This window comes from Mastigoproctus giganteus, chromosome 1 (assembly GCF_048544385.1).
Source record: "Mastigoproctus giganteus isolate SK-2022 chromosome 1, ASM4854438v1, whole genome shotgun sequence".
Lineage (NCBI taxonomy): Eukaryota > Metazoa > Arthropoda > Arachnida > Uropygi > Thelyphonidae > Mastigoproctus > Mastigoproctus giganteus.
This window is the reverse complement of record NC_143575.1, coordinates 148421905-148493993: the sequence shown is the minus strand read 5'-3', so window position 1 is coordinate 148493993 and position 72089 is coordinate 148421905. Positions and strand designations below refer to the sequence as shown.

At 38.4% G+C, this 72089-nt stretch overlaps 1 protein-coding gene across 1 annotated transcript; it reads left to right on the top strand.

Annotated features, from left to right (window-relative positions):
* Positions 1-18927: 18927 nt before the first annotated feature.
* On the top strand, positions 18928-68215 carry LOC150091189 (acidic mammalian chitinase-like). Its single transcript, XM_090389325.1, has 3 exons — positions 18928-19062; positions 63832-63951; positions 68084-68215. The coding sequence occupies exons 1-3, from the start codon at positions 18928-18930 to the stop codon at positions 68213-68215; spliced, it is 387 nt and encodes a 128-aa protein (XP_090245451.1).
* The last annotated feature ends 3874 nt before the right edge of the window (positions 68216-72089 follow it).

Here is a 72089-nt window from a genome sequence, read left to right as displayed (position 1 = left end):
AAAGTAAAGTATTTAAAAAACAAAAGTAAGTCATTTTTTTAATTTTAATAAAATTTAAAAAGGCAAATCACTGACAGATTGTTGCACATAAGTGTTGGGAATTTCCATTTTTTATATACAGTCCGAAAATAAAAAATGGTAACATGAAAACAGAAACTTTCTTTTACATGTAACAGGATAGGAAAAATGTAACACACTAATTTTTCTTGAATTTAACAGTGCAGCCCGGAAACAAATCTAACTTTCAATATGGCCCTTGTATTGGAAAAGGTTGGACACCACTGCTCTATTCAATTACATTTTCATAAAATGATTCTGATTTTTGTTAATGTTACTAATAAAAATGCTTGAGAAAAACTGGCAGCACTTTCTTTTAATTCTGCAGCAGAATGCTGTTCAGTAACAAAAAAAAAACAAAAAAAAAAAAAAATTTGATTTTGAAGAACCAGTAATCATGTCATGTTAAACATGGAAGTCTAGAAGCTGCTGCATACAGGCACCAGCTCTCGGGAGCTACAAAATAGAATTATTACTGGACTTTTTTTCATGAGTGAAGAGGGCATTATCCTGTTTGCATTACAGGCATTTAACATAATAGCATCAGCAAAAAAAAAAAAAAAAAATACTTCCCATTTCACCCGTCTGTTCGCTCCAAAAGTTTGTCAACTTCTTTGAATTTATTTAAGCTATCAACTTCCACAACGACAGATGGAAGTTTGTTCCAGCAATCGACTAACTTCTGGCTAAAGGCAAATTTCCCACATCTATTCTACAACTGTCTTTCCTCAATTTGAGTTCATGCCCCCTCAGGTTCGTAATCTGAGCAAGAGGAAGAATCCCATCAGCATTAAGTCTGCTCAATCCATTCAAGGCCCTATACACCTCAATCAGATCATATTGCAGGTGCCTAGTCTCCAATAATTTACACTTACATGCATAGTTTAATTAATACATACTGTAATATGTACACACTAACTAGTTGATATTTCTGTTCACTGACATTTGGGGGAGTTTAAAATTTAAAACAGTAAAAAAGATAAGCAATCAAAGAACATGGCACACAAAAATTGCAAGTAACATGATATGCACAAGTGAGAACAGAGTAACAAGTTACGAAGCTTGAAAAATAGGAATGAAGAGAAGATTCTGAAAACTTATTTATATATTTTATATGATTGAAGATTTCGTGGAGGGGGAAATAATTTTCACCATAATAATGTAAAAACCCACAGAATTCCAGGTATCGGTATTATTGTAAATTAAATAAGATTGGGTTTACTATCCATTTATAAAAGATGGCACTAACAGAGAAGACCAATAAACTGGAAACTGCTAATTGTTTTATGGTTGTGACCTCCAGAAATCGACTGGACCACATGATATAGTCGGAGACAATCGTAGGGTAATCGCAAGTGCTGTGGTCTCCTGCACTGATTAATCGAAGAAAACCCTGGCTATTTTCTCGATTAGGTTCTGTTCTTTAATATCTGTCCCAAATTTGGCTGCCCCAATTAACCGGTGGCCCAAATAACTGGAATTCGTTGTATTTTGTATCATGATATTTAATACATCTTTTTGATATATAAAAAAACACCATATATGTTGTTGTCTGTGAACCTTTCCTATATAGTTTCTTTTTTTTTTTTTTTTTTTATAGAGATGGATTCTGCACTTCAATTTTTATTGTGTTGGACATAATGATAACTAGCATTATACGTTAAATTTTATACCAAATCTTTCACCTGATACACAATTAGGTGAATGATTCAGTATTAGTTTTTTTCCCTGTGCATAAGGTTGCTAGGTGACCTTACAAAAAACAGGCCACTATCAGTTTCATATATCTACAGCTTCCTGTTTTTCATTTATCTGCAACTTTTGGTTTTGCATATTCACATATATTTTTAAAATATATTTTTAAAATAAAAAACAGATAAGGCTTACTTACCGGATGGTTTCCATAAAAATACCAAACACACACAAGATAAAGTTTGACTGATGAGAGAGAGAGAGAGATTCATTCCCATCGGAAGTGGACAGATTAGTAAGAAATATTAATCTAAAATATAATGGATTAAATTGAAACTTGATTCAAAATAATCCACAACTTATTTGAATTAGTATTGGTGGCGTGTGATGCAATATAGCAAGCTTATACAGCAATTTTGTGCAATTTTCATTGAAAGTGGCACTTTTTTCTCATTTAAAAGTCATTTATTTAAATATTTTTTTAAATATGTGTTCTCTGTTACAATTTTGAAGGTATATTCTCTCTTGCATCCTTTTAAGATCAGAGGAATCAGTGGTGTATTCAGGCCGGAATGACGTTCCGGTACTTTTTTCTAAATGTCATAACAGAAAATCATTAAACTTATCCACCTAATATTATGAAACAATGGCATAACCAAAGGGGAGGGAGAAATATCTATTTTACCCATTGCTACTAAAAATATATATTAATAATAATCTTTAAAATTAATAGATTTCTTTAAAAATTTATTTAAAAATATAAATTTTGCAATGAAACTTGAACGTTTCTTACTAAAGTACAATGTGTTAGATAAAGAGATCCAACAAATAAGATATACTGTGATGTGAATGCTGCATTTTGATTTGCCATGAGCTGAACGCTAGAAACTGGTTTCTAGCATTTTAGCACGAGTCTGAAGTTTGATTCAGTTATTGTATAGTCGATGTGGCAATATTATATAGTCTTCTAGAGATCGAGCGTTCCGGCACTATTTTTTTTACGACGAGCATTCGGGTACTATTTTTTTTAGCAATACACCTCTGAGAGGAATTCTTTTAAAATGAAAGTGTTGAATTTTAAAATTAATAGCACATCTTGTAAAATTAGCCGCCTTGCTAATTATTGGCATTTATTTTTCTTATCATTAGGTGAAGAAAACACTGTGCAGCACTGAATGGCTCATCTTCCTTTAATATATATATTTTTATCATACTGAGATATGCTCCTGTTGCTTAAATTACACATTAAACATGCATTAATTAAAATTTCAACAATCTTGAATTCTTTAGAATGAAAATATTACAAAAGATATTTTCACAAACCTAACTTTCCGTTACCTTACCTGCACTACATTTTAACATAAATAAGATACTTTTTTATATACTCCAAGACTAGTTCTTCTAATGCATTTTTTTTTTTTTCACAAAAAAAAAAAATAAATAAAATAACATTGTCTAATTGTCTCCTGCAGCTTAGCTTAGGTTTTACACCCCTAAAAATAAACTATTGGCTTAGTCCATGCATGATTGTGGATCTATAGACACCGCTGGAGTTGGTGATTTGTAACATTTCGGAGTGATAAGAAGAAACAGAATTTGGCAGAATGTGATAAAGAGATTTGTGAAAAAGAAGAAATGTTAAATGGGTTGGCATAATGTGGTCTAAGCTGACATGTGCCTGCAACACATTAAATTAGTAAATGGAAATGAGCTTTATTAAACACATTTATTTGATAGTATGAATCAGAGTTGTAATACTCTGAACACATTTATTTATGAAGTGAATTTGGAAACTTTTGGGATATTGATGAATTAACAGAGTGCCAATCTTGTTCTGTTAATTCAGCTATTCAGGATTCACTGAGTTAATTTCAGAGTAGTGTTAAATGATAAAATATTTTGATATATTGTAGAGGAGAGAGAAATATACCCAATTCCTTGAAAAAGCCTATACTACTTTCAGTGACCCTTTCAAGATGCCAGATTGGTAATTAAGATTCTCCAATTATAGGGTGACAGAGTAATGAACAAGATTCTATAATTATATGGTGGAGTAGTGACAGTGAAATAATTTGGCTAGCTCCTGATCTGCTAATCAATTTAATTTAATATATAATTTAGGGGTAGTTTTAATTTCTCTACTGGTCTTTTTAATATTTAGTAGCAATCAGGATTAATTGAGGATTTTGAAATGTACATATTTTTATTAAAAAAGGTATCCCTTTACAAGGTCTGTTGTATTTACTTTTGGATACCATGTTACTAAATTTATAGTTCACATTTGTGGTCCATTTGTGATCCAATAAAATCTATAATTTGTTGCAAACAGAATTATGAATTTCAGGTTTACATAATGCTTATCTGTCCCATATCAGTGGCTGAAAGAAATTTAGAAAAACTTTTATTTTCAAGAAAATTAATTTATTTAAAATTTTTGTGAAAAACATGCCATGAATTTTTAATACCTTGCAAAATTTCATTTTTCTCAGAGTTGTGGATTTTGTCAACCTTATGTCCTATGATTTCAACTATTATCATCAAGAATGGCCATATACAGCCCATCATAGCCAATTATTTTCTAGAAATAAAGAACATAATTATCATTATGCACTAAATGTGGTAAGTGCTGCATATAAGTGTTAATATTGAACTTAAACAAATTAAGTAATGCATGTACTGCTTGATATTTCAGTCACATTTTATTTATTTTTTTATTGAATTAAGTGAATTTGGTTAAAGGAATTAATTAAACAGTAAAAACCCTTGGAAACCTGTTTTCCTGCTATCCATTCACTGGTATAAATCATCATTTCAATCAACATCCCAGAGTTTTGAACCATTCTGCTACCTGCTTTAACAAAATACAAAGTAACAGAAAACATCTCAGCAGCATCTGCAATTTTGTTTCATATCTATTTCTCCATTGTAGGTTTCATGTTCCCAAATTTTGACTAATAACTGCAAGCTTTGCAAATCTCCCTGACCTGTGTGTAATGCATACAATTAATTTAGCTGGGTTTAGAGAAATTAAATGGAGCATTAAATGGGAATAAGATTTATTTCTCATTTCACTTAGAAGATATTGTGCTTGCTTGACAGTGCAATGTTCTGTAAAAAATCAAGTGTCATTGATTGTCAAGTGTTGCAGCTTTCTATGCAGTCCCTCAATGCAAGTCTCTCTCTCTCCCCCCTTTCCATAACCTACTTCATTATAATGAAATTGTTACACTGATTAGGTAGGGAAACTGGGGATAAGATGTGTTGATTTCTAATTTTCAATTAAAAGAAGACAATTTGCTTACTCAGCAGCTAATATTCCATAAAGTAATCAAGTTCTATTGATTGCAGTTTGCTATGTGGTTCTTCAATGCAGATTTTTCATCTCTAGCTTTTCCTAACCTAACTTGTTGTAAAAGGTGGAAAATGGGGTTGAGATAAAACTTTATTTCTAACTGGCAGCTGAAAGAGGACACTGCACCCATTTAGCAGCATAATGTTCCATTAAACAATCAACCTTTCAATCAAATTTATGAGTCCCCTAAGAAAACTGCTCATTCTTACCCAAATTTATTTTGGAAATTTTGTTGACATCACGTAACATAAAAATCTTCTATAAGGTTAAATAATGACAATTGATTAAAGTATTAAATGGAAGAATAACTCCAGCAGCAAGGAGAAGGCACTTGTTTAGTGGGTGATATTCATTTGATCAAGCTGTCAAATGAATATCATGGGCATATTTGTATTGCCATTTGAAAATTTATGCAAAATGAAGAAAATTTCCGAAGGCAAATAAAACTTTGGTTTGCGTCAGTAATTTACAGATTCACTGGTAATTATTCATGCATTTTTAATTGGTGGAATGCATACAGGTCTGTTGTGTAAAATTAATGTCATACATTGTTAGCAACCAATAACATTTTGCAATCTTACAGGCTGAGTGGTAGTGAGAGACAAACTGATTGACTAACTTGGTGGTTTAGACCAATGAATGTGTAGGAAGAAAGCAGACTGCCAATAGTTTTCACGGACCTTTATTAACCTTTGCCAAATTTTTCCATTTTTGGGTAAAATAGGAAATTTTTCAACAAAGGATTGACCTTACCAACTAATTAATTAAATAATGTGTAGAAAGTAACTGTTTTCGCTTCACTACATGTACCTCATAATGTTAATCTTCTAGTAGGCACCCTGTTACTGGATACATTGGAATAAAAAAAAAATAACTTAAAAAGTTAAATATGTATTAGAATGAAGTAGCCTAAAAAAACCAAAAAAAGATTTCAATGAGTATCATGTGTGAATTTATTGGAAAATTAATGAATATACAAAGAATGATGATCAGAGAGGAGTGTATCCTGATGTTTCAGAAGCTGTCTTGCTCCCTTCTTCTAAGGCTGAAAAGATGCAAAAAGGAGAATCATGCATGATACTTATTTCTGCTTTATATATCATGCATGATAATAATTTTAATATTGTGTGATGTATAAAGCAGTGTCTAAACTATTTAAATTTGTGACAAGATGCATATTACATATAGTGGTACCTCATTAATACAAACTCATTTTATACAAAATTCTTTTTTATACAAAACATATCACTCCCCTTCCAAAGGATAAGCTTTCCAATACAAGCATATTATTTGTTACAAACTTTGGTTAATATGTATTACAAAGTATGTTTTCAACCCCTGAGAAGTAAATTGTTATTTTGTATGGTCAATACAAAGCTCGGTACAATCCTAATTAAAGATTAATTTATTTCCAGACAAAACACTTATTTCAAGAGAGCCTTACAGTGGTGAAAAATAAATTAAAGAAAGAATCGCTATTCTGTTACGCTTCAAAGCAGATAGCAGTACAAAATTGCATGGTGATCAGTGCAGTTTGTACCAATCACAAGTGGTACAAAACTGCACCACTCATGCAGTTTTTTTACTGTTGGTAAAAAGAATGGCTTCAGAAAGAAATAAACATTTTAATGATTCATTGTACAGCAAATTCTGCTGAGGCACTTAAACTGAAGCACGTGCCTCCTGATATCACCAGTTTATGCGGCAACTAGACCAAGGCATTATTTATAACCTCAGTAGAGTACATAAAGCCTACTTGATAAGGTACTTAAATCTATAACATAGAAGGAGGGATCAATTTGCAGCCAAAGCAGAATGCCTTGAATGCTATTCATAATGTTATTGCTTGGAATGATACTGCTCAGGCATAATAATCAACTGCTTAATGGGGTGGCTTTTTAAATATTCTCATCACAGAGTGGTGAGAATATTGAAAAACATGGTACTGTAAATGAATGTGATAAGCAACTGAGAGGTTGGGGGCGGGGGCTTAGAAGGAGAACATAAATTTTGTTGGAAATTTTGAAGTGTGTTTTGTTGGAAAATTTGAAGAGTTTAAGGTGGTAATAACATAATTCATCTCCAAGTGGGTGATGATGTTATTTCTACAGCAGCACAACACTGCAAGAACTTCTAAACCACCAAGGAAAGTGATGAAGTTACCTGTTATCATTATTACCAAGTATGAAAGGGAAAGTTAAAAAGCACACACTGCCTCCTAAAAAAAAAAAAAAAAAAAAAATCTTCAAAATGCATTGAACATATAGACAACGTTGATACCTTGCACTAACGTCGATAAAAAAAACAACCATTGCATTTGATAATTTGTGTGCTGTAGTTAAGCTACAATCATTGCATTTGATAATATATGTGCTTTTTATATGTAATCTCATCTCAAGATGAGCTTACATATGAAATTAAAAGTAACTAAAGTTTTCTGGTGCAACAGTTCACAATGGGCCTTGCAATTTTTGTGGCAGCATAGCGGCATGAATTGCAAACCTCTTAATATGTGGCAATGCATGCATGCTTACCAGTGGACCACAATCAGCCCAATGATCGAGTTCTGACAGAGCAGATTTCACTATTACAAAACCTAGAATTTAGGTCCTTTGAACTTTATATTCTAGAGATTCTGTTGTAATTCTCATTTAAACCATGTACCTGAATTTTTTTTACCTTAAAAACCAAATTCTTTACACGTATTATGAATTTCATCTCTTACTCGAAGGTAATGGTGGAACGGGTGGTGAGTGGGGGCTGGGAATAAGATTACCTTCTGTTTGTTAAAATAATTAACAATAAATGTTCTGTTAACAGTACAAGCATGAGATTTAAATAATTTTGATGGCATGAATATACAGTAACATAGATATAGATTGCTGGAAACAAGAAGTTGAAATAGGTCTTTTGCATCCCCCCCTCCAAATTCTTTACAGGTATTTCTTGAAACTAAAATCCAACATATCTGGCGGGATTCGAACCCGCGACTTTGGGTTGCCAGGCAGGCACTTTACCCACCAGGCTAGCCCGGTCGGCAATCTGTTAGTAATGACCCTTGTGAACAACTTGTAGATGTGGGATAGCAAGCTAATTGGTCTATAATTTCCAATTTCTTTAAATATACCAGTATTGAAAAAGGGTGAAATTTTTGGTGCCCAGAACTTAACACTGCGATTTCCCATTAACTCCATGATATAAAAGGTTCCATTTGCACCTATCCCCCCCCCCCCACCAGGAGCCTAACCCCGGTGTAAATCGAGGGCTACCTGTATTTTAAGCAAAATCCCAGCAGTAATTCAAACAGTCCATGAGTCAGAGTGCTGATATCAAGCAGTTGTTCATTTTATGTGCCTTTCCTTTTATACCACTCATTTACTGAATGGATTTATGTTTGAATGAATGTATTAAGGTAAAAAAATTGCAATTTGTTTTTACGTAAGTTTGCATCAGGTAATATGTCTAAATGAGTTCACTGTTTCCAGCAGTGAACTCATTAAGGCATATTACCTGAGAGTAACCTTTGCTCAGGCTACCAGGGCAACAAACTCTGAAAGAATTTTGGGAAGATTCAACATTCTGGATGCAGTAAAGAATATTGGAAAGTATTACAGCAGCAGCAGCAGGCGGGGAGAGGACCTTCCCATATCACCTCCAAAAGTCTTCTGTAAGCCCTTTTAACACTTTGGTCATTTTTTTTTCTGAATGTCTTGAGTGGACTGAAAATGAATTCCCTGAAGTACTCATTTAAGTTCAGGAAAGAGAATAGGCTACAAGGAGATAGGTCAGGCAAGTATAGAGTGTGAGATTTGCTTTTTCACCAGAAACTGGTGAACAGAAAGCACATTGAGTTGTGGAGCATCCAGCAGTCCTTTCACAATTCAGGCCTCTACTTGAATGAATTTTTCACAGAGCCTTATCAGAACTTTAATGTAGTGTATATGTGATTGATAGGCTGATTTGGTGGGACATATTCTTCCATTAGTATTGAAGAAAATAAGAAGCAGGTTTTCATTTTTGCCTGTCTTTTAGTTTCTGGGTCATACTGGAACAGCCCACTTTTATCGCAAGTAATTACAGTACTTGAAGTATGGAGCTGCAATTTTTTTCAAAACATCTTCACAAACTTGGAGGCTTCTCATTTTTTGATCTTCATTCAAAATTTTTGGCACCACCTTGGTATACACTTTTCTCGTGCCTACATGTGTAGTTAAAATTTGTGTCTTGTTTCTTTTTCCATATTAAATTTTAATGCAGCCATTATGATTCTTAAATGACGATCTCTTCTAATCAGTGCCATTAGCCACCCAGTTCACATTTTCATCAGTTTTCATGGGTACTGGATGCTTGTTCACCATCTTCCAAATTCTCTCTTCCTTCTAAAAATCTTTTATGCTATTCAGACGTGAGCTCTTAACATAGTATCTTCCCCATAAATTTGGCATAACTCATAACTTTCAGTTAGTGTTTTCTTTAGCTTGATAAAAAATTTCAGGTTGATTCATTGTTCAATACTTTGTCATTTTTCCAGCAAACTGCAAAAACACACAATGAAAAGCTGTCTTACTGCAAAGTGAACAAGCATGTTGGAACATGACTTGACAGGCAACTAGGGAAAGTTTCAAGATCAACTGCTATGCCTTTGTTTCACAGGTGGCATTTGATATTTAGTGGCTGCATGTGCACTCTTGTTATTTAATATCCACCCCAGGAGCACCGAAACTGGAACACTGTTCAGTCATCAAGTTTCTCACCAAAGAAGGAAATGGGCCAAAGGCCATTCATGAAGGGATGGTGGCTCTGTATGGCAACAGTGCATATTTAGAGTACCAGGTGAAATTCTGGTCAAAACAATTAAAGTGGAGTAGAGTGTCCATCAAATATGATCCACATCCAGGAAGGCCTGTGACAGCAACCACTCCAGAAATGTGCCAAGCTGTGGAAACCCTTGTGCTGAATGACAGATGTTTAAAGGTATCCCAAATTCTAGGGAATATATATCTAAAAGAACAGTTATAACCATCCTCCATGAACATATTGGGGATGACCAAGGTCAGTGCAAAGTGGGTCCCCAGATTTCTGACCGCTGTGCAGAAGCAATTCAGAGTACATTGTTAGAAGAATTTAGAGCTTTACGGAAGGGATCCTGAAACTTTCGCCTCCAGAATTGTTATGGGTGATGGAACATGGGTTCGTCGCTGGGATCCTGAGACCAAGCAAGAATCAATGCAATGGAAGCACAAAGGCTCTCCCCCATCCAAAAAAATTCTGACACAACCTTCAGTGGCAAGATAATGACCACCATTTTTTGGGATGCTGAGCGAATTTTGTACATTGCCTGCTTCTGTTCCAAGTAGTGAGTCTTTTTTTTTTTTTTTTTGGTAGTTGTTGGCGCATAGGCTTCTGTGGCCATAATGCACCTCCCAAGGTTTTTGCAGTACATTGATCCAAGCCCAAGGCGGGAATCGAACCTGCGACCTTTGGGTTGCCAGGCAGGTACTTTACCCACCCGGCTAGCCCGGTCGGCAAGTCGTGAGTTATATGCATCCCTACTGTACAACCTAAGGGATATCATGAAGGAAAAACACTGTGGAAAACTTTCCAGAGGTGTGCTGCTTCTTCAGGACAATGCATCAGTGCACAATTCACATGCTGTTGCTGCTGTTTTAAGAGACTGACTTTACAGAACTTACCCATCCACTTTACAGTTCAAATCTGGCCCCCAGTGACTATTTCCTGTTTCAACACCAAGAAAAATGTACGTGGACTTTGCTGATGATAATGAACTGAAGTCTGCTATTTCTGCGTCCTTTGATGACAGGACAAAGAATTTTATTTGTCCAGTATTTTCTCATTGCCAACAAAATGGAACAAATGTATTGAAGTTCAGGGGAGTTACAAAAAGAAAAAAAAAAAAAAAAGTTTTCTGCCTCTATCTCATCTACCTACTACTAGGTAGGTAGGTAAATAATTTATTGAATGCCCCTTGTATAAATGATGATTTCCAAAGGTTAGATTCGATGAACAACTGAGCTTTGCCAAATGTCACCTTTATAAGTGGCATTGGCCTGACCTGTTATGAACAAAGCATGAATTGTGAGTAGCCAGCAACTGCCTGCGATCGAGGAAACAGGGGTCTCAAAAAAATTAATCACAAATAAGCAAATCTGTTTATATTGCCTCCCATTTCTTGTTAAAGGGATATCACATAATGTTGACACATTTCACTGATTAAAAATAAAAGATGCTTTCTTTAAATAGATACGGCATTGGCAATTTCAAAAAAAAAAAAAAAAAAAAATCTGTAATTACTGGATGTTAATTTATTCTTTTAAATACAAATTTTTAAAATATTATATTTTTGATATGATGCGAAGCTTACATTCACATCTAAGTTTTTAACCTTGTATCTTTATTTCTTTTAACTTGTAACCTTTCAGCGTAATAAATTCACTCTGAAATCATTCACATGGTTTAATTTATGCATCTTAAATTCTCAGTCACAAACCAGGGTGAAATGTTTGCAGCTGAATAGAAGAGTGAATAGTGAACACTACAAGGAAAAACAGACTGCCACAGCTAGGATATGTAGAAAGAAAGAGAGAGAAGCTTTGAGGAGGAAGGTTGACAAAATGGTCGAACATTACATCTACATTCACACATGAGGAGTTATTCAGGAAGGGGAATACCAGAGGTGAAGTAAACTCTGGCAGTGAGCTAGATGATTTTGTAATAACTGAGAAGAAAGTGAAGGAGAAATTGTTGAGGATAAACATAAAAAAGGCACCTGGGGTGGATGGGATCTATCCAGTTATATTAAAGGAGGCAGCAAAGGAAGTAAGCAAACCCTTAGCCATAATTATGAGAGCTTCTTTGGACTCGGGGAGGTACCCATAGATTGGAGATGTGCAAATGTCACCCCAATTCACAAAGGAGGATCAAAGGCTGACACAAGTAATTAATAGACCTGTGAGCTTAACTTCTGTTCGAGGAAAATTAATGGAGGCACTGGTTAAAGAAGCACTTCAGGATCATCTAGACAAGACTTCAGTTATAGCTCGGACACAGCATGGTTTTGTTAAGGGAAAGTCTTGCCTGACCAATTTGATTGGATACTATGATGCAGTCACAAAAGAACTGGATGCAGGCAATAAATTTGATATTATATATTTGGATCTTAGAAAGGCTTTTGATAATGTTGCACATGGAAGACTGCTGCACAGATTGGAGCAGCGTGGCATTGGAGGCAAATTGCTGCTATGGATAAAGGGGTGGTTGAGGGGGAGAAGACAGAGAGTGGTAATCAATGGACACTGCTCATCGTGGGCTGATGTTATTAGTGGAGTCCCTCAGGGCTCAGTGTTGGGTCCATTATTGTTTTCTGTATTTATAAATGATATTGATGATGGTATATCAAGCTTAATGTCCAAGTTTGCAGATGATACAAAGGTTGGCAGGGTTGTTAAGGACACTACTGATGCTATGATGCTGCAACAGGATCTGGAAAAGTTGAGCAGATGGGCTGAGAGGTGACAAATGAAGTTTAACATTGACAAATGTAAAGTACTACATATGGGAAACAGCAACCCCAGAGCAACATATCAACTCTGTGGTACTACACTGACAGTGGTAGAGAATGAAAAGGACCTGGTGGTAATTGTGCAGGCAGATATGAAGTTCTCTGAGCAGTGCAGACGGGCTGCAAGAGGAGCTCATGGTGTCTTGTCAATGATATACAGGAATTTTTCTAGCAGGAATAAGGAGGTGATTATTCCCTTGTATAAGGCAATGGTCAGGTCACACCTAGAGTACTGTATACAGGTCTGGAGGCCTCATTTCAAGAAGGATGTAGAGCTGCTGGAACGAGTATAGAGAAGGGCAACAAGATTAGTGAATGGAACAAAGGGTTGCTCTTACGAAGAAAGGCTTAAGTTTTGCAAATTACAGTGTCTGGAGACTAGGCACCGGCAAGGTGATCTGATAGAGGTGTATAAAGCTTTGAATGGTTTGAGCATGCTCAATGCCGATGGGATTCTTCTTCTTGGTCAGAATAATCACCTGAGAGGGCATAAATTCAAGTTGAGGAAAGACAGATGTAGGATAGATGTGCAGAAATTTGCCTTTGGCCAGCAGGTAGTTGGTTGGTGGAACAGATTTCCATCCCTTGTTGTGGAAGTTGATAGCCTAAATAAATTTAAGGCTCAGCTGGACATGTATTTCGAACGAACGGAGGGGTGAAATGGAAGTGTTGTTTTTTTTTTTTTTTTTTTTTGGCTGATGCTGCATAAGCTTGCTTTCTTGCATCATATGCCTCTGCTAATGCTAATTACAACAAGAAGAAAAGTAGAAAGTTTCATAAGAAGATTAAAGAAAGTAAACAGGAATTCTGATCAAATGTTACTGCATGTAAAGATAGTAAAGCAAACTTGCTGACTGAGAGAAAGGAGGTTCTGAAATGGTGGAAGAAGTATTTTGAGAGCATCTTGATAGGATGTAAGACTGAAACAAAACATCTGTAGTACTATACAGTAGAGCCGTGCATTGAAGACCCTAGCTTTGAAAAAATTTGAGAATTTATTAAATACTTAAAGAACTTTAAAAGCACTGGGAGATAAGTGGAGTGACACTATGGAGAAGAATATATAATCTGATACTGTTAATATGGTCTGAGGGAAAAAATCCCAGATGGATGGATACTTGTGAATCATACAGCCGATTCACAAGAACGGTGATAAACTACTTTGCTCTAACTATAGAGGTTTACATTGCTGAGTGTCACAACAGTTTGTTGGGAGTTATTTATAACTGACTGACAGCATATTCAAAGAAAATCGTTGGAGAATATCAGTGTGGTTTCAGACCCAATCACTCAACAATTAACCAGATTTTCATCTTGAGGCAGATGCAGGAAAAAGCATTTGAGTACAATATACACTTATTTAACCTATATGTAGATTTCAAACAAGCTTTTGATTTCCTCAAGAGAGAGGAAATGAAAAAAAGAATCTCCTTCTCTTTGGCATACCTGCAAAGATTGTTAAGCTGATAAAAGCAACCCTGACTGGCTCTAAGGCAGTGATGATAATTGATGACTCCCTCTGACATTAACAATGGTGTTAGGCAAGGTGATGCTCTCTCTACTGTGTTATTTAACTTGGTTTTAGAGGAGGTGGCTGTTGAAAAATTAGAAGTGACTGGACACATAGGCACAAAGATAGTGCAGGTCTGTGCACGTGCTGACGATGTCGCTATTATCAGTAGGACTAAAGGAGCACTGGAGAAAACAGTGGCTAGGCTGGATAGTGAAACACAAAGAAGAGGAATTAGGATAAATGAAGCAAAGACAAAATATATGGAAGTCTGGAGAACGGCAGATAACATGGAAAATTTAAGAAGGCTTCTCGTTTGAGCATGTTCAAAATTTCACCTATCATTCACAGATAAACCAGTCCATGTTATCTGCCGAGTGGAAACCAGTCCATGTTATCCTGAGTGGAAACAGATGTTTCTATGCACACAAAAAAACTAATGAAGTTCAGAATATTGAACAGATATTAAAAATTAAGAATATACAAAAGTCTCATTAGACCAGTTGTGACATACGGTTGTGAAGCTTGAATATTAACAAGTATAGATGAGCAGACGTTGAGAGTTCTTGAGTATTGAATTTTACAAAACATTTTTGGGCCTGGACAAAATGTTGATGGATCCTGGAGGATCAGAATGAACCATGAACTTGACCATCTTATTCAGGGTGCGGACATCATCAGACTTGTGAAGAGCCAGAAACTTGCCTGGTTGGGACATGTTATGAGAATGGATGACAGCAGAACAACTAAAAGTATAATGAAATGGAAACATACCAGTAGAAGGGCAAGAGGAAAACTGCAGAAAAGATGGATGGATGGATGATGTAGAAGAGGACTTAAAGATCACGAGAATAAGAAGTTGGAGAAGTTTTTACTTCTGGGAGGTGGAACACTGTTGAGAAGGCTAAGATCCACCCTGGGTTATAACACCAGAAGAAGAAATTCTCATTAATTCATAATCTTTATACTAGTTATAGAGATCATGAATAATTAGAGAGAAGGATCAAATAAAATGCATTACAAGTGGGAGGGGGGAAGTATTTGCATGAAAAATCATTACACCATGAATTGTCAAACTAATAGAGTAAGCTTATCTGCGAAAAGATCTAAACCTCCCCAATACGTCCTAGTTCATTTCACATATATACATGGTCTCAATTCTAATCTCAACGATGTCCATTTCCACTTGCAGTCTGCCAAACCCCATGTACTTTTTCCGATAGAATCTCAGTTATTGGTTGATTCAACTACTGCTCATCTCAGTTGCCCAAATTATTTGTTGTATGTTTCCTTTCATCTCAAAGGTGGTACATGTGCATATGGCTATTCCGATATTCCCTGTCAGAGACTTGGTAATTTGGAATCTCCTCTTTATGATCTTCTCTGGCTTCAAATCTCTCTCTAGCTTATTCTGTAAAATTCATCTGTTGTCTCTACCGTTCTTACAACTCCACTAATCACGTGGAACTCTTCGACTACATCTCCTTGCAACTTGACTTTCTCCAGTCCAACTTTCCTAACAGTGAGGTAATTTTCCTTGATGATTTTAATGTTCACAACTCCAGCTAGCTTCCATTTTCTAGTCAATCCGACCCAGCTGGACGAGATGCTGAGGCTTTTGTAATTACTAATGACATTGCACAGATTGTTCATTTACTGACAAGAATATTGGACAATCCTAACCATACAGCCAACACGCTTGATCTTTTTCTCACAAACAACCCTTCTAAGTATACAGTCGAAGTGAGTGGTCCTTTAGGCACCTCAGATCACAACTTGTTGATTGTCTCTTCTCCAATGGAACCTTTATCTCATGGCTATTCCCAACCTTGTGTTGTTGTGTTGTTTGGCATTACAAGAATGCAAAATGGGATGACCTGCGAGATTTCTTTTCTTCTTTTCCTTGGCCAGACTACTGTTTCAAAACTTCTGATGTCAACATTTGCTTAGATGGTGTAAGTGAAATTATTCTTGTAGGAATGGAATCCTTTATCCCACACTCCACTTTAAAATCTCGTCCTTTATCTAAACTTTGGTTTTCCAATAAATGTGCTAAAGCCATTCAGGAGAAGAACGTTGTATATTGTAATTGGCTTGTTCCCAATTCTTCAGTTTCATTTTCTGCCTACACCAAAGCACGCAATTGTAAAGCAGTTATTAATCAGTCCAAACTAGATTTTAAACAGGCTAAGAGTAGAAAATTTGCTTTTGCCCTAATGGTAGCCGAGCATTCTGGTCTCTTGCCAAAGCTACTGGCCGCAGAGAATGCTGTTCTCTGATCCCACCTCTGTCAAAACCAGATGGTTCTGTTGTCACTTCGGCCAGGAATAAAGCTGACCTGCTAGCATCCCATTTTTCTCCCAACTCATGTATTAATGATCTTGGTAAAACAGCTCCCACCATTCCCAACATGCTCCATTCAATGCCTTCTGTGGTCTTCCGTCAAAAGAATGTCAGGATTCTGATGAATCTTGATGCCAAGAAAGCTCCAGGTCCTATGCTCCTGAACTTACTCCTATTCTTTGCCGCCTTTTTCACTTTGTTATTTCAAAGGTGTTTTTCCTTCTGCTTGGAAATTTGCTCATATCCCACAAGTTCCTAAAAATATGACAAATCCCTCTCATCCAATTATCGTCCCATCGCAATTACTTCTACTCTTTCTAAAGTAATGGAGAAATCAATTAACTGCCAATTCTTAAACTATCTAGAAACCTTCTGTCTGATCAACAATCACCAGTATGGATTCGGTCAGTGTCGATCCACTGGTGATATTCTGGTTTATGTTACCCATTTGTGGACAAATTTAATGGAAAAGTTCGGTGAAACACAAGCAGTTGCTCTTGACATCTCAAAGGCTTTCGATCGTGTTTGGCATAAAGGTCTTCTAAACAAGCTTCCATCTTATGGTTTGCCAAATGTTTTTTGTAATTGATTATCCAGTTTTCTCTCTGATCGCTCACTGAGGGTGATGGTAGGTGGCTTTCTGTTTTCTAACTTCTCCACTAGTGTTGGTGTCCCTCAGGGTTCAGTTCTTTCCCCCACTCTTTTCCTCTTGTATATTAATGACCTTCTTCCACTGACTGGAAATCCTATCCATAGTTTTGCCAATGATAGCACATTGCATTCCACTTTCCATTTTGAGAAACCTTTCCCAGCTTCAACTTCTCGAACATCCGCTACCAATTCCTTAAATGCTGATCTCTAGGTATTTCTCCAGTGGGGCAAAGACAACTTAGTTGATTTCAATCCTTCTAAAACTCAGTCTTATATCTCCAAAAAGGATTCTTCTGCTCCTATGCTTATCTTTGGTGACACTCTGATTTCTAGGCAAAATGATATATCTGTTTTGGGGATTATCCCGACTTCGTATCTCTCTTGGCACAAGCACATTACTACAAATATTGCTTTCTCTGCATCTAAAAAAACTTGGTTTTCTCTTTCGCTCTTGGCGTTACTTTTCTTCCAAACAGCTGTTGACTCTATACAAATCACAAATCTGCTCTACTATGGAATATTGTTCCCACATCTGGGGCGGTGCCTTGAAAACCTCTGAGGCTTCTAGATTCCATTCAGAAGAGGGCAGTTAGGTTAATTAATGACTCCTCTCTAACAGAGTCTCTCTACTCACCGTCTCATAGACGTACTGTTTCTGTTGCATGCCTTTTCTACAGCTACTTCCATGGGCACTGTTCTTCTGAATTGGCTTCTATAATTCCCGCTCTCTCTTTCAGAACAGTCCGAACGCATGCTATGCCATGTTATGTTATGTTATGTGGTTTTTAGGAGCATTAGCAACTAAGGCCATATTTCTCCGGGAATATGCGGTGGCCATTCCCTGACCTTTCCGCATCCTCCGTATTTGGTGGTGACGGGCTCGAACCCCGGTCTAATCAAGAAGAGCGTGTGCTACGCACTGCAGCTCCTTCCCACCTGGCTATGGAGGCGCTCCGAACGCATGCCGCCACCAGCCAACATCCATTTTCTGTCCAACTTCAAACTCACTTTCCATCTTCCTCATTTATTCATTCAACTTCCATTTTCTGGAACAACCTTGCTTCATATGTCTTTCCTGAAAATTAGTCTACAGAAGTTCAGGTCTAATGTCAACAATTATATTCTCAACCTCCGATCCAAGCATAGTACTAAGTACTATACATTCTAATACCTCTCGTGTTTGGGGTTTTCAAAAAAAAAAAAAAGTAATAATACAGAGGTTGGGGGGGGGGGGGGTTTGGCTCTCATAAAGTTAAAAACTTTGTGACACTTTTTTTGGCTTATTATTATTTTTTTGAATTTGCATGATTTTTTTTAATCATTATATTCAGGTAGAGGATAAAACAGTTAAACAGTTTTGTACCATGCTAAGATACTAATAATACAAGAATTCTTTACACTCTAATGAATTATTGACACCATGCAACTCAAAAATCAATTTATGCCTTTGCAAACTACTTTAAACTGTCACTACCATTTTTCCAAAATTTATTTCATGTAGTGTCAGTAAATGCTGTGCACAAAATATGGCAGAATAAGTTTGTTATGAATTTTATATTTATGCTTTAATTTAAAGATAAATTCCTAAGACTACTCTGATAAAATTAGAAATCACTGCATTTTTACTAGAATTAAACCTAAAAGTATTATTTAAAATGTTATTAGCCAAGTCATTAAATTGACTTGATAATTTCTATTCTTATTATTCAGGCATGGGTGGCACATTACTGGGAAGAAAGTGGCATGCCTCGAGCAAAAATTATGATTGGAATTCCAATGCACGCACGCACCTACAAGTTATCACATATATATATGTATGGATTAGATTCTCCAGCAAAAGGTCCTGGACTTGGTAAAGGAAGGCTGCCTTATTCCAAGGTATGCAAATGAGGTAGCATGTTAGCTTTCCCCCCCTCCCCGGAACATTTTCACTTTTATTAGCATATAGTTTTAACTCCTTTAAACTAAGTAAACCTTACATTTTAACAGGCTATTTTAAAGGCTATATAAAAGATTACACAAACAACTCAAATTTCATAAATTTTGTGAATAAGCATATATATCAGATAATGTAATAAACTCATCATACATAATTATGTTTTTCATGTTTTGTTTTATAATGCAATTGGGGAGTGTTGGTGATACCCATTTTAGATTAAAGTTGCCAAATTGATTAACTGTCCCTGGAATGTCACTGATCTTTGGAACATGTTCCTAGAAACGTGACTCACAAGAGATGCAGATAATCATTTACTTTAGGCTACTCTATTTCCAGATCAGTATTCTACCCATTAAATCCCAAGTTCTCTCAAAATGGTCAATGATGACTTATTCACTTACCACTACCATGGATGTTAGTGGCATAACTAGGGAACAGCAAATGTGGCTTCATCAAAAAATTCAGAATTTGATTTATTTTAAAAATATGACTTCAACTTTTATTAATCCAAATTAATTATAAAATCTACAGGCTTTTGGTTAACAATATAAATTTTATTTTATAATTTCATTTATATATATGAATGTCCTAGCTAAAACTTTAGTTTTTGTGACAGTAATAATAAAATTCTAATTCGGCCAATGTTGCATATATTTTACAGTTAATGAAGTTTTGAGTTCCTAATTTGTTTACTTTAATAATTTTGTAAAACAAGTGGAGTCTTGTAAAGTATATGCAGCATTGGCTGAACTAGGATTTTATTAATTTCATTTAATAATAATTATTATTGTTATTTAATTTTATTCTTGGAGATGCATGGCCTATCTTTATTTACAAATTTTTTATGATGAACCCATTTAGTGGCAAACTTATTTTAGATACCTTATAATGCTGCTGTACATGAATATTTTTAATGAAATTTTCTTGATCGTAAGTACTGTAACACTGAAATATTTTTTATTTATAATAAAGAAAAAGCACCATGACAGTCTTAAGATGCTATACAGCCGGGCCTCGATTAACGCGATTAATTCGTCCCGTGAGCGCATCGCGCAAAATGGAAATGCATTAATCGAATATCATAACCAATAGGAAAAATTATAATTGGTCCTTGACCTTCAGGAATGTCCATAAAGATTTTTAAAAATACCTTTTAAATAACTTTTTAACTGTATATAATGTAAAAGATAAAAAATAATTATGGAATTAAATGTTTATTGCATAAAACAGCGGTTCTTAAACTGTGCGCTGCGGAATATTTTAAATTTTCGAGGGAAACACAGTGATACTCGACATCTGTCGGACACCGCGCGAACTACTAGCTCGAGGTAGTTCACAGTTTCAGCATTTCTTATTAAGTTGTTTGGACCTAATTACTAAACAAAACTGTTAGATATTTCTTTTGGTCTGGGTGCACCTTGAAAAAATTACTGAGACATTAAGGGTGCCGTGAACCGAGAAACTTTGGGAACATATGACATAAAATACACAACGAAGAAATTACTGTTGCAGAAATATTTGAACAGTGTTGACTTTCTCTTTTCATCAATCAGTTTCCGATAGCCGATAACAATCTTCTCTGGGCCCTGGCGAAATAAATATCGCAGAGAACATCAAACCTTTTGTTTGAGGTTCTATGCGATACGAAAGATTTCATCTAATTCTTTTACCGTTATCTCCTTCGCGGTAACATTTTCATCTGGCTCATTTAAAAATTTGAATTTTTAAATGTAAGTCTGCATTGACTTCATTAGCAGGTGACAAACACGTCTTCTTCCGATGGTTGATGGAACACACCTAGGCGGGCAGCAGGCAAACGTTTGTTTATTGACTGTACGACTTGCGGTAAGCTTAACGCGCGATTCAAATCTTTTTAAACTATCACATAAAAAAAAAAAAGATTGCGTTAACTGGAAATTTGCATCGTGTAAAGTGAAAAGTGGTATCATTTTCAAATAACGTTAACCGAATATTGCGTTAATCGAACTCGCGTTATGCGAGGCCTAGCGCTGTATAACCTTTGTCAACAGGTTGATTTGACTTCTGCATGGGGAGAGAGAGAATACGGGTGAATTATGGTATAACTTTAAAATCACTGTAATGGAAGCCACGAATTCATACATACCATTAAGAAAGTATAGCACAAAGAAGATATTGAGATGGATGCTATTGCTGTACATGATAAGGAAGCTCTAATGCATATATAATTGGTATAAATTAGTCTGTATAATACCACTTAAATGGTCAGACTGGAAGAAGTCACTGGTTAAAAGAGCTAAGAAAGGGAATGGTATATAAAGAGAAGACAGATGTATAAAGAAGAAAAGAGAAAATCTGATTGGTCCCTTATGTAAGGCTGTGGAAAATTAATCTATAGTCCATCTGATGAAGGGGTATGGTGAGGAGAATGCACTAGTAAACTTGAGCACTGTTGATGTGGAAATTAGAGGGTTGTTTACTAGAAATAAAAGCAAGTAGGGAACCCTATAACTTTGGCCACTTAGAAATTTTTCATTTTTTCTCCTCCCTGGTCAGTAATGCTATATATACTGTACTTGTTAACAGGAGAGATTGCTTCTACAGGGATGGGATACACTTAAATAGAAAGGGTGCAAGAATATTTGTTGATGCTATCGAGGCAGTGTTAGGTGGGTCGGAAAACTGCTAGCTTGGGGGGAGACAAAGACCAGTAGATTGACAGTAGCCACTGGCAGAGGTGAAAGAGATTCTTGCACTGTTTCTATTAGAATGAGCAGAAGCCTGAAAAACAAGATGCATGATATTTCAGAGACTGCTGGGAGCCATTGCGGTACAAGTAAACACATGGGTTGTGTTAGGGTAGCTAAGAATAGAAGCAGGTGCAGGTATACTTGCGTGTACACCAATGCTAGGAGTTTAGTAAATAAATTTGATGAATTTGAGGTATTGCTCAAAACATCAAAGGCAGATATTGTTGGGATATCAGAGACGTGGTGTCACACAGATATAAGGGATGCAGAACTGCAATTTGGGGAGCACGTCTACAGAAAGGATAGACAGGATAGGAAGGGGGGAGGGGTTATGCTATTAGTTAAGAAACACATAAAAACCAAGGAAGTGAAGCCAGTCGACATCGCTGGACAGTGCAGTGTTGAGTCAGTTTGGTGTGACATAAGCATTGGGAGATCAAAATTGAGAGTAGGAGTGTGCTATAGGCCTAATGACTCTGATGAGTATAATAAGAAACTGTACAGGGAAATAGAGTGGGCCAGTAAATCAGAGAGTCTTATAATGGGAGATTTTAATTTCCCAGATATTGACTGGAATTTGGGGGCTGGTCACTCACACACGAGCAGGGCTTTTGTGGATTTATTGGATGATTGTTTTCTACATCAGCATGTTCGGGAGGCAACTAGAGGGAGTAATACTCTTGATTTGATTATCAGCAGTGATTCTTCATGCAGTAAGAATCTGCAGATAAATGAACCACTAGGTGGCAGTGATCACAGTGTGCTGAAGTGGGATTTACTCAAAGAGATAACTACCATTAGGGGTAAAGGGAAGGGTTATTGCTTCCGTAAAGGCGACTATGATAGACTGAGACAGTACTTAAATTCTATACAGTGGGACCAACTGATGATGTTACCAACAGCAAATTCAAAATGGGAAGCATTCAAAGAATTAATCTTGGAAGCTACTAGGCTTTACATACCAACTAAGAAATATTGTTCAAGGTTTAGGCCAAAATGGATGTCAGATGAACTAATGAGGCATATGGCAGAGAAGAAAAATGCATGGGATACTTACAAATTAACACATGACACAGAAGCCTATGATAGATACAAGTTGATATGCAACCAAGTTACAAAGGAGGTTAGGCAGGCGAAGGCAGATTACGAGAAATCCTTGGCAAGGGATGCAAAGAAAAACAGCAAAGAGTTCTTTACTTATGTAAACTCTAGAAGGAAGGGGATGAATCAGATTGGTCCACTTGATATTGATGGGTCAACTGTTGATGATCCTGCTCAGGTAGCTAACAAACTAAATGAATATTTTGCATCGACATTCACACATGAGGAGTTATTCAGCGAGCGGAATGCCAGAGGTGTATTCAACTCTAGCAGTAAGCTACAGAATCTTGAAATAACTGGGAGTAAAGTGGAGGAGAAACTGTTGAAGATAAACACAAGAAAGGCACCCGGGGTGGATGGGATCTATCCAGTTATATTAAAGGAGGCAGCAAAGGAAGTAAGCAAACCCTTAGCCATAATTATGAGAGCTTTCTTGGACTCAGGGGAGGTACCCATAGACTGGAGATGTGCAAATGTGACCCCAATTCACAAAGGAGGATCAAAGGCTGACACAAGTAATTATAGACCTGTGAGCTTAACTTCTGTTCCAGGAAAGTTAATGGAGGCACTGGTTAAAGAAGCTCTGCAGGATCATTTAGACAAGACTTCAGTTATAGCTCGGACAGCATGGTTTTGTTAAGGGGAAGTCTTGCCTGACCAATTTGACTGGATATTATGATGCAGTCACAAAAGAACTGGATGCAGGGAATAGCTTTGATATTATATACTTGGATCTTAGAAAGGCTTTTGATACTGTTGCACATAGAAGACTGCTACACAAATTGGAGCAGTGTTACATTGGAGGCAAATTGCTGCTATGGATAAAGGGATGGTTGAAGGGGAGAAGACAGAGAGTGGTAATCAATGGACACTGCTCATCGTGGACTAATGTTATTAGTGGAGTCCCTCAGGGCTCAGTGTTGGGTCCATTATTGTTTTCTGTATTTATAAATGATATTGATGATGGTATATCAAGCTTAATGTTCAAGTTTGCAGACGATACAAAGGTTGGCAGGGTTGTCAAGGACACTACTGACACTATGCTGCTGCAACAGGATCTGGAAAGGTTGAGCAGATGGGCTGAGAGGTGGCAAATGAAGTTTAACATTGACAAATGTAAAGTACTACACATGGGAAACAGCAACCCCAGAGCAACGTATCAACTCTGTAGTACTACACTGACAGTGGTAGAGAATGAAAGGGACTTGGGGGTGGTTGTGCAGGCAGATATGAAGTTCTCTGAACAGTGCAGACGGGCTGCAAGAGTAGCTTATGGAGTATTGTCAATGATATACAGGAATTTTTCCAGCAGGGATAAGGAGGTGATTATTCCCTTGTATAAGGCAATGGCCAGGCCACACCTGGAGTACTGTATACAGGTCTGGAGGCCTCATTTGAAGAAGGATGTAGAGCTGCTGGAACGAGTACAGAGAAGGGCAGCAAGATTAGTGAATGGAACAAAGGGATGCTCTTACGAAGAAAGGCTTAAGTTTTGCAAATTACAGTGTCTGGAGACTAGGCACCAGCGAGGTGATCTGATAGAGGTGTATAAAGCCTTGAATGGTTTGAGCATGCTCAATGCTGATGGGATTCTTCCTCTAGCTCAGAATAATCACCTGAGAGGGCATAAATTGAAATTGAGGAAAGACAGATGTAGGATAGACGTGCGGAAATTTGCCTTTAGCCAGCGGGTGGTTGGTTGGTGGAACAGACTTCCATCCCTTGTAGTGGAGGTTGATAGCCTAAATAAGTTTAAGGCTCAGCTGGACAGGTATTTTGAACGAACAGAGGGGTGAAGTGGAAGTGGGTTTTTTTTTTTTTTTTTTTGGCTGATGCTGCATAAGCTTGCTTTCTTGCATCAAATGCCTCTACTAATGCTAATGCTAATACTGTAAATATGTTTGTAAAATAATAAGAGAAGTTGACCTCAATATAATATGTAGAACACTTCTGTATGATACTTTCCAGCAATTAAAATGAAAAAAATCAAAACCCTTACATTACAATAAAAAATAATTAAAAATCAATCTAATGCAATTAAAAATTAAACAACGTACAAGTTAGTGCCGGCACCTCCGTAGCCAGGTGGGCAGGGGCAGCAGTGCGTAGCACACGCTTCTTGATTACACCGGGGTTCGAGCCCTTGACCACCAAATACGGCGGATGCAGAAAGGTCAGGGAATGACCACTGCATATCCCCGGAGCAATATAGTCTTAGTTGCTAATGCACCTAAAAATCAAATAACAAACAAACGGTTTCTGCAATTAATAGTAAAGTGTAAAGTATGTTTGGGGTCAAACGGCACCAGTGGTTTCCCCCATCTCTGCATAGTTTACATTGTTGTGTCATACAGTATGCTGTAAAGACCAGAGATTTAAAAGTGTATGATATTGTAGTATGTAATGTACCATTGTTCTTTTGGCCATTTAGCCGCCAGGCCTCTGCTGAGGCCTGCACTTTGCCCCATGGAGACAGACCAGGTACACCAATATTTTAAATAAGTACTCTAGCAGGTCCTGCCACCTAGTTTCCTGAGTTTCAGTGGCTAGGACCTAAAAAAAAAAAAAAAATTTGAGAAGTGGTGGTAGTGCTAGAATTGAGAGGCTGAAAATTGTGAGTGAATCTAATTTGACTGTAATTAAATTTGGATGTGTGGGGCTTTCACTTATATGCAGGTAGAGTAGGGGGGGGAAGAGTGAAGGCTGGGAGGTGGGACAGAAGAATGGAGTCAATAGGGAGGGTGGCTCCAAGATTTGGTAGGACATGCCCATGCCCCACCAGAAGGGAAAGTGTGGGTGGCAAGGTGGGGTGAAGATAGTAGAATCACCCCCCTTGCCAGGAAAAGGGGAAAAAAAGGGAGCCAGGCAAGGGCGCTGGCTCAGATTGCCAATAAGGCTAGTGGACAATGTCATTTCTGGGACATTGTCCCATTCAAGGTTTCCAAAAGTTCAATTTATTTTGTAGCCATTCATGGGTTAGCGTCACGTCCGAGGTTATTTAGTCCAGTCAGTTTGGGTGTGCATTTGTGATTTTATTTTGGTCTTCCTGCTATGAGGCCGGATCCCGGAAGGTTTGATTTGTTCTGGTGGTCCTTAGTGGTGTAAAATTTGTTTTTCAGATTATGGGCAGTTTTGATGGGTACAGTAATATCCCGACTTACGCGAACTCAGAGTTACGCGGTTCTTGATTTTTTTCGTTTGGCAATACTGCCGCCCACTATCTTCAAGGTCATTTTTCATGTTATCGATATACGGTGCGACGGCGGAGAATGAGAGCGAAAGATGAACAAAATTCAACTTTGCTGCTTTTCTGTTTTTTATATCAGTGAAGGGGAAACACATTTCACCATAATAACGTAAAAACCAACACAATTCCAGCTATCGGTATGCAGTTAGATCGAGTTTACTACCAGTTTATAACAGATTTCACTAGCAGAAACGCAACTGGATTTTTATTGTTTTATGGTAGTCACCCCCAGAAATGTGAGGTGTTAATAGTGTATCTCTGCCTTTATGGTGTTGTTTATTCAGTTGCTACATGCGCGTAGCTTTGTTTATGCGTATCAAGCGTGCCTCCTCGTTTTGTAATTGTGCTTTATTCCATAAAAATGAGTAAAATACTTAATTAAAAGGTGTGAAAAGGAAGCGTCCTGGTGAAGACACTGTTCAGAGAGAAAAAGAAAAGCAATTATCGATAAACAGAGGCGGACTGGGTCAAAAATTCTTACCCGGGAAAATTTATAGTGGCCTAATACTATGGTTTATGGCCAAAATCACACCGGCCCACCGGGGTTTCCCCAGTAAGGCTTATGGCCAGTCTGCCTCTGTCGATAGAGAAAAAATATGAAATTGTGAAATGAAATGTGAAATGAGTGAAATGAAAGACCATGTGATATTGCATGTGCTACAGGCCTAAATGAAGCAACGGCGAAAAGCACATGACAATTGCAAACTTGACAGATTGAAAAGAGCTCAATTGTAAAGGGCTTAAAAATTTTAGAAAACATAGACTCCAACGAAGAACGTGTTATAGCTACAAAGCAAGGAATAAAAAAATTATTAGCTTGCTACGAAGAAATTCTGCTTGAAAAAAAGAAGGCGCTGTGTCGTCAGACGAATTTGTTAGATTTTATGAAGCCATCGACATTGAAATAACTTTTATGTATTTAATAATATGTAATATGTAAATAATATGTATAAAGAACTGCAATTTTATTAATATTTTTCTTCTAAACTAGTGTTTTTGTTAGTCCTTGGTCCCAATTAAGCAAAATTTATATGTATTTATATGCAAAGTTGTACCCTGACGCGCGAATTCGACTTAAGCGATTTTCGTTGGACCCACCTATCGTGTAACTTCAGGGTATTACTGTACTTGCATGCGCTTCATTGCAGCGGTTGCAGCTGGGGGAAGTTCTGTCTTCTGCTGAAGAGGTCCTGAGCAAATTTTGTTAGTGCTTTGTCACCTGGTTTTGCAGTGTGAATCAAATTTCAGTGATGAGCCGACAGCGGTACACGAGACGTTCCCATGTTTCTGTTTGGCCGCAGTGGCAGAGAGGAGTGTCACTGAGTCGAAAGCCTAATAGCTTGTGTGAATGCACTTGTGAGTGACCAGGTATGTGACCAGGAGTCCTGGAGGGAGCCAGTGAGGGTATTTTGGATATACTGTCTGAATTGCTGGCACAAATTTCTAGGTGATTTCACCTTTGACTGCGTTTTCCCAGATCTGTTGGAGATGCAGTGCAAGTCGCTTCTTTTCCATTTTAGGATCATTGGCTAACTCAATTATGTAGGGCACCTCCGTGGGCAGGAGCAGCAGTGCGTAGCACACACTTCTTGATTAGACCGGGGTTCGAGCCCGTGACCACCAAATACAGAGGATGTGGACAGGTCAGGGAATGACCACCGCATATCCCCGGAGCAATATGGCCTTAGTTGATAATGCTCCTAAAAACTAAATAACAACATCAATCGTGTATTTCAGGCAGGTGGACGTTTTTCCTTTAGTGAGGTGGTGAAGGATTCGTGACGAACAATCTCCAGGTCCAGGAGGAGGGCACCCATAAGAACCTGCAGCACGTGAGTATTGACTGTCCTGCAGGCTCTGGAGATCATTAGCAGGGTATATCTTTGTATTGTCTTGAGTTTTTCTCCTATTGACTGCAGTTGTCACTTTGTGGTACCAGACTCCGGAGGCGTACAAAATGGTTGGCAGGAATACTGTCGTGTAAAAGAGAGCGAGGGTCCTTTTCCTCAAACCCAGTCCTTACGGGTGATTCTTGCAAAGAGTGCAGAATAGTTTGATTTTATTCCTGATGTATGTCAGATGTGGTGTGAAGGATAGATTCCTATCGAGCATGACTCCCAGATGTTTTAATTCCATTGCTAGTTTGACAGTTTCCCCCTGGACTTTGATTTGGGGAGGCCTCCTAATCCAGGTCTGTTGGAGATGCAGTGAGAGTCGCTTATTTCCATTTTAGGGTCATTGGCTAACTCAATGCAACCTGTGTTGCATTTCATTCTAGGGTCACCATTGAACATGTCTTGGTTGGAGAAATTGTGGGTTGTTGTCAGCCCAGTCTTGCAGGATAGTGACTACTCTATTTGCGGAGTTCTCTAATTGTGCTCCAGTGTCCTCAGCAAACATCAGAATAAGATCGTCTGCATATATCTGGGATGTGAAGTTTCCAAAGTTGAGATTTAGGAAGCCGTCTAGGATGACATTCCAAATAAGAGGGCCCAGAACAGAACCCTGTGGGCATCCTCAGTGTATCGACTGTGTGATACGGAGCAGTAGTGACTGACTTGTCTGAGGTATGTACCAATGCATTTGTATAGATTCACTGGCAGGTTAGCCTCCCGGAGCCTGCCGAGGACGCTTGGCCACCAGAGGGTGTCAAACGCCCCAGCAAAATCTATTGCGATGACGAGGAAGTACTTTTGGTTGGTTGTGGTTGCAGTGTTAACAATATTTTCTAATCCATGTACGCTGGAGTGTCCTTTTCTGAACCCAGATTGATTTCGGAATTGAAGTCCTGTATTTGAGTAGTGGGTTTCTATCAGGTTTCGTAGGTGTTCCATCAGTTTGCTCAGTATGGACAATAAGGCTATGGGTCTGTAGGACCCCCGGAGGTTCTGCTGCTTTGGATTTTTGAGGATGAGCCGAAGCTTTGCCGTTTTCCAGGTGTTTGGGAAATAGCTTTCTTTTAGGCACTGGTTAAATGAGTTTAGTATTTTTTCTGGGATAGTTTCAACTGCCTTTATTATGATTTCTGATTCTAGTAAGTTTGTGCCTGGTGATTTCCTGTTTTGTAGTTTGGCAGCTGCAATGTCCAGTTCGATCCTGGTAAAGGGCTCCTCCTCTTCGATTGTTGTATAGGCACTATTTCTTATACAGAGCGATGTTTGTTCTGGGGTGGTTGGGTCCAGGTGTTTCTGGAACATTGCATCTAGGATATTATTGAAGTATTCCTGCCACGTTTTGGTGTACTCCCCTTGTGGCTTCTTGGTTGCAGGGATGATTTTGCCTCTGGAGAGTTTATTTGTGGTCACTCTGTAAACTACTCCCCAGGGGTTGTCGTTTCCAACTGTGGATACTAGGTGCTCCCAGGAGTGTTGTTTTCATTCACGAATCTTTGCTGTATATTGATTCCTGGCCATGCAGTACTAAAGTAAAGTGTGTTTAGGGTCTAACGGCACCAGGGGTTACCCCCATCTCCGTGTAGTCTACATTGTCGCGTGTTACAGAACACTGTAAAGGCCAGAGATTTAAAAGTGTATGGATATTGTTGGATGTAGTGTCGTGTACCGTTGTTCATCTGGCTATTTAGCCGCTGGACCCCTACTGAGGCCCAACGTTGCCCACACTTAGCCCCGTGGAGGCAAGCCAGGTACACCAGTATTTTTAAATAAGTACTCTGGCAGGTCCTGCCACCTAATTTCCTGGGATTTCCGTGGCTAGGACCAAAAAAAAAAAAAATAAAAAAAATGGGGGGTGCGCTAGAGGTTGGGTCAGGCCAAGGAGTTTTAAGTTATAGAGTGTGGAATTAAGAATTTTGGGTGTAGGGCTAGGATAATTTTGACATGGGATGAACGCTAGTTGGAAAGCTAGAGGGGGGAGGGGAGACTAAAGGCTGGGGGGTGAGAGACAGAAGTATAGGGTCGATAGAGTAGATGACCCCAAAATCAGTGAGGCAGGCCCATGCCACACCAGAAGGAAAGGGGGGGGGGGGTGGCGGGGAGGAGACAAGGGGATCTTTCACCTCCTCCCCGCCAGGACAGGGGAGAAACAGGGCCGCGCAAGGGAGCACGGGTTCAGGATCGCCACGTGGCATTGGCAGCAATGCTGCGTGAAGTCATAGTTGGCAGAGTCCACTCCGAGAAGGTAAGATTCGAGTAGTGCAGTCCTGGGACAGACAGGTCCCGGCCGGGTGGTGAAGTCATTTCAGTAGTGAGCTGCATGAAGATGTATTTGGTTGAGTCAATCAGAGAGGATCAAATCCGAGTAGTGTCAATCCTGGGACAAAGAAGTCCCGTCCAGATAGTAGAGTCATTTCAGTGGTGAGTCAACTTGGTGGGAGGCGAAGCCGGAGCGGCAGTCATGGTAGATGAAGGTGATGTTGAGACTACATTGTAAAGGCACAATTATTGTGCAGGTTGAAAGTCTTCACGGGGATTGCAGTGTGCTGAAGCAAGTAGAGGTCTTAACACATGGCTGTTTAGGCCGTTTCATTGTCTGGTTGGGTCTGATTCTGTGGTTGTGGTAGGGTTTTCCGCCTCGTGAAGAGGCCCTGAGCAAAGTTCGAAAAGGCTGTATAGGTATGGTGGTCTTCCAGGAGATGTTGCTCCTGATCTCTCGGGATGAAATGAATTTGTGTGATGAGAGAAGATCTGAGGTCATCATATAGTAGGCAGTCATGCATCAAGTGGTCCCAGGTTTCCTGGGCACCACAGGTGCAAAGGGGGCTGTCGGAAAGTCCAAGAAGGTTCAGTTTGCTGCGAAAGGCACCATGCCCTGTTAGGAGGTACGTGGTTAGAAGGCCTGGGGAGAACCAGGATGGTGATTTGGGATATACTTTGCATATGTCTGGTATAAATTTGCAGGTGATGGCCCCTTTGGTGGATTCAGACCATCTGGCTTGCCAGGTCTTGTAAGTAGGTTAGGAGTCTGCTTTTTTCGCTGGAATAGGTGTTAGCAGGATCCGTGGTAAAATCAATAAAGGTGGTAGACTTTCCTCTGCTGAGTTGATACATCATCCCCACATGGGCCACCTCAAGGTCTAGGGGCAGTACACCGGCGAGGACTTGTAGGGCGTGCGTGCTGGAGGTGCAACATGCTCTGGTTATCGTAAGGAGAATTGGCCGTTGAATGATGTTCAGCTTTCTTCGTCCTATCACAGTGGAGGCTTTGGTGAACCATATGCCAGAACCGTAGGTGATAGCTGGTATGAATATGGCTTTATACAGTAAGGCTAGAGTGCGTTTTTTGAGCCCCCAATCTCGGCGGGTAACCCTGGCAACCAGTGCAATGTAATTTCTAATTTTCTTTTGTAGATAGTTGAGATGTGGGAGAAATGTTAGTTTGCTGTCGATGATAATGCCAAGGAGTTTCAGCTGAGTAACAAGCTTGATGGTTGTGCCATGTATCTTGATTTGAGGCGGCCTCTGCGGATCAAGATAGCCCTTCAGGAGAATGGATTGAGTTTTTGTGGATGAGATGGTCAGATGGTTTTTCCGGACCCACGCTTGAAGGGTGGTAAGAGCTCTGTTGGCAGATACTTCAAGCTGAGCCCTGGAGTCCCCTGCCAGGATCAGGGAGAGATCATCAGCATATGCCAAGGTCTGGACATCGCCTAAGTCAGTACTGAGAAGCTCGTCGAGTACAGAGTTCCAGAAAAGGGGGCCCAGGACAGAGCCCTGAGGGCAACCTCGGTGGACACGACGTTCCACGCTGGAGAAGGGAGCCTGAACCACAATGCTCCTGTCACTGAGATAGTTGGCAATGCAGTTGTAGAGATTTCCTGGGAGCTCAGCGCGTCTCAGCCGTCCGAGGACGCTAGGCCACCATAAGGTGTCGAACGCCCCAGCAAAGTCGATCGAGATGACAAGGAGGTACTTCTGGGTGCAGTTCCTGGCAGCATTTGTAATAGCCTCCAGCGCATCGACCGTAGACATGCCCGGTTTGAATCCAAATTGATTTCGTGCTGGTAGCTGTGCAGTATTGTAATGGTTTTCCAGTCTCCGTCTAAGGAGCTGCTCAAAAACCTTACTCAGCACAGGAAGGAGAGCAATAGGCCTGTACGAGTCAGGGCGATCATACGGTTTAGTTGGATTTTTGAGTATGAGCCGAATGGACGCAGTTTTCCAATCAGTTGGGAACCATCCCTTTAGCAGGCAATGGTTGAAGAGGTTTAGCAGGGTTTCTGGAGCGAATTCAGCAACTTTTTTAATTATTTCGGGCTCGAGCATGTCCAGGCCTGGTGACTTGTTATTTCTCAGTCTCCCAATGGCCATAGAGAGATCCTCGACGTTGAAAGGCTCTTCCACGAGTGTTGAGTTATAGTTGTTATTGTCGAGGCAAAGCTGCTGTTGTTCTGGTGAGTTGTCATCTGGTGGCTGTTTGAAAGAGTAATCAAGTATGTTTGAAATTGAATGCTGCCAGGTGGAGGTCATGTGGCCTTGTGGGGTGATTGTGGAGCGAATAACTTCTCACCTTGGCAGTTTGTTTGTTGTTACCTTGAACACGACACCCCAGGGGTCAGAGTTACCAACTGTTGATACCAAGTGCTCCCAGGACAGTCTTTTACGCTGCCTGATCATCGCGTTGTAGGCGTTTCGAGTTTCTCTGTACTCCTGCCGGAGGTATTCAATTTCTGCAGGGGGCCAGGATCGCCTGGCTCGTTGGAATGCACGCCTCTTTTGGTTTACTTCACGTCTGAGGGCCTGAAGCTCTCCTGACCACCAGGGGACTGCTCCAGGGATGGGATTTTTCCGTTTTATTGCTGTGTTTGCAGCGTTCGTAATTATGTCCGTGACCTTGCGCTGATGGGAGTCTGGATGCTGAACTTGCACATTCTCGGTTTGTAAGTGCAATATCCCATTGATGAGTGTTTCTTTAAACAGGTTCCAGTCAGCTTTGTTCAAAGCGTATCTGTGTTGCTTCTGTCTGATAATTGTGGACTGAGTAATCGATCTGTACATGTTGAAAGTTATGGCCCGATGGTCTGAGGTGGACCAGCCCTCCCGTACGGTCCAATCCGACAGAAATCTAGCAAAGGACCTAGTGGAGAGAGTCACGTCAATCGTAGATTCCCAAAGTGAGCTGGAAAACGTCGGCAGGCTGTTGGGCCTATTTATGACTTCCAGACCACTATTGGCCAGGAACTCCTCCAACCGCTGTCCATTTGCAGCACTTCTACGCCCTGGGGTCTCACTGTGCCAGAGGGCAGAGCGGCAATTTACGTCAGCACAAATGACAATCTTTGCACCCGCCAGTTCTGTTAAGACATGTTGTAGGTACTGGACTGCAGGTAGAATGTCCTCTCCCAGCCTGCAGTACAGAGAAACGGCATAGAAGTCGCCCAGAGAGGAGATGATGTGGGCACAGGCGGCCCATGGAGAACAGAGATGAGATATCTGCATCACAGTCAAGTGAGGATTCCTCACAGCGATCGCCGCCCAGGGTGTCACACCAGGTGCCTGGACAATTTTGTAGGACAAAGGGTATCCCCTTATTTTGTTTGAATGAGTGTAGGGTTCTTGTATTAAGAGAATATCGATGTTTTCCTCATCTGCCTTCTGTCGGAGTTGTGCCACAACGGCCTTTGCCCGCTGCGCGTTTATTTGCAGGAATTTTATCTTGTTGCTGTTATACTGTTTATGCAGTGTCCCCATAATTTATTCGTTGTTGGAGCGTGCTCTTGGCCTTGATGTAGACAGGGCATTTATTATCCCGAAGTGAGTGGGCATGAGGTAGTTTCTGGCTTTTACAGTTAGCACAGATTGGTTCATTGGCCTTGTTCGGGCAGGTTTCATAGCTGTGGCCTTTATCGGCACAGTGACCACAGGTCTGTTCTGTCTGGGTGCACGTGTGGGTCGTGTGACCGAAACGACAGCATCTGAAGCATTTTGGGACAGCTACATGCTCCTTGTAGCGGTGAGAGCCCCAATTTATGTACACTCGATTGTGGTGGGTCAGTATGTGCCAGGCTGTTGGTGCCAGTTCTACAACCCAGTTGAAGGAAGTGCCACTTCTAGACTTTGTTTGGTACTTTGGCTTTATTAGGTTAGCTGGGTCCTCTTTTGGGAGTGCATGTTGGAGGTTGCGCCTGTACAATTCATCTCGTATGTTGTTGGGGTCCAGGCCCTTGTCGATGTCATAAATTACTATTGAGGGTGCCTTTTTCCTTGGGGGCTCAGCTAGAAGGCCCAGGGTAGGTATCTTAGCATTTGTTAATATCATATCAGCGTCGTCCTTCGAGTCAGTTTCTATGATGATGCCAGTATTTCGGGTCTTTCGAATGGATTTTATTTTAGTGTTTCTCAGGTCATCAGTAAGGGAAGCAATTACAGTCTTCTTAATCTCCTCGCTTGTTTTTGGTGCATTGGCTGTGGCCGGCTTGAGAACTACCAGGTGTGGTGTTGGTAGTAATGTCTTTCTTTTTGGTGGCGGGTCCGTTCTCGTATTTGGCTTTGTGTTCCTCAGCGCATCAGCAAAAGTTGGGGCGCGCTGTAGCATTTGTGTGCCCCTACATTCGAGGTATGCCTCGAGTTTGGCCTCATTCCTCTCAGAAGCAAGGTGAACGTTGCGCAGGATGGTTTCAAGCTTTGCCCAGATACCAACAATCTCGCCCCGAAGGGTTGAGGTAATGCGGCTGGAAGACTCTTTTAGTTTATTTTCTAGTTCAACTCGCAGGGCCAATACCTGCTCATTAACGGTGCCCTCTGGAAGAGTTGGGTCGATGTTAGTCGACTCTTGCTGTTTTGTCGTCTTTTCGCGGTTGTCTTGTATGGGGCCCTGGGATCCCTGGGGCTCTTGAGGCTCACTTTGCGAGCGGGTTTCCCTGTCCGATTGGGGAACTACCCGTTTTCTATGTTTCTTTTTGGATACCGGTGTCAGCCGGACATCCTCAAAATTATCCGTGATTTCAATGTCAGGTTGGTCACTTTTTGTATTATCAGTGGTTTGTTGAGCGCTCGATGAACAAATCAATTCAGTGGGATTTGTACTGGGTGTATCCATATTCTCAGATTAGTTGGAAATATCGGTTTATCGGGAATATTCGGATAACAGATTATTGCTGCACAGTTTGATAGAGGTTGAGGAATGACGAAGTTTGGTGCCAACCACAGGTTTGTGGCTAAATTTGAAGCCAGATAGTGCACGGATGTCGATTTGGGCTATCCCCCACTGTAACGTGAGGGGGGGGGACGCACAGCCGTAAGATAGCCTTGGAGAACCTGTGCTACTTTCTTCTAGCGTTTTCGCAGCCGCAGAAGCTTATGGTAAAGTCTGTTTTTCCACTATACAAGCAGGAACGAAAGTAAAAGCTGTCCATGGTAAGTCTATTGCAGCGGGGGGGGGGGGTCACTGAAATCATGATTTCACCGAAAATTGTTCCCTAACATAGTTTGAAGATATTGGACGTTATCACAGTTCAAGGTTTCACAGGTGGAATTGCCGTCCCCAATCAAGGTCACAGCTGAAGGGGTAGATAATTCACTAATCCCTGCGCCGGAGGGGAGTGCTACACATTCCTCCCAAGTCTAGTGCAGGGTATTTGCGTGGCAACCACAGTATAATTGGTGCCTCTCTATAGCCCTGCTGTCAGCCGCATGGTGACCAGTACGGTCTGGCAACAAAGGATATAGATAAAAAACGCAAATAATCTGCAAAGTTCCCGTTAAATAATCAAAAGTTTCTCACCCTGAGATCCACTGTAGTAGTTATACTAAGGAGTAAACTTTTCAAAAACTAGTAGACACTGTTACCACATAATAGTGAACAAGATCCAGGAGCGCGGAGAACGTGCGTCCACACTAGACGGCGGCCATACTGTATTCGGCCATGCAGTACTGTTGTCGTAGTGCTTCCACCTCTGCTGCAGGTGCCAGCTATGGCACCTGCAACAGAGGTGGAAGCACTACGACAAAATTTTTTCGGCAGGTGTTTACCACACATCTCAGTTGTAATTCTGGAGATCACCAGGAAACAGCTCCTGGAGTAGGTTTTTTCTGCTTTATGGAATTGTTTGCTGCATCTGTGATGAACTTGACAATTTTAGCTTGGTGTATCTGGGTCTAGTCCTTCTGTGTCAAGTGATTGAGCAGCTGTATGTAATTACTCCTGGAAGAGAGGCCAGTCTGCCTTCTAAACAGCGTACCTGTGTTGCATTTGTCTATGTACCGTTTGTCTATTTATGGTCTGGTTTTGTTGAAAGGTAATTGTTCAGTCATCAGATCAGGTGCAGTCATCTCTGACAGTCCAGAATGCGATGTGGTGCGCTAGAGATCTGGTGGCCAAAGTAACATCAATCGTGGCCTCCCACATCATGTTTGAAAATGTTGGTAGGTTGTCTGGTTTGTTAAGGATAATGTAGCAACTGTTTGCCGTGCCATGTCGCTCCAGGATTTCACTAAACCATGTGGCGGGTGGCAGTTTGTATCTGCACCCACTACGATTTTAGCATTCGGGAATTTTTTTTTTGTTTGCACACGTAGGTGGTTCGTCCTTTTTGGGCATAATATAAATTTGTGGCCTCATTCAGCACAATGGCCACATGTAGGCTGGGTTTGGGCACAGATATGTATAGTGCTCCCAAAGCAGCCACATCTAAAGCATTTGGGTATAGCCACGTGCTCTGTGTAGCGGTGGCTGCCCCAGTTTATAAATACTCTGTTATACTGGCTGATAGTTTTCCACGCAGCTGGTGATAGTTCCACAACCCAATTTGTGACCATGCCTGATCTGGATCTAGTCTGATGTTTTGGTGTTATTAGGCTTGTGGGTACTGTGATTGGGTGATCTCGCTGGTTTCTTGTATAGAGTTCATCCTGCAATGTTTCTGGGGTCAGATCTTTATCCGTGTCGTAGATTACGATGCTCGGTCCTATTCTTTTAGGTGGTGTTGCTTCCAGGCCAAGGGTTTGGATCTTTGGATTTGTAATTATCTTTTTAGCATCCTCTGCTGTCTGTGTCTCAATTATCACACCTATATTAAGCGTTTTGTGGACCGACTTGATTTTAGTCGTCTTTAGATTGTCTGAGGTTTGTGATGACAGTTTTTTTTACCTCTTCGCTTGTGGGATTGGTCGTGGAGGTTGGTCGGAGGATGACCAAATGTGGTGTTGGTAGGAGAGTCTTTCGTTTGGGTACGTTTTCTGCAGTTAATTAGCCATTAATAGTCTGGTATAATTACGCTGGACACTAAGTATTAACTTAGTGCAGAAAGTTGAAATTAAATTACATGAGAATTCTGTTAATGTTCGCCGAAGTGTTTAAGTATTATTGTTATTTATTATATAAAAAGTAACCTTCAAAACAAAATTTTTCAAATTAGATCTAAGTTTCATTTACTAAAACTTAATTCTTCTAAAAAATTAAGAATTCCATAATAATAACTCTTAGTTGCTCTTTGCAGTCGCTGAAGAAGGGGTAAGAAAATACCACAAAACAATGATCACATTATGTACAAATTTCTGATTGGGAAATAAACATAATAATACCAAACAACTCTTAAACATCTTCACAATACATTTGCCATAATTGTGACAGTTCTGATTTTGTTAATACCTCTTTTTGGATAGAGAAAACTGTAATAATTTATTATTACAGTTTTCCTGTAATAATATTGCCTATTGTATTAATAAAATAGGCAATTCTGCAGGGAATGTCTTAGATCCAAATCTCAGTTGTTTTACCTCCAGAATATCCACTGAGAATAAGTAACAATAGTCTTCTCCACTTGTGAAGCATTACTTATTCAAGGCAGTGCAATATCAGACAACTTGTTGTGCAGGTATTCACAATATGAGATATGATAAAAATGTTGCCATTTTCGGTAATGCACTACGTACAAGCATGATGCTAATGCACTAACCCATTAAGTTTAGTGAATTTCTCACAAGTTTGAGGCTTTAGCCCTAAATATTTTCAGCCTCCAGAATATTTAAGAACAATGAAAATAACATAGCTTTTGAAAATATTTTATTTATTCCCTTTATTTCAACACAATTTTCTACAAGGAGACTGTAAAGAAAGTTTTTTTTATACTTAAGTTGGATTAAACTTCTTAACTAATCAGTTAATAGTATTAATAAAATCATTCAAAAACCAAATGAGGAAAATAACTTTAACTTCAATTGTAATTACATTAAGTTATTAAATACAGCATCAGCCAGAAAAGAAAAGAAAAAAGCCAAGACTTCCCATTTCACCTATCCATCCGTTCTAAAAATTTACTTAGTTTTTCCTTGAATTTATTCAAAATACCCACCCCTACAACACCAGTTGACAGTTTGTTTCAACTATCCTATGGTTAAAGACAAATTTATGCAACCATTCTTCCTCAATCTAAATTTCTGCCCTTCATGTGTGCACTCTGAGTGAGAGGAAAGATTCCATCAGCATTGAGCTTACTCAATGCATTCAAGGCTTCAAACACCTCAATCAAAGTATACATGTATACCAATGCTAGAAGTACAGTAAATAAATTTGATGAATTTGAAGTGTTGGTCAAGATATCAAAGGTGGATATTGTTGGGATAGCAGAGACATGGTGTCACACAGATATAAGGAATGCAGAACTGGAATTTGGGGAGTACAATGTGTACAGAAAGGACAGGAAGGGAGGAGGTGTTATGCTGCTAATTAAGAAAAACATAAAATCAAAAGAAGTGCATCCAGTTGACATAGATGAAAAAGTGCACTGTTGAGTCAGTTTGGTGTGACATAAGCACTGCAAAAGCAAAAATAAGAATAGGAGTGTGTTATAGGCCTAATGACTCGAATGAGTATAATGAACAATTGTACAGAGAAATAGAGTGGGCTAGTAAATCGGAATGTCTTATAATGGGGGATTTTAACATCCCAGATATTGACTGGAACTTGTGGGTTGGTCACTCACACGCTAGTAAGACTTTTGTGGATTTATTGGATGATTGTTTTCTGCAGCAGCATGTTCGAGAGGCAACCAGAGAGGGTAATACTCTTGATCTGGTTATCAGCAGTGATCATTCGTGTATTAAGAATTTGCAGATAAAGGAACCACTAGGTGGCAGTGATCACAGTGTACTGATGGGGGATTTACTTAAAGATATAATTACCATCAGGGGTAAAGGAAAGGGTTTTTGCTTCCATAAAGGTGAGCACAGTGGTTTCAGACAGTTTTTAAATTCTGTACAGTGGGATCAACTGACGATGTTACCAACAGTAAATTCTAAGTGGGAAGCATTCAAGGAATTAATCGTGGATGCAACTAAAAGTTTCATACCCATTAAGAAATATTGTTCAAGGTTTAGGCCTAAATGGTTATCAAATGAACTAATGAGACTCGTGACAGAGAATAAAAATGCATGGGATACATATAAATTATCAAGCGACTCAGAAGCCTATAGCAGATATAACCTAGTCTGTAATTAGGTCACAAAGGAGGTTAGGCAGGCGAAGGCAGATTACAAGAAATCTTTGGCAAAAGATGCTAAGAAAAACAGCAAGGTTTTCTTTACTTGTATAAACTCTAAAAGGAAGGGGATGAATCTGATTGGTCCATTTGATATCGATGGTTCGACTGTTGATGATCCTGCTCAGATAGCAAACAAACTGAATGAGTATTTTGCATCTACATTCACACGAGGAATTATTAAGGTTCGGAAATCACAGAAGGTTATCAAATTGTAGCAGGGTGCTTAATGATTTTGTAATATCTGAGAGCAAAGTGGAGGAGAAATTGTGGAAGTTAAACATAAGAAAGGTACCTGGGGGTGGATGGGATCTATCCAGTTATATTAAAGGAGGCAGCAAAGCAACTAAGCAAACCCTTAGCCATAATTATGAGAGCATCCTTGGACTCAGGGGAGGTCCCCACAGACTGGAGGTGTGCAAATGTATCCCCAATTGACAAAGGGGGATTGAAGGGTGACACGAGTAATTACAGACCAGTTAGTTTAACTTCTGTTCCAGGTAAATGGAGTCACTGGTTAAAGATGCATTGCAGGATCATCTAGACAAAACTGCAGCAATAATTAAGACACAGCATGGGTTTGTTAAGGGAAAGTCTTGTCTGACAAATTTGACAGGATATTATGATGTGGTTACAAAGGAACTGGATGCAAAAAATAATTTTGATATCATATATTTGGATTTCAGGAAAGCTTTTGACACTGTTGCGCATGGAAGACTATTGTACAAATTGGAGCAGAATGGTATTAAGGGTAAGTTGCTACAATGGATAAAAGGATGGTTGAGTGGGAGAAGACAGAGGGTGGTAATTAATGGGTGCGGCTCTTCGTGGACTAATGTTATTAGTGGAGTCCCACCGGATTCGGTGTTGGGTCCTCTGTTGTTTTGTATATTTATCAATGATATTGATGAAGGTATATCAGGGTTAGTGTCGAGTTTGCAGATGATACAAAGGTTGGCAGGGTTGTTAATGACAGTAATGGCAGGCTACTGCAACAGGATCTAGATAATTTGGGCAGATGAGCTAAGAAGTGGCAACTGAAGTTTAACTTGAAAAATGCAAAGTACTGCATATGGGTAGAAATAACCCCAGAGAAACGTACCAACTGTGTGCTACTACACTTAAGGTGGTAGAAAATGAAAAAGACCTGGGAGTAATTGTGCAGTCAGATATGAAGTTTTCTGAGCAATGCGAATGCCAGGGAAGGTCATGGAGTTTTTGTCAATGATATATAGGAAAATTGCTAGCAGGGAAAAGGAGGTGATTGTCCATCTGTATAAGGCAATGGTCAGGCCGTGCCTTGTGTAATGCGTACAGTTCTGGAAGCCTCATTTTAGGAAGGATGTAGATTTGCTTGAGCGTGTACAGAGAAGGGCAACAAGATTGGTGAGGGGAATGAAGGGATCCTCTTACCAAGAGAGGCTTAAGTTTTGCAAATTGCAGTGGCTGGAGACTAGGCACCTATGCGGTGATCTGATTGAGGTGTATAAGGCCTTGAATGGGTTGAGCACGCTGAGTTCGTAATCTGAACAAGTGGAATCCTTCCGCTTGTTCAGATTACGAACCTAAGGGGACATAAATTCAAATTATGAAAAGAGAGATGTAGAATAGATGTGCAGAAATTTGCCTTTAGCCAGCGGGTGGTTAATTGCTGGAACAAACTTCCATCTGTTGTTGTGGAAGTTGATAGGTTAAATAAATTTAAGGAGGAACTGGACAGGCATTTGGAGAGAATGGTGTGGTTTTTTTTTTTTTGGACTGATGCTGCATAAACTCATACACTTGCTTTCTTGCATCACATGCCACTACTACTATCAAACACTCCTAGCAGGTACCTACTCTGCATGTGCTGCACCCATTTTTACTCCTCCTCAGTCTTGTTGCTCTTCTCAGCACCTTTTCGAACAGATCTACATCCTTCTGGAAATGAGGCTTCAGACTTGTATGCATGCAGTACTCAAGATGTAGCCTAACCATGACTTGTATGCATGCAGTACTCAAGTTGTAGCCTAACCATGACTTGTATGCATGCAGTACTCAAGTTGTAGCCTAACCATGACTTGTATGCATGCAGTACTCAAGTTGTAGCCTAACCATGACTGGTATGCATGCAGTACTCAAGATGTAGCCTAACCATGAATTGTACAATGGTATAATCACCTCCTTATTCCTACTGGAAAAATTCCTGAACACTATTGACAAAACTCCATGAGCTGTCCTGGCAGGCTGTCTACATTCTTAAGAGAACTTCATATTTGAGGGCACAATTACCATGTATTTTTCATTCTCCACTGACCTGAGTGTGGTACCATACAGCTGGTATATTAATTTGAGATTATTGCTACCCATGTGGAGTACCTTACATTTGTCAATATTAAATTTCAATTTGCACTTCTCAGCCCATCTACCTAATTTGTCTAGATCTTGTTGCAGAAGCATACCCTGATTATTGTGATTCATGCCAACTTTTGTATCAGTTGCAAACTTAGACATTAAGCCTGATATGCCTTCATCAATATCATTAATAACTATACAAAACAAGTGGGCCCAGCACTGAACCCTGGGGCACTCCACTAATAATATTAGTCCAAAAATAGCAGTTCCTATTGATAATCACTCTGTCTTCTTCCACTCAGTAGCAACTTGCCCTTAATGCCATACTGCTCCAGTTTGAATAGCAGACTTTTATGTGCAACAGAATCAAACGCTTTTTTTTTTTAAAAATCTATGATGTCAAAATTATTTTTTCATCCAATTTGTTTATTACTGTATCACAGTGTCCAGTTCGAATGGTCAGACAAAATTGCCCCAAAACGAATCCATGCTGTGACTACAGCATAATTGCATTCCTGTTTAGATGATCTTACATTACTTCTTTAACCAGTGACTCAAACTAACAGCTCTGTAATTACTCACTTCTAATATTTTACTTACGACCATGCACACATTGTTCATTTCCCTACCAGAATACTAGACAATCCTACCACACAGCCAACACTCTTGATCTTTTTTCACACAAACCTTCCAGGTACTCGGTCAAGATGAGTAGTTCTATGGGCACCTGAGATCACAACTTAGTGATGGTCTCTTCTCCAATGGAGCCTTTCCCTCATGGCCATTCTGAACTTCATGTCTGGCTTTACAGGAATGCAAAATGGGATAATCTTTAAGAGATCTTTTCTTCTTGTCCTTGGTTGGATTACTGCTTTAATTCTAATATCAACATTTGCTCTGATCATGTCAGTGAAATTATTCTTGTAAGCTCAAACCATTGAGGTGTACAAGGCCTTGAATGGTTTGAGCAGGCTCGATGCTGATACTTCCACTTGCTCAGATTAAGAACCTGAGGGGAGCATAGATTCAAATTGAGAATTGATGATTGTAGCATAGGTGTGGAAGTTTGCGTTTAGCCAGTGGGTAGTTGATTGGCAGAACAAACTTCCATCTGTTGTTGTGGAAGTTGATAGCTTAAATAAATTTAAGGCTGAACTAGACAAACATTTGGAGTGACGGAAATGGGAATGTTTCTTTTTTTTTTTTTTTAATTAATTATTATTTATTTATTTATTATTTATTTTTTTTCAGCTGATACTCTAGGTTTGCTTTCTTGTATCATATGCCTCAACTAATGCTAATTAAGTATACGTAATTGCAAAGCGATAGCTACAAATTTAGTAACAACACAAAATTGTTATTGCAGGAAACTAGATTCAAAAGGTTCATGAATATAAACCATGGATGTGGTTTGTAGATATTATAGAAGGTAAAGAACTGAGAAACCTCATGAAATATAGTGCGATCTGGTGCAATTTAGCTCTAAATTATCCCTGAAACAGGCACCTCCGTAGCCAGGTGGGAAGGAGCAGCAGCAATGCGTTGCACACACACACACTTCTTGATTAGACCGGGGGTTCGAGCCCGTCACCACCAAATACGGAGGATGCGGAAAGGTCAGGGAATGACCACCAGACCTGTACATAGTATTCAAGGCGTGGGCTGACCATTGCCTTATACAGAGTGACAATCACTCCTTATTCCGCATATTCCCGGAGCAATATGGCCTTAATTGCTAATTCTGCTAAAAACCAAAACAACAACAACAACATCCCTGAAATATGACACACCAATTGAAGATTTTAATGGTTGGATAAGAAGTGTACTGGACAATAGTACAAATCTGATTTTTTTTTTTTTTTTTAACATGAACAATCTACAATATTTAATAATACAAGCATAAAAAGGCAAATTAAAGAAATACAAAATAAATTTAATTAAGAGTGTAGATAAACCACCAATAACTTTGCCATTATTTGTAAAAAATTTTATGTGGAAAATGCTTAAAGATGAAATTATGAAAAACACATACAAGCAGGTCAGCACCAACAAAACAAGCACGATTAACAAGATACTGGCACTATGCAAAAAATTAAAGATAAAAATAGATAACACTAACATACCGTTTTTATATATGATACCAAAATTTCATAAAACACCTGTTAACTTCAGATATATTACCATTGGTAGAAACTGCTACACCAACGTAATAACCAATAAGTTTGAAAAATTGTTAAAGTAAATATATAAGGACATAGATGTTCCATCTATGTCCTTATATATTTTGTCAATGTTATATAGTTTTGTCAATGATATATAGGAATTTTGCTAGCAGGGAAAAGGAAGTGATTGTCCCTCTGTATAAGGCAATGGTCAGGCCACGCCTTGAGTACTGCATACAGGTCTGGAGGCCTCATTATAGGAAGGATGTAGATTTGCTTGAGCGTGTACAGAGAAGGGCAACAAGATTGGTGAGGGGAATGAAGGGATCCTCTTACCAATAGAGGCTTAAGTTCTGCAAATTGCAGTGGCTGGAGACTAGGCACCTGCACGGTGAGCTGATTGAGGTATATAAGGCCTTGAATGGGTTGAGCACGCTGAATTCTGATGGGATCCTTCCACTTGTTCAGATTACGAACCTAAGGGGGCATAAATTCAAATTAAGAAAAGACAGATGTAGAATAGATGTGTGGAAATTTGCCTTTAGCCAGTGGGTGGTTAATTGCTGGAACAAACTTCCATCTGTCGTTGTGGAAGTTGATAGATTAAATAAATTTAAGGAGGAACTGGACAGGCATTTGGAGAGAATGGTGTGTTTTTTTTTTTTTTTTTTTTTTTTTTGGCTGTTGCTGCATAAGCTCATACACTTGCTTTCTTGCATCACATGCCACTACTACTACTTAAGTGATAGTGAAGTTTTGAAATACATTAAAGATAATCCCAATATCGCTAAAATAGAAACATATGACTTTGCCAACCGATTCATGTCTATCCCTCCAGATAAGCTCAAAATAGTATTTGACATGTACTTTGAAGAGAAAGAAGAAAAATTAAAAACGGGAAAAAGCCAATGGACAGTATACACAGATTTCTGCCTATTTAACAATTATGTCTACGAAGGCAGAAGATATATATATAAACATGTAATAGGGGTCCCAACGGGCTCCAAATATTCAGTACTGGCAGCAAACATATTCCTACACCACCACCACCACAATAAAGAATACATTAAAAAGACAGGCAATCAAATTAGAACATATAGATACATAGACGACAAGATTTCTTTTGACAGTAACCTAGAAGAGATTAAACAAGCTACACGATACCAACAGAGATTATACAGAAGCAGAATTACTAGACTTTAAAATAAAAATTAATGACAATAACCAAGTAGAAACCTGATCATATGACAAAAGAGATTATGATTATAACTTTCCAATAGCATACCTAAGAAATTGGAGCTCTAATATACCAGTCCAGATACAGAGAAATATAATCACATCACGAGCAATAAGAATATGCAACAATAATAAAAACAATAATAATAAAAACAATAATAAAAAAACGCGACCTTTGGGTTGCCTGCCTGGCAACCCAAAGGTCGCGTGTTCGAATCCCGCCTTGGGCTTGGATCAGAGTACTGCAAAAATCTTGGGAGGTGCATTATGGCCACAGAAGCCGATGCACCAACAACTAACAAAAAAAAAATAATAAAAAAGAACACCCTCCAGTAGTGGGCAGCTTTGTGGAGGCAACAGGTTAGTCTAGTATAGCTTAATTAGTTTATTTCAATTTAAAATAGTTAGACCTAACATGTAGCGACTGCTGGGAATCATTGGGGTACAAATAAACACATAGGTTGTGTTAGGGTAGCTAAGAAAAAAGAACAGGTGCATGTATACTTGCGTGTACACCAATGCTAAGAGTTTAGTAAATAAATCTGATGAATTTGAGGTATTGCTGAAAACATCAAAGGCAGATAATGTGGGGATTTCAGAGACGTGGTGTCACACAGATTTAAGGAATGCAGAACTGGAATTTGGGGAGTACAATGTATACGGGGTTATGTTATTAGTTAAGAAATACATAAAATCCAAGGAAGTAAAGCCAGTCGACATTGCTGGACAGTGCAGTGTCGAGTCAGTTTGGTGTGACATAAGCATTGGGAGATCAAAATTGAGAGTAGGAGTGTGCTACAGGCCTAATGATTCTAATGAGTATAATAAGAAACTGTACGGGGAAATAGAGTGGGCCAGCAAATCAGAGAGTCTTATAATAGGGGATTTTAATTTCCCAGATATTGACTGGAATTTGGGGGCTGGTCACTCACACACTAGCAAGGCTTTTGTGGATTTATTGGATGATTGTTTTCTACATCAGCATGTTCGGGAGGCAACTAGAGGTTGTAATACTCTTGATTTGATTATCAGTAGTGATTCTACATGCACAAAAAATCTCAGGTAAATGAACCACTAGGTGGCAGTGATCACAGTGTGCTGAAGTGGGATTTACTCAAAGAGGTAACTACCATTAGGGGTAAAGGGAAGGGTTATTGTTTTCGTAAAGGCGACTACGATGGACTGAGACAGTATTTAAATTCTATACAGTGGGACCAACTGATGATGTTACCAACAGCATATTCAAAATGGGAAGCATTCAAAGAACTTATCTTGGAAGCTACTAGGCTTTACATACTAGCTAACAAATATTGTTCAAGGTTTAGGCCTAAGTGGATGTCAGATGAACTAATGAGACATATGGCAGAGAAGAAAAATGCATGGGATACATACAAATTAACATGTGACACAGAAGCCTATGATAGATACAAGTTGATCTGTAACCAAGTTACAAAGGAGGTTAGGCAGGCGAAGGCAGATTATGAGAAATCTTTGGCAAGGGATGCAAAGAAAAACAGCAAAGAGTTCTTTACTTATGTAAACTCTAGCAGGAAGGGGATGAATCAGATTGGTCCACTTGATATCGATGGGTCAACTGTTGATGATCCTGCTCAGGTAGCTGACAAACTGAATGAATATTTTGCATCGACATTCACACATGAGGAGTTATTCAGCGAGGGGAATGCCAGAGGTGTATTCAACTCTGGCAGTAAGCTAGAGAATCTTGCAATAACTGAGAGTAAAGTGGAGGAGAAATTGTTGAAGATAAATACAAGAAAGGCACCTGGGGTGGATGGGATCTATCCAGTTATATTAAAGGAGGCAGCAAAGGAAGTAAGCAAACCCTTAGCCATAATTATGAGAGCTTCCTTGGCCTCAGAGGAAGTACCCATGAACTGGAGTTGTGCAAATGTGACCCCAATTCACAAAGGAGGATCAAAGGGCGACAAGTAATTATAGTTCTTTGTTTGTTTGTTATTTGGTTTTTAGGAGCATTAGCAACGAAGGCCATATTGCTCCAGGATATGCGGTGGTCATTCCCTGACCTTTCTGCATCCTCTGTATTTGGTGGTGACGGGCTCGAACCCCGGTCTAATCAAGAAGCGTGTGCTACGCACTGGTGCTCCTTCCCACCTGGCTACTGAGGCGCCGAGTAATTATAGACCTGTTAGTTTAACTTCTGTTCCTGGAAAATTAATGGAGGCACTGGTTAAAGAAACACTGCAGGATCATCTAGACAAGACTTCAGTTATAGCTCAGACGTAGCATGGTTTTGTTAAGGGGAAGTCTTGCCTGACCAATTTGATTGGATACTATGATGCAGTCACAAAAGAATTGGATGCAGGGAATAACCTTGATATTATATACTTGGATCTTAGAAAGGCTTTTGATACTGTTGCACATGGAAGACTGCTGCACAAATTGGAGCAGTGTGGCATTGGAGGCAAATTGCTGCTATGGATAAAGGGGTGGTTGAGGGGGAGAAGACAGAGTGGTAATCAATGGACACTCCTCATCGTGGACTAATGTTATTAGTGGACTCTCTCAGGGTTCAGTATTGGGTCCATTATTGTTTTCTGTGTTTATAAATAATATTGATGATGGTATATCAAGCTTAATGTCCAAGTTTGCAGACGATACGAAGGTTGGGAGGGTTGTCAAGGACACTACTGACACTATTCTACTGCAACAGGATCTGGAAAGGTTGAGCAGATGGGCTGAGAGGTGGCAAATGAAGTTTAACATTGACAAATGTAAAGTACTACATATGGGAAACAGCAACCCCAGAGCAACGTATCAACTCTGTGGTACTACACTGACAGTGGTAGAGAATGAAAGGGACCTGGGGATGGTTGTGCAGGCAGATATGAAGTTTTCTGAGCAGTGCAGACGGGCTGAAAGAGTAGCTCATGGTGTATTGCCGATGATATATACTAATTTTTCTAGCAGGGATAAGGAGGTGATTATTCCATTGTATAAGGCAATGGTCAGACCACACCTAGAGTACTGTATACAGGTCTGGAGGCCTCATTTCAAGAAGGATGTAGAGATGCTGGAACGAGTACAGAGAAGGGCAACAAGATTAGTGAATGGAACAAAGGGGTGCTCTTACGAAGAAAGGCTTAAGTTTTGTAAATTACAGTGTCTGGAGACTAGGCACCGGCGAGGTGATCTGATAGAGGTGTATAAAGCCTTGAATGTTTTGAGCATGCTCAATGCTGATGGGATTCTTCCTCTTGCTCAGAATAATCACCTGAGAGGGCATAAATTCAAATTGAGAAAAAACAGATGTAGGATAGACGTGAGGAAATTTGCCTTTAGCCAGCGGGTGGTTGGTTGGTGGAATAGACTTCCATCCCTTGTCGTGGAAGCTGATAGCCTAAATAAGTTTAAGGCTCAGCTGGACAGGTATTTCGAACGAACAGGGGGGGTGAAGTGGAAGTGGTTATTTTTTATTTATTTATTATTTTATTTTTATTTATTTATTTTTTGGCTGATGCTGCATAAGCTTGCTTTCTTGCATAAAATGCCTCTACTAATGCTAATGCATATAGAATCAGTTAATATATGTATATATATTTAATGCATATATTGTATTTTTTTTGGCAGCGTTATTGGTTTTTTTTTTTTGCATTATAGCATTTTTTCCCAAATTATATAATGTTAATCCTAGCCCATAGGAGGTTGCTACTTAAGCCCATAACAGGGGGTGGTAATCTCAAAATTTAGTGCACTAAATTAATTCAAAAGTTTTTTAGCCCAGCCAGCAACATTCGGCATGGTTAAGTCCTTGCTGCAGTTTTTTTTAAATAACTATTAATTGACTTTTAATTTACTATTGGTAAACCATTACCCTTCAGTAAACCTTAAGTTTTTTTGTATTTTTTTAATACTATTCCTCAGTTAAGCCAATACAGATTTTGCTTATATAAATTTAAGGTAATATAACGTAGATGCCACAGTTACCTGTACATATTAAAATAAACTTACAAAAATTCGTTTAGTTTAAAATTAAATTAAGATTTTTGGATACAAGGGTACAGGAACTATTGAAATGTTATAGGCATCTTGAAAAGATACTTTTCATGTATATCAGCCGGTTACCTACAAGTTTAAGATTATAACAGCAATAGTTTAAGAATAAGACAATATTGTTAAGTAAAAGATTAATTATAAGATTTTTATATATTGGCATACATAACAACTACTTACAGACACACAAGTCTACCGTGTCCATGGCCGTTAGTAACACAGATGGGAATTTGCACCCCTAGATAACCCAAGCACCAGCTTTATATTCTTCAATGCAGGCCCATATCGAGCCATTTTAGTACCTGAGACAAGAATGAAAAATTGCACCCTCCCCTAAAATATTAAAAAAATATATGAATTATTTAAAATACACTTCTGGTACACATTTTAATAAAAATAAAAGGATGACAAAAAATAAAATAAAAACTGTTTAAAGTGATTTTATTCTCATAAGCAGTATTTATTTTTTATAAATACATAACAGATTTATTTATGTTGTCATTCATTTCAAAAATAATAACAATATTACAATAATACTTGAAACAAATGTGTCGTAAAAATATCACAAATTAGAATAATTTTAATTATAAATAAACAATATTCTTTAATAAATTAATAATATATTACAGACACATCCACACAGCTTTTATATGTACAGATTACAATTCTGTTTTGCAAGCTTTGAGTGATGAAAAGTTACCAATCATTTTGTCAAAATTTATTCGATTACATATTGTCGGTCCTCTCAATTGATAAAATGGCCATATCAGATAATTGTTCTTGGCTTAATGTTGGCCGTAAATAGTTTTTAATAGATTTCAGCTTGCTGAAATCTCCTTCACATCATGCAACTGTCACTGGAATCATTAAATATATTCTTAATGCATTTCCAGGTTGGAAAATGATTCTTAACAGTTCATATTCATGAATAATTTTCAATAAATCCAAGCTAGTGGCTGAATCTACATTTGGCAAACTAGCTGTAGCATGCATTTTAAAGCTTGCTGTTTCTAATGAAATTTCTGCAGCATTTAAATCTTTGTTGTACTTTGATGCGAGACCGGCAGCTGCTTTTTGTAATTCAACGACAGTCATAGATTCAATTTTTGCACCAGAGAGAAAATTGAAGCCTGTGGCTATATCATTCAGTTTTTCATACCTCCAAGTTAGCTGAAATATGAGTGTATCTCAAGCCTCATTTATTTCTATTTGATATGCTTTTTTAGCAGAGAAATCAGTTCTCTCGTTGCGGGCTTTGTAAAGTTGTAACATTTTTGCTCCTCTTTTTCTTTGTTTTTTTATCTGTTGTTCTTTGTGTTGATATTGCTAAATGCAATACTGGCACATTTTCAAAAATGCGGTCTAATTCACATTCTCTCATTTCTTTTACACGTAACACCAGCCCTTTCAACAATTGGGAAGCTTTGGTTGCAGTTGAATTTTTTGACTGAATAGCTTTATTGACTTTATCTATTTGAGTTAAAATTGTATCCCAAATAGTAATAGCATCAGCCAAAAAAAAATATAAAAATAAAATAATAATAGAAACATTTAAAAAAATAATAAATAAATAAAAATTCACACAACCATTCCTCTAAAATGTTTGTACAGTTCCTCCTTGAATTTATTTAAGCTATCAACTTCCACAATGACAGATGGAAGTTTGTTCCAGCAATTAACTACCCGCTGGCTAAAGGCAAATTTCCGTACATCTATTCTACAACTGTCTTTCCTCAATTTGTATTTATGCCCCCTTAGTTTCATAATCTGAGCAAGTGGAAGAATTACATCAGAATTCAGCATGCTCAACCCATTCAAGGCCTTATACACCTCAATCAGATCACCTCACAGGTGCCTAGTCTTCAGCCACTGCAATTTGCAGAACTTAAGCCCTCTTGTAAGAGGATCTCTTCATTCCCCTCACCAATCTTGTTACCCTTCTCTGTACATGCTCAAGCAAATCTACATCCTTTCTAAAATGAGGCCTCCAGGCCTGCATGCAGTACTGAGTACATCCCTTATACAATGGGACAATCACCTCCTTTTTCCTGCTAGCAAAATTCCTATATATCATTGACAAAACCCCATGACCTGCTTTTGCAGCCTGTCTGCATTGCTCAGAAAACTTCATATCTGACTGCACAATTACTCCCAGGTCTTTTTTATTTTCTACCACCTTTAGTGTAGTGCCACACAGTTGGTACGTTCCTCCGGGGTTACTTCTGCTCATATGCAGTACTTTGCATTTGTCAATGTTAAATTTAAGTTGCCGCTTCTCAGCCCATCTGCCCAAATTTTCTAGATCCTGTTGCAGTAGCACACTGCCATTACTGTCATTAACAACCCTGCAAACCTTTGTATCATCTGCAAACTTCGACACTAAGCCTAATATACCTTCATCAATATCATTGATAAATATACAAAACAACAGTGGGCCCAACACCGAATCCTGTGGCACCCCACTAATAACATTAGTCCATGAAGAGCAGCGTCCATTGATTCCCACTCAACATCCCTTTTATCCATTGTAGCAACTTACCCTTAATACCATTCTGCTTCAATTTGTACAGTAGTCTTCCATGCACAACAGTCTCAGAAGCTTACTTGAAATCCAAGTATATGATATCAAAATTATTTTTTGCATCCAGTTCCTTTGTAACCACATCATAGTATCCAGTCAAATTTGTCAGACAAGACTTTCCCTTAACAAACCCATGCTGTGTGTCTGAATTATTGCTGCAGTCTTGTCTAGATGATCCTGCAATGCATCTTTAACCAGTGACTCCATTTACCTGGAACAGAAGTTAAACTAACTGGTCTGTAATTACTTGTGTCACCCTTCGATCTCCCTTTGTGAATTGGGGATACATTTGCATATCTCCAATCCGTGGGGACTTTCTCTAAGTCCAAGGATGCTCTCATAATTATGGCTAAGGGTTTTCTTAGTTCCTTCGCCACCACCTTTAATATAACTGGATAGATCCCATCCACCCCAGATGCCTTTCTTATGTTTAATTTCAACAATTTCTCCTCTACTTTGCTCTCAGTTATTACAAAATTATTAAACACCCTGTTACATTTGATAAACTTCTGGCATTTTCCTTCCTTAATAAATCCTCATGTGTGAATGTATAATGCAAAATACTCATTCAGTTTGTTTGGTATCTGATCAGGATCATCGACAGTTGAACCATCGATAGATCCTCAGGGGCTCACATCTGGTGAGTATGGGCTTGGCACACCCAGGGTCCTGAGCTGGATATCATCATTCTTCTCTTTCTTGGTGATTTCCTGCTACTTCTCTCTCTCTCTCTCTCTCTCTCTCTCTCTCTCTCTGAGTTACTCGGGAATGAATTTTGAATTTTTATTTGGCTGGTGCAGCATAAGCCTCAGGCTTTCTTGCACTATATGGCTAATAATAATAACAATAATATCAAGTGGACCAATCAGATTCATTGACTTCCTTTTAGAGTTATATCAGTAAAGAAATCCTTTCTGTTTTTCTTAGCATCCTTTGCCAAAGATTTCTCGTAATCTGCCTTCGCTTGCCTAATCTTCTTTGTGACTTGATTACAGCTAGCTTATATCTGCCATAGGCTTCTGTGTCACCTGATAATTTATATTCATCCCATTAATTTTTCTTCTCTACCACGTGTCTTATTAGTTCATTTGACAACCATTTAGGCTTAAACCTTGAACATTATTTCTTAGTTGGCATAAAAAGTCTGGTAGCTTCCACGATTAATTCCTTGAATGCTTCCCACTTACAATTTACTGTTGGCAACATTGTCAGTTGATCCCATTGTACAGAATTTAAAAACTGTCTGAGACCACTGTACTCACCTTTACGGAAGCAAAAACCCTTTCCTTTACTCTTGATGGTAATTATATCTTTAAGTAAATCCCACATCAGTACACTGTGATCACTGCCGCCTAGTGGTTTCTTTATCTACAAATTTGTAATACATGAATTATCACTGCTGATAACTAGATCAAGAGTATTACCCTCTCTGGTTGCCTCTCGAACATGCTGCTGCAGAAAACAATCATATAAATCCACTAAAGTCTTGCTAGTGTGCGAGTGACCAACCCACAAGTTCCAGTCAATATCTGGGAAGTTAAAATCCCCCATTTTAAGACATACTGATCTATTAGCCCACTATTTCTCTGTACAATTGTTCATTGTTTTCATTAGAGTCATTAAGCCTATAACACACTCCTACTCTTATGTTTGCTTTCCCAGTGCTTGTCACACCAAACTGACTCAGCAGTGCACTGTCCATCTATGTCAACTGGATGCACTTCCTTTGATTTTATGTTTTTCTTAATTAACAGCATGACCCCCCTCCTCCCTTGCTATCCTTTCTGTACACATTGTACTCCGCAAATTCCAATTCTGTATTCCTAACATCTGTGTGACACCACTTCTCTGATATCCCAACAATATCCGCCTTTGATGTCTTGTTGTTGTTGTTATTTGGTTTTTAGGATCATTAGCAACTAAGGCCATATTGCTCCGGGATATGCAGTGGTCATTCCTGACCTTTCCGCATCCTCCGTATTTGGTGGTGACGGGCTCGAACCCCGGTCTAATCAAGAAGCGTGTGCTACGCACTGCTGCTCCTTCCCACCTGGCTACGGAGGCACCCTTTGATGTCTTAACTAGCACTTCAAATTCATCAAATTGATTTACTATACTTCTAGCATTGGTGTACTTGCACCTATTCTTATTTACCCTAACACATCCCATGTATTTATTTGTTTCATGATGACTGCCATCAGTCCCTGAAGCCCCCCCAGTACCCTTTGCTCTAGGCCACTGCTCATTCTAATAGAAGTAGTGCAAAAATCACCTTCACCTCTGCCTGTGGCTACTTTTAACCTTTTAGTTTGTGAATCCCCCCCCCCCGAAGCTAGCAATTTTCCAACGCACCTAACACTGCCTCAATAGCATCAGCAAACACTCTTGCACCCTTTCTCTCCTGTTAACAAGCACAGAACAGACCACGCTGAAAAAAATTCTACTCCATGAGCCTTGCACAATCCTTCCAAGGCCGAATTGATTGACAAGGCTCTCATCATATACTCCCTCCTATTGTGTCTGATCAGAATTGCAGACACTTTCAAATTTAACTGTAAGTTGTGACTTTTTTTCAACATTGACCTGTACTTGTTAAGTAAATCTGCAGATCTCCTAATAGATAAAGTACATACAAAATTATAATCAGTTTTAGCAAGAATGTTGTTAATTTCTTGTCGATCAAGTTCTGAAGAAGTTTCTTCTGCCATCTTGTTTAGAACTTGGCGTAATTCTTCAATCTCAGAATGTAGAACTTTGATTGCTGCTGCTCTAGATGTCCAACATGTATCAATGTGACCCTTAAGAGTTATTTTCAAAACTGACATTAATTTATCACACTTGCTGGTTGAGCTGGAGAAAAATTTATACAGGGCCTCTACATTTCCAAAAAAAGTCATTATCGGGATTAATGCATGCTTGCCAAATTAAGATTATGGGCCAAACAGGGAACATAAATTGTAAAATTATTTCTTTTGGAAATAATTGCTTGCACTCCCTTGTATTTGCTGTACATATTTGTCCCCATTTTCATCTCCCTGGCCATCAGCATTGTTAATATCAATTCCATCTTTTAATTTATTTAAAATTTCTGTGGCTAAACCGCTTTTCTGTTTTTTTTCTTTTGTTTCAATAAAATCAATGAAACTTTCATCTATTGAGGAAACTTTCTACATTTGTTCATGATAGAATATGTCTGGTATACAATCAAAAAGAACAAAATAATGTTTTGCCTGTTTAATTCGAGAAATGATTTCAGTACGAACATGGTTACCCAAGAGTAAAATAAACTCATTTGTTCTACCCTGTTTTACCCATTTTTTTTTTTTTTTTTTTTTTACATATTTGTCACCTCTTTGACAGTAGTTACCAACTATAGTTACTTCTTGTGGGACCAGAGACCTCAGCTGTGGAGGAAATCACTGCATTATTTAATGCTTGATCATAGGCTCTAGTGTTCAGCTGCACAGGTGAGTGCTTCTTGTGTGTCTCATTTCAGTTCCTTTGAGGGCATCAGCAGTGTTCTTCAAATCCTTAAATTAGCCCATCAAAACACTGTACAGTATTTGCACTTCATTTTCTCTTTGCAGTAAAGTCACACAAAGACATCCTCCTTTTTTTATATCATATCCTGATACAGATAACTTTGAAATAAGAAACTTGTAGCACACTGAATAAAGCCATGATTCACAGGGTGAAAGCATTCCTGTTACTCTGAACTCTTTGCTTTGCTGCTCTAATCCAAGGTATGATTGTAGCTGAAATTTAAATTAAAAATACCATGCTAAACTAAGGTACATAAATACAGTAATAATAATGCTTCCCTTTTCTCAAGTTATGCATCAAGCTATATATTACATATTGTTATACAGTTACCATACAAAATTACCTTCATATTGTTATATATGGAGTTTCTTCTTCTTCAGTGTGCCATCTCTGTAGAGGTTGGCTGTCATACCCCAGGAGCTCACTTCTGGTATGGGCTTGGCACACCCAGCGTCCTCAGCTGGATATCATCATTCTTCTCTTTCTTATTGATTCCTTTCTACTTCTCTTTTTCTCTCTCTCTCAGGGTAACTCGGGAATTTGTTTTGTCTGGTGCAGCATAAGCCTCAGGCTTCCTTGCACCATATGGCTAATAATAATCTTCGCAATGGATGAATGTGAGGCAGAAGCCCTAAACAAACCCTCGTTACTCTGATCATACCACTCTGAGGTTTGCTAACCAAGAATTCTTTCTTTTTCCTAGACTTCTTTTTCCATTGATCTTGACCTGGATTGCAACATCTTATATTTGTCATTCCTCATCAAATGTCCTAAATATTTCAGTTTCTTCTCCTTAATGGTGTTAGTTATTTCTGTCTTTTTCTTCACTCGTCTCATGATCTCATCATTCTTTATCTTATCAGTCCATGACACTCTTAACATTCGTCTGCAAAAGCATTTAACTTATTCTGGGCCTCCTTTGTCAGTGTCCAGGCCTCAGCTTCATAAAGGAGAACAGAAAAGACAAAACATCTTAATATTCTTGTTCTTAAAGGAAGCGTAAGATCACTGTGGCATAGAAGGTTCTTCATTTTAAGGAAGGCTGCACGTGCTTGTTCAATTCTTGAGCATACTTCAACAGAATGTTCCCAATCCTCACTCAACATATACCCAAGGTAGCAATAACTTTTAACCCTTTCAATTTCTTCATTATTGATTGTAATTTTTGTTTGCACTTTTCTTACTGATCACCATAAGTTTTGTTTTCTTGATGTTTAACTTTAGACCAAAATTTTTCACTTATTTTATTAACTCTATCCATTAATGCTTGTAACTCCTCCTCAGAGCTGGCCAGCAATATAATATCTGTATATCTGATCATATTTATTGTATTGCCATTATTTTTATCCCTTCTGTACATCCCTCTAAAGCTTCTTTAAAAATCTCTTCAGCATACATGTTGAACAATATAGGTGATAGACTACAACCTTGATGAACTCCTCTTGATTTCTATCTCTTCTGATTCTTCTCCTCCTATGTATACCTTTGCTGATTGTCCCCAATACAAATTTGCCCCTAATTCTGATGTCTTTGCTATCAATTCCAATCTTCTCTGGGATTTGTAACAGTTTGTGAGGGCTTACCTGATCGAAGGTCTTTTTATAAGCCAAGAAGCAGATGAATACCTCTTGGTTCTCATCTTGACATCCTACTATTAAAGTTCGAACTGCAAACAGGACTTCCCTGGTATCCAGTCCTTGTTGGAAGCCAAATTGAAAATCACTGTTTCCTTAAATCTTATAAATTTGGTTACGTATAATCCTTAGACGTATCTTCAGTGCATGGCTCATCAAACTAATTGTTCTAAATCGAGAACAACTATTTGCATTTGCACATTTTGGTATGGGTATGAACAAAAATCTCAACCATTCTCTGGGAATTTCTCCAGTGTCAAACCTTTTTGAGTAGACCAACCAATACCTCCACCTTTATTATCTTTAATAGTTTTGTCAGGACCACTTGCCTTTTTGGGTTTAGCATATTTAACAGGTAAGATAAATTCTTCTTCCATGATACTTGGTCCTTCCACATTTTCTAATCTGCCATCATCAAACAGTTCTCGGATATATTCTTGCCAGCACTCAAATTTTTCTTCAATTGAAACTGCAATCTTTCTGTCCTTTTTTAGTATTTCCCTACCAGTTTTGTAGTGTAGTCCTAATGCCTCTTTCAAGACTTCCAGTTTATCAATTTCTTCACATTTGGACCTCATCTAATTTTCTTTTGCTTCTTTTATTTTCTTCCTAACTTTTGTTCTAATTTTTTTGTATTCTGTTGGCGTGTTTTTGTTCTGCCTTCTCTTTTCTATCAGTTATAATATATCATTCGTTATCTACCTCTGTTTTGCTTTTAGAGGTTCACCTTTCAGATGATTATCTACCACTTTAAGTACAGCATCTTTAACTGATCTCCATCTTTCATTTGTATCTTCTGGGAGGCTGTAATTCAGTTCCTTCGCTAATGAGTCTGCAATCTTCTTTTTACTCTCTCTTCTCCAATTTTTCTAGGTCAATCCATTGTTTACCCTCCTTTTTTTAATTCATTTCAGTTCACCGATTAATGGGTTACGGTCAGAACCTATGTCAGCACCAGATACGTTCTTAAACACTTCGTGCCGTTTCTGAAATGATGGTTGATCAAAACATAATCAATTTGATTCCTCACAATATTGTTTTCTCCATCACCTTGGCGCACTATGGTCATAGTTGCCGATGCGCCCAATAAATCCCGAAACAAACAAACAAAACAAACAAAAACAATCCATCACCTGGAGATTTCCATGTATAAAGTCTGTGTGGTGGCAGCTCAAAGAAGGTATTCATTACAACCAGTTCAAATCTTTGTGCAAACTCTACCAGCCAGTCTCCACAGTCATTTCTCTTGCCAAGTCTAAATTTTCCCACAATCCCTCTACATTCACCAGCACTAACTTGGGCATTAAAATCATCCATAAATACTGTGATATCTCCATTCTTGGATAATTGTAGCATCGATTCAGTTTGTTCATAAAATGTCTTGATCTCCTTTTCACCTTTGTTAATTGTTGGTGCATAGTTGTAAGGTTTTGTTGTTATTCGATCATCATCATCCTCTTGGCTGAGTAAGGTAATCCATTTTTTACTGCCTTACAAACCTTAGTGTTAACCAAAAATCTAACTCCTCCTCTATGATTTCGGTCATCACTGCTTGTGTAATAAAACATTGTTTTAATACACACATTTACCATTGCCTGGCTATTTGACCTCACTAACACCAAGAATATCAGTTTTAAGTCTGTTCATTTATTGAACTAAATTATCAAGTTTCCTTGCTTCATATAATCTTCTCTCTCTCTCTCTCTCTCTCGTTCCAGGTCACAAATCTAAGTGATGAACACCTGGAGAGTCTTAGCACCCTCTTCCCATTCAAGGGATGCCAGGGACTGATGGCCAAAACTGTGTTTTTGTCCGTCATTGTTAGATGATGTCCTAAGTAAAATAGTGTGAATTGCAGCATATCACAGTATTTTTGTGTGGTGAAATCCTGCTATTATGTTGGATGTAATTTTTCAACGTTTCCATTCTTTTTTTGTAAATCCCCGCTGTTGACTCACTAGTCGTTATGCAAAAAAACATTATTGCGAAATCCCCGTATTTTATTTTGTTGGGAAATCTGTGTTATTGAACTTGTGCTTGTTTGGGATCATAAAAAATTGTGACTTCGAAGAGTGCAGTTTGTGACTTAAGGTTTTTGTAGGGTTATTTTGGTTTTTATTTGATCGTTTATAAATTTTTCCTTTACGCATTACTAAACTTTGTTCTCAAGAACTGTACTGGAATAATTTTTTTGTTATGAATTGAATGCAGCCCTAAATTAGGCCTAAGGAAAGTAAAAAAAAGCACGTCTCAAAAAAAAAAAAAAAAAAAAAAAACTATTTCTCTAGAATCTTTTTTTTTTTTGGTAGTTGTTGGCGCATAGGCTTCTGTGGCCATAATGCACCTCCCAAGGTTTTTGCAGTACATTGATCCAAGGCCGAGGCGGGAATCGAACCCGCGACATTTGGGTTGCCAGGCAGGCACTTTACCCACCCGGCTAGCCCGGTCGGCTTCTCTAGAATCAAAGATACAAATTTTGGATAGTCTTATAAAAGGGGAAAAGGTATTATATGTTGCAAAAAGTTTTAAATTTAAATGAAAAACAATCCTGACCATAAAGAAAAATTAACAGAAAATTAGAACTTCTGTTTCTGCAGGATCTTTCACTCCCAAGCACCAATAATTGAGAAAAATAGAAAAAGCACTCAATATTTGGATTGTTGATAGCATAAAAAACAGATCCCATTAGACAACAACATAATTAAACAAAATGCACTTTAAAAATTTATAACCATTTAAAAGAAAATGGAGAATCTTCTGTTAACCCAAAGTTATTTTTGTCAGTAAAGGGTGGTTTGAGCAATTTAAAAACAGCTTCTCTTTACATAAGAATAAGAATTCAAGGAGAAAGTGTATCGACTTGGGCAACTGCCGATTTATTTAAAGAATGGTTTCTAAATTTTTTTTGTGCCAGCTGTGGAAAACTATTTAAAGTGGAAAAATCTAGATTTCAAGGTTTCATTACTATTGGATAATGCGCCAGGCCATCCAAAAGATTTAAGTCATCCAAATGTTGAAATAATGTTCCTACCACCTAATACAACTTCTTTAATTCAGCCATTAGATCAAGGCATTATATCTACCTTTAAAACTCATTACAACAGAAAATTGTTACAATGGATTTTATAAAAAATTTATTTCAAATCTATTGAAGTAACGGAGCCATGGAAACATTTTTCAATTGTGGACTGTATCGGAATCATAGCTTTATTTCTCAGAGGTAAAACCGTCAACATTAAATGCGTGTTGGAAAAATGTATGGCTAGAGTCAGTTCATTCAAGAAATATGGTCGAACCGGCAGAAAATGCAATCAGTGAGATAGTAGAACTTGCTAAGTCAGTATCAGAGGAAGGTTTTAATGATGTGACCACTGAAGACATTCAAGAATTACTGGTAGAAAACGAGGCTAGTGAAGCAGATTTGATGGAAATGGCATTGGAGTTAAACCAGATCAATTCAGAGGACAATAGTGCAAATAAATTCAGAAGTTCCAATTTTACACTAAAAAAGTGTATGGGAAGGCATAAACTTAGCCAAGCAATTAGAATCTTATTTTTTGAATGCAGATCCTTCAACTGAAAGGAGCATAAAGTTTGAAAGGGAGCTTCAAACATGCCTAGCTCCATACCATGAAATTTACAAAGATCTATTGAGAAAAAGCATACAAACCCAGATTACTGATTTTTTTTAAAGAGAGCAGAAGATACATGAAATCTAGATGCTGCAGAAGGAAGTAAGTTCAGAAGGTGAAGATATTCTGCAACAGAGAAAACATTCTCGTTTTATTGTGCTTATCAGTGATGAAGAGGAAGAAAATTAAATGAACATACATTATCTGACATAATTATATGTATCACAGTTTGTAAGATGTTTGGTGAGTTATATTTTAAATAAAAATTAAGTTTCCAATAGATATAAAAATGGTGTATTTTTGTTAGCTTTTGGAACATAACCCCCCCCCCTTTTTAGTCCTGTTTCGTACTACATGAGATTTTATAGGAACTCAACTACAGTGTTATACGAGGGTTACCTGTACTCAACTAACATTTGGACAAGATGCAAGTTTTCTATTCTGTCTGTTCAAATTTAGATGTTTGGATTGATATAACTGTTTTAGTGTAGATAGAAAATGAAGCAGATGTGAACAGGCAATTGCAATATGCCACATTCTTATCTTGAACAACCTCAGCACATTTATTGGAAAACCAGGGTTAGATAAGTGACAAGATTTTAGGGTGAAATGCAGAATAAATGAATTCATCATTTCAAGAATAATTTCACTGATATGATCTAAGCCAGGGATTCCCAAAGGGGTTGATACATGCCAAGGGGGTCAAACAGTACTCGACAGGCAAATTATATAATAATAATAAATAAATGTATAATAATATATGATTTAAAAAATATAACTGCGAACACTGGTCATGTTAATTTTTGTAAATAATTCACTATTATTAACAGATTTTTCTTATAATACATCCATTAAAATGTGTGTATTTTTTTTGGATGGGGGGAGATCACTGAAGGAAAAATGCTTTTTAAAGGGTCTAATCTAAGCAAACATTTGGATCAGTACATTTAAAACAGTAATCCAACACAAAGAAAAGGAAGAATAGAAATATACGTGATATTTCTATTTTTCCTTTTCTTTGCATCTTGGCCATGAGAGAGAGACAGGTGGGGGGGGGGTTACTTTTGATCACACCTTGTGGTGATGATGATAGACATTCTGATCACATCTTGGTGATCTGAATTCCTGGAGGACCACCAACATTGACCATGTACTTTGAAGAATTATCGATGAGAAAAAAATCAAGAGTTTTGCATGTGATTAGGATTGTCTGGTATTCTGGTGGGTAAATGGTGTGCAAGCTCATTAGTAATTGAAAGCACCTTGACATCTTGCCCAGCTGGGTCTATGTAACTGTAAAACTGGAATTGTGAATATTAAAGCCAAATGGAATTGTGAATATTAAAATTGCCAAAGAAAATTACTTCACTGTTGGGAAAGTTAGTCTAGAGGAAGTTGAATTTAAAAGAAAGGAAATCAAAGAGGTCTGTGTGACCAGTGGAATTGGGAGAACAATAGGGACAACAGATGAATTTGACAGATTAGGGGAGGGGTTCCAAATTAGGAAGTCTCTGACAAGGAATATCAGAGCAGACATATACACAAGTACCACCTTTTGAAGCAAAAGGAATTGCATAGCAAATAGTTAGGGCAATTGAGATGAGTATCAATTATCTGTTGAGGCAACTGATAATTGAGATTATCTAGAAAAAGAAAGCGGGACTTGACAGATTGTACTTGGAAATGGACAGCACTGATAGTAGAACTGAGACTCGTTTATTTATGAAATGAATAAGGAAGTTTTTGGGAGGTTTAGATTTTATTTATTTTTATTTTTTTCAGATGTTTGTTCTATTAGTTTGACTATTCAGTGATTAATGCTGTAAATAAATTAAAAGTGGAGGGAGGAGCGTGATATATAAATTAATAAAATTTTTGGATAATAATAGAAAGAATATATCCAGCTCCTTAACATAACGTGGCCTTGACATGCCCATCCCCTCCATTTGGCTGAGTAGAAGCAGTGAGATTATATACTAGTTGATCTAGATGCCATCTGGAGAGTTACCAATAGGTTTGGTGCAGTGGATTATCTAGCCCATGTTAGAGTTGTACCTTCAAAATATAAGGATTATTGGTTTTTGCCATGATGGCTGCCCATCATAACCATAAAGATTTCATTCATGCTATATGATGGAAGCAATGGGGTTGCTAAAGCTTTGCTCTGGACACTAAACATGGAATTAACAACTTCGACTCTAATAAGTAAAGTGATGGTGTTGTACTGGATAATTAGAACCATCAGCCAACTGGGCTAGCCAGGTGGGTTAAGTGCCTGCCTGGCAACCCAAAGGTCGCAGGTTCGAATCCCACCTCTGGCTTGGATATCACGATGGTGCCGCACCTCCGGTTATGGTTGGATTTCACAGCCACGATACATGAAGGAAGCAGGAAAAAAACTGGTTCCTTCATGTATTGCTCACATCATGGGGGGGGGGGGGGATTAGAACCATCTACCTCTAGATTGCCCAGTGACATAGAGGGGTGGCATTTATCTGGAATACCACCACTTCATGTCACTGGGCAATGTAGGGGCATACCCAGGGTCACTAACAGCCCACCAACATGAAAGTGCAAGCAAACGTTTTGCTTATTGCAGAATGTTTGGATTTCATCAAAATTTGGTTCACTTGATTCCCAAATGGAAATTTAATATCAGCTCTATCGGTATTTTTAGACTTCCAGGTAGCAAGCCCTAGCCTATCACACCCAGAAGAATGTGACAAGCCTCACCGCAAGGCTAAATTATGACTATATATGAACTTAGTGGAACTTGATTTTACCCCACAGAATATTACTATCAAAGCTTCTAGCTGTTGTGGCAAAAGCACTAAGGAGTGGTATACAATGATTTCTTAGATTGCTTTTAATAATTTATAATTGCTGGTAAAAATACAATGCTATTTAAGGACAGTAATTTGAGGAAAATATTTAATGGTACATGCATTTACTTGTGTTTGAAAGAAATACCATTCTGTCAACTAGTTGAATATACTGCTTTGGAGAGGCACCTTTATATTTTATTTATTTATTTTTTAAATGTAGGTGTGCAATTTTCTCAAATCTGGGGCTCGTGAACGATTTGATCTCATGGCTAAAGTTCCCCATGCTTTTAAAGGTTTTGACTGGATAGCTTATGAAAATGAAAGGAGTATTATGATCAAGGTAAATTAATATGAATTTATTTAAAAATGCCTCATTTCTACACAATATAAAAGAAAATATGAAATAAATTATCTTGAAAGATAATTTCTTTCATATTTTGTTCAACAGATAACAACATCTAATTTCATTTATATAATTCGTATTGGGCAATAGTGGTAATCTATTATTAGAACTAGTGTTATTACTTGAAAAATGATGCAAGGAAATATGGCATTAGCCCATTCCTTCTAATAATTATAATTTATTCAATCTTTTAAATTTATTCAAACTCACTTCCATGATGCTAAGTGGAGGTTGATCCCAACAATAAGTTACTCTCTGGCTGAAACCATAATTACTATACTATTCTTCATCCATTCTTTTTCAATTTAAATTTTTATGTCCACATTTGTGTTGGGTCTGAGAACAAGTACAAATGCCATCAGCATTTAGTTTACTCAACCGTTTAAAGCCTTAAACACATCAACTCAGTCACTAAGCAGAGTCCTTGTTTGTAGACCAGTCTGTCTTGGTAACAGTTCCCTTTTGTGCACCAACAAACTTGTTGCTCTTTCGACATGATCATTATCAGTAATATTATCAGCTAGTCCCATTAAAAAGAATTGAAAAACTGTCTAAAATCATTGTAGTCACCTTTACAAAAGCAAAATCCTTTTCCCTTTACAGTAATGTGATATCTTTAAGTAACTCTCATCAATAGATTATGATAGCTGCCATATATTGGTTCTTTTTCTGGAGATTCTTTATTAATGAAAATTTGCTGTGATAATCAGATCCTGGGTATAACAAGCACACAGTGGGTGACCACCCAGGTGCGAACCAACTTGAGCACAGGTCAAGGTGTGGTGCCCACACCACATGGAAAAATGCTGCCCCCTCTGTGTTACCAGGCATTACTAGGTGGTAGATCACTCTCATTAACAGGTGCAATACCACCACTTTACATATTGGAGGCTTGAAGTGGTGGAACCCATGTTTAGTCTCCAGAGCTAAGTTCCGGTCAACCCTTCCCCATCTCTTCCATCATGCAGTATGATTGATGACTTTTGAGGTTATGATGAACATCGTGGCAAAATCAAATCTTCCTTATATTTTGAGGATATAGCTCTAAAACGGTGTTCGCAGGCCGGCCACTAGTTAGTACACTGGACCGAACCTATTGGTAACTCTCTAGGAGGCTTCCGGACCAGCTAGTGTATAATCTTGCTACCTCTACTCTGCCAGATAGTGACTGGAGGAAGTCCGAGTAGTGTGCATGCAGGAGGCATTGCCGAAGCCACGTTATGTCAAGAATCTGGGTATATTCTTACCATGTGTATGCCATATCTGAAAATTTCATTACTTCATGCAGCATGTCCCACCCACTTTTTCTTACTATTGAATACACCATGAATTGTCAAACTAATAGAGCAAGCTTATCTGCAAAAAAATCTAAACCTCCCAAACGCTTCCTAATTTATTTCACGTGGTCTCAATTCTGATCTCAATGATGTCCATTTCCACTTGCAGTCTGCCAAACCCCATGTACTTTTTCTGACAGAATCTCAGTTATCGGTTGATTCAACTACTGCTCATTTCAGTTGCCCAAATTATTTGTTGTATGATTCCTTTCGCCTCAAAGGTGGTACTTGTGCATGTCCGTTCTGATATTCCCTGTCAGAGACTTGCCAATTTGGAATCTCCTCTCTTTGATCTTCTCTGGCTTAAAATCTCTCTACCTCATTGTGTCAAATTCTTCTTTTGTCTCTATTGTTCTCCCAACTCCACTAATCACTTCTAGCTCTTTGACTTCCTCTCTTTGCAACTTGACTTTCTCCAGTCCAACTCTCCTAACAGTGAGGTAATTTTCCTTGGTGATTTTAATGTTCACAACCAGAGCTGGCTTCCGTTTTCTAGTCACACCGACCCAGCAGGTCGAGATGCTGAGGCTTTTGCAATTACTAATGACCTAGCACAGATTGTTCATTTACCTACAAGAATACTGGACAATCCTAATCATACAGCCAATACGCTTGATCTTTTTCTCACAAACAACCCTTCTAAGTACACGGTTGAAGTGAGAGGTCCTCTAGGCACTTCAGATCACAACTTGGTGATTGTCTCTTCTCCAATGGAACCTTTATCTCATGGCTATCCCAACCTCGTGTTGTTTGGCATTACAAGAATGCAAAATGGGATGACCTGTGAGACTTCTTTTCTTCGTTTCCTTGGTCGGATTAATGTTTCAAAACTTCTGATGTCAACGTTTGCTCAGATCGTGTCAGTGAAATTATTCTTGGAGGAATGGAATCCTTTATCCCACACTCCACTTTAAAATCTTGTCCTTTATCTAAACCTTGGTTTTCCAATAAATGTGCTAAGGCTGTCCAAGAGAAGAATGTTGCATATCGTAATTGGCTTGTTTCTAATTCTTCAGTTTCATTTTCTGCCTACACCAAAGTTTGCAACAATTGTAAAGCAGTTATTAATCAGTCCAAACTAGAGTTTGAACAGGCTAAGAGTAGAAAACTTGCTTCTTGCCCTAATGGTAGCCGAGCATTCTGGTCTCTTGCCAAAGCTATTGGCCGCAACTTTTGCCCATCTCTGCTCCCACCTCTGTCCAAACCAGATGGTTCTGTTGTCACTTCAGCCAAGGATAAAGCTGACCTGCTAGCATCCTATTTTTCTTCCAGCTCATGTATTAATGATCTTGGTAAAACACCTCCCACCATCCCCAACACGCTCCATTCAATGCCTCCTGTGGTCTTCCATCAAAAGGATTTTGATGAATCTTGATGTTAAGAAAGCTCCAAGTCCTGATGGTATTTCTCCACTTGTTCTCAAAACCTGTGCTCCTGAACTTACTCCTGTTCTTTGCCACCTTTTTTCACTTTCTTATTCCAAAGGTGTTTTTCCTTCTGCTTGGAAATTTGCTCATATCCAGCCAGTTCCTAAAAAGGGTGACAAATCCCTCCCATCCAGTTATCGTCCCATTGCAATTACTTCTTCTCTTTCTAAAGTAATGGAGAAATCAATTAACCACCAACTCTTAAACTACCTAGAAACCTTCCGTCTGATCAACGATCGCCAGTATGGATTCCGTCAATGTTGATCCACGTGATATTCTGGCTTATGTTACCCATTTATGGATTAATTCAATGGAAAGGTTCGGTGAAATACAAGTAGTTGCTCTTGACATCTCAAAGGCTTTTGATCGTGTTTGGCATAAAGGTCTTCTAAACAAGCTTCCATCTTATGGTTTGCCAACTGTTTTTTTGTAATTGGTTATCCAGTTTTCTGATTGTTCACTGAGAGTGATGGTAGATGGCTCTCTGTCTTCTAATGTTCACTGAGAGTGATGGTAGATGGCTCTCTGTCTTCTAACTTCTCCATTAATGCCAGTGTCGCCCAAGGTTCAGTTCATTCCCCCACTTCTTTTCCTCTTGTATATTAATGACCTTCTTCCATTGACTAGAAATCCTATCCATAGTTTTGCCAAGGATAGCACATTGCATTCCACTTTCCATTTTGAGAAACCTTGCCCTACTCAATCAGCTTCAACTTCTCGAATATCTGCTACCAATTCCTTAAATGCCAATCTCCAAGTAATTCTCCATGGGGCAAAGACAACTTAGTTGATTTCAGTCCTTCTAAAACTCAGTCTTGTCTTATATCTCGCAAAAAGAATTCTTCTGCTCCTATGGTCATCTTTGGTGACAATCTGATTTCTAAGCAAGCTGATATATCTCTTTTGGGGATTACCCTGACTTCTAATCTCTCTTGGCACAAGCACATTACAAATATTGCTTCCTCAGCATCTAAAAAACTTGGTTTTCTCTTTCGCTCGTGGGCCGTACAAAAACAGGCAAAGGGCTGGATTTGGTCCGTGGGCTGTAGACTGAAATGCTTCAACTCCAACATTCTGCACTGCTGTCTTTGTGGTTTTTCTAGACAGGCTCATGGAATAATTGGTGCATATACAGTAGTAAAAGTATCAACTTTTACTATTGTATATGTACCAATTTAATGGTTAAAACCATTAAATATAATTAGTAATTAAGTTCATTTTGATTCTGCACTTGAATTATTTTAACATGCAAAAAAAATTATCATTTTATTGATTTTGCTATAATAATAACACATTTTCTTTTAGAGTCACTGGGTCAAAGATGAGGGATATGGTGGAGTCATGACATATAATTTGAACAATGATGATTGGAAAGGATCCTGCGATAATACTACTAGTTTTCCTTTACACAAAGCAATAGCAAAAGTTCTGCTCTAATAAAACATTTCTAGGTATAAAGATATTGTAATATATATTCAGCTTTGAAAAACCCGATTTTATGAATGCCAAAATACACATCAACAAATGTGATTACAACAGATTTTTTGAGAGGAACATGAAGCATTGTGTTGTATTTAAATTTTATAATGAAAGCACTATATTATTTTTAAAAATTATTATTATATAAGCTGCCAACTTTTGACTTACAACACACTGAAGATCAGAAAATGGGAGATTTCTGCACAAAACAGGCCAAAAACAGTTTGTTTTTTTTAACCCTGCAACAATGGCACTACACCTATGAGGTCCACTTGAAAATAATGAGCATACATTAATTGTTGGTTGCTGATAAAAAATCTGTGATTTTCTGTACTTTTCTAAATACAGACAAATTTTTACTGAGTATGTATGTCTTTTGAGTTGATTTTTTATAAAACATTTTCCTCTGTACCCAGAGGTACAGCACCACCATATTTGTTACTGTTTTTTACTGGCAATAGCAAATCTCACTTGTTATGCTACAAAATATTTCTCATGTTTGTTGTTGGCTATTTGCATTCTGTATAGCTTTAGAAATGCCTTGAAGTGATATATTGATGTTTTTTTTGAGAGAGGGTTTTTATAATATAACTGTTCTGTTTCACAGTGATGGATGTTTCTGTTTCAAGTTTGCTTCAGTCATTTCTATTCAGATGGCTAAATATTTTTGTAATATAAGTTAGATACTATGTTTTTCTCACCTTTGTTATTATTATTTATTTGACAAAATATTTTGGATGATCTCTTCAGTCATAGTGTACGAGTACCCTTAGAGAATTATAGCCTAAAAGGCTACTAGTTATCCAAATAATAATCATAAATTAGATAAAGACTGCTTCTGAATAAAACAGACTATGAGTGCTTTCCAGAAAAAAAAAAAAAAATAAATAAATAATCTTTTAGCAAGACCATTTGAAAGTAGTGCAACTCATTGTGCAGGAATTTTTCTTCTGCTGTGAGAATAAAGAATTTAAATACTGTCTCAGACCACCATAGTCACCTTTACAAAAGCAAAAACCCTTCCCTTTACCCCTAATGGTAGTTACCTCTTTGAGTAAATCCCACTTCAGCACACTGTGATCACTGCCACCTAGTGGTTCCTTTATCTGAAAATTCTTAATGCATGAAGAATCACTACTGATAATCAGATCAAGAATATTACTCCCTCTAGTTACCTCCCAAACATGCTGATGTAGAAAACAATCATCCAATAAATCCACAAAAGCCTTGCTGGTGTGTGAGTGACCAAACCACAAATTCCAGTCAATATCTGGGAAATTAAAATCCCCCATTATAAGACTCTGATTTACTGGCCCACTCTATTTCCCTGTACAGTTCATTATTATACTCATCAGAGTCATTAGGTCTATAACACACTCCTACTCTCAATTTTGATCTCCCAATGCTTATGTCACACCAAACTGACTCGACACTGCACTGTCCAGCGATGTTGACTGGCTTCACTTCCTTGAATTTTATGTGTTTCTTAACTAATAGTATAACCCCTCCTCCCTTCCTATCTTGTCTATCCTTCCTTTACACATTGTACTCCCAAATTCCAGTTCTGTATTTCTTATATCTGTGTGACACCACATCTCTGATATCCCAACAATATCTGCCTTTGATGTTCTGAGCAATACCTCAAATTCATTTATCAAACTCCTAGCATTGGTGTACATTCAAGTACACCTGCACCTGTTCCTATCCTTAGCTACCCTAACACAACCTATGTGTTTACTTGTACCGCAATGACTCCCAGCAGTCTCTGAAATATCCTGCATCTTGTTTTCCAGGCTGCTGCTCATTCCAATAGAAGCAGTGTAAGAATCACTTTCACCTCTGCCAGTGGCTTCTATTAGTCCTTGTATCCCCCCCCCCCAAGCTAGCAGTTTTCCGACCCACCTAACACTGCCTCGATAGCATCAGCAAATATTCTTGCACCCTTTCTATTTAAGTGTATCCCATCCCTGTAGAAGCAGTCTCTCCTGTTAACAAGTACAGACCAGGCTGTAAAAAAATTCTACACCTTGAGCCTTACACAATCTTTCAAGGGCCAAATTGATCAACAAGGCTCTCATCATATACTCCCTCCTATTGTGTCTGGGCAGAATTGCAGACACTTTCAAATTCAACCCTAATTCACAGCTTTTTTTTCAACAGTGACCTGTACTTGTTAAGTAATTCTGCCACTCTCCTACTCTTAATATCATTAGTGCCAATGTGTACAACAATATCACCCTTTGTGCCTTTAAAAAATGATATCTGCTCTACAACGTCATCAACCTTTGTCCCTGGCAGACATACCCTGGTCTTGTTCCACCTATCCTTTTTACAAAGCATGTTCCCCATTTCCCTGACAATAGAGTCACCAACAACTACTACTTCCTGTTGGAACAGTGCATTCTGCCTTGGGGGTTGCCACTGTGTTGTGTGATGATCAAGTGCAAGCTCTGGTGTTGATGTGGGCAGCTGAGAGCTTGATGGGCCCCCTCAATTTAGATCCTTCGAGGGAATCCACCCTGTCCTTCAAGCTCTCATATAGACCCATAACAACACTGAGCTGTCACCTCATTTTCTCACACTCCTTACATCGCCCGCGCGCACACAAAGACATCCCCCTTGGCAAAATCATGTTCCGTACCTGATTGCTCCACAAACATCAAGCAAGCAGTGCATTTTAAAAGGCTGTGATTCAGCGGACAACTGCCCCCCCCCCCCCTCAGTTCTCCCCTGAGCCACAGCACTCCATTTAGCTTGAGCCTTTTGCTTTGCTGCTCTGGTCTGAGTCCGATTCAATTTCAATAAAATTTCAATTTCAGGACAAAGTTTTAACCCTAAACTTGTATCCCAACACAGTTGTAATACTATATATCTATATATATATTTTTTAAGTGTCAAGTATTATCTTAGAGTTTCTTTATATAAGTTCCGTATCAAGTTATGTATTAATTAATTTTGTTACGTTCGTAAAATCTAAGTCGTTAGATGTATTTAATTAAAAGTACAATTTAATTGACAATGGAGTTCAACAAGATTAATAAATTTACTGATTAATTGATATTATGTACTATACTAAGCTAACGCTATCTAGTTCGGGATATAATGTATCGTATAACAATTGGCGGCAAGTTACAAACGGTAAATCTACGGACACTTAAATATTAATTAAGTTCCAAAATCTCGCAGTCTCAATTCAGAATAAATCAAGGATCTTGCCTAGATCTATAAGTTACTTACAGAAAATAATTTAATATAACAATTGGTCAATAAAGCGGCTGACTATGGCTAAAAACATCCGGTTCACCTGCTCTGCAAAATTTGTAAAACACGTGGATTTAAGTAAGAACTTAGAACTGATACTAAGTAAGAACTTAGAAAATCTCTATCTACGTTAAAATTTAAACTAAGTATCGTAACTAGGAATATAGAGCTACTCTGTTGTTTGTTTGTTATTTAGGGGCATTAGCAACTAAGGCCATATTGCTCCGGGATATGCGGTGGTCATTCCCTGACCTTTCCGCATCCTCCGTATTTGGTGGTGACGGGCTCGAACCCCGGTCTAATCAAGAAGCGTGCTGTGCACTACTGCTCCTTCCCACCTGGCTACGGAGGCGCCTTAGAGCTACTCTACAAAATAAGTTAATATGCCAATCCAAGCCAATTTAAGTTAATAAAACAGAAAAAACTTCTCTATGTTCCTTAGCAGTAAAAACTTCACCTGCACAAGGCTACTCTCGTCCCCAAATTAAAAGGTGTAAAAACAATAATTATTGCACTCCATTAAGAAAAGATGAAATAATAGTAAAATCCAAGCATAATTTAAAAAACCCCA

Coding starts and splice junctions, on each gene's coding strand:
- LOC150091189 (XM_090389325.1), top strand. CDS start 18,928: ATGCCTCGAGCAAAAATTATGATTGGAATTCCAATGCACGCACGCACC. Junction 19,063..63,831: donor GAAGGCTGCCTTATTCCAAG/GTATGCAAATGA, acceptor TTTTAAATGTAG/GTGTGCAATTTTCTCAAATC. Junction 63,952..68,083: donor AAAGGAGTATTATGATCAAG/GTAAATTAATAT, acceptor ATTTTCTTTTAG/AGTCACTGGGTCAAAGATGA.